General features: G+C 43.2%; 1 protein-coding gene across 6 annotated transcripts; it reads right to left on the reverse strand.

The window, feature by feature from the left end:
- Positions 1-5050: 5050 nt before the first annotated feature.
- On the reverse strand, positions 5051-57763 carry USP19 (ubiquitin specific peptidase 19). 6 transcript variants are annotated; one of them, XM_081949814.1, is made up of 26 exons: positions 57456-57571; positions 52646-52922; positions 45066-45194; positions 42336-42469; positions 41667-42038; positions 39772-40024; positions 38241-38397; positions 37297-37368; positions 36311-36426; positions 35750-35964; positions 34949-35147; positions 34672-34805; positions 33707-33865; positions 33491-33601; positions 33031-33141; positions 28452-28553; positions 26878-27018; positions 25844-25962; positions 25571-25708; positions 24989-25392; positions 24331-24441; positions 22711-22927; positions 18015-18167; positions 14087-14250; positions 12108-12292; positions 5051-6121 (listed from the first exon to the last, which is right to left on the reverse strand). In XM_081949814.1, exons 2-26 carry the CDS (start codon positions 52785-52787, stop codon positions 6002-6004), a joined length of 4158 nt encoding a protein of 1385 aa, XP_081805940.1. In that variant the 5' UTR covers positions 52788-52922; positions 57456-57571; the 3' UTR covers positions 5051-6001. The 6 variants fall into 6 exon arrangements, with proteins under 6 accessions (XP_081805940.1, XP_081805938.1, XP_081805939.1 ...); XM_081949812.1 differs by lacking the exons at positions 5051-6121; positions 57456-57571 and adding exons at positions 8536-10086; positions 57741-57763; XM_081949813.1 differs by lacking the exon at positions 5051-6121 and adding an exon at positions 8536-10086 and having other exon boundaries at positions 35750-35958.
- Between the last annotated feature and the right edge of the window lie 3185 nt (positions 57764-60948).

The raw sequence follows: 60948 nt of genomic DNA on the forward strand, positions 1-60948 counted from the left end.
AACGGGAACGTTAGGACAGATTCTACTGAAGGGAGTGAGCTCTTGCAAATTATAGTAAATTAAGACACCGATTAAGACCCAGATCATTGCTATAAAAATCCATTAAATTATTGTAAACTGCTAAACTGGAATCCTTACATCTTAGTCATGAATTTAATGGGTGGCCTTTCCTCAATTACATATTATCATGTTGTCCACCCAACTCTGAGTTGGCAGAGGATTACACACTGGAACAAAATTGGCTGCTATGGTGATCTGTACCAAGTTCCCTGGTTTCCTTCCAAGGTAACGGGTGATAAACATATTTGATTAGGCGCACCTCAAGGTTCTCTTTGGGCAGTGCGAGAATAAAGGAAAATGCAGAGTTTTAACTCTGGATCAGCCGAGGATGATATAAGCACTCTTCCTACTAACACTGATGATGTTACCTAGTTTGGGTAATGAGATGTCTGCAAGGAAACAACCAAGCTCAGGCCCGAAAGCCTTCATTTCAACCCAGAACTACAAATATTCTCCTCTAATGAGATAAGCCTCTCTCTCTCTCTCATGGAGCGGGCATGGTGGCATTTATAGAGGGGCAGGGGGAGAGGGGGATGATGGAAGGAGTAACATGTTATCACAGTGCAAGCTCCTTGTCTTGCGTGTGCAGTACACGTTGTGATTTATGGACCCTGTCAGTTAAAAAAAAAAGACTGGTGGGGTCCAGGAAGAGAGCCTTGTCTGCCATTAGCCTTTGGGGCATCCTTACCCCCGAAAGTGAAGCTGTCCCCCACTCTCACTTTCCAAAATATCTAAATGCCTGGCTCTGCAATCATTTGGGGCCCTCAGAGAAGCACACAGCCATAAGGCTGGTTAGCGCCTCAAAGGCCTTCTCCCGCCTTTTTAATGGCAATTTTTAAATTTGTTTCTAGTTTTCATTGCCTCTTAACCTAATATTCACCTATATGGGTGGTTGTTGGTTTTTTTTAAAGGATTTCATGGCACTTCTATACCGCCCAGTCTTTCTCTGAGGGAGATGGGCGATTTCTAAATGGGGAACACCTGTAAATAAATATAAATATAGAAAAGGCTGTAACTTGCATTCCAGCGATGCAACCCTGCCGTTGTCTTTTTGACAAAAAAAGGCCTTCGGTCCTCTCAGCGTCCTCCCCTCGAAGGCAACATCATGGAAGATTAGAGGACATTTTTAAAAAATGGGGTTGGGCACATTTGTGGCCTAGTTGACTGGAAGGGGAACCGAGGCCTTAGCTAAAGTTGGTATTGCTTAATCTCGCCAGGCAGCCTCTTCCTGCATTACTTATCCTGACCAACCACTAGAGCCCTTTATAAAGAGTGTTTTATGAACAGCTCTCCGTATCTCAGTTCCCCCCCTAAATTTGCTGCTGCAGAGGATTGGGGGGGGGGGGGTGTGTTTCCTCAGGACTCATTTAATAGAGGAGGAGAAAAAGCAATCCAGGAATGAAGGTCTATTTGGGCAGCATCATTTGACCCCCTGACAGCAAACCCTGTTTCTTGTCAGCCAGGGCAACACTGGCCCATATCTCCAGCACCCTCCCCCAAAGCTCAGGGGGGAATTTTGACCAGGAGCCACATTCCCACAGATGCCTTACCCTGTTGCCATGGTGTCCAGTGAGCAAATACATCCACTCCAGGGTCCGTTTCCATGTAACAGGCAGCCGCCGCATTCACAGGGCAAAGACGCGGCTCCTTCTCTAGGTTGAGCACTCATCTAGCCCATGGTTTGAAGGAAGGGGAGGAAGAAGAGGGCTATGGGTTGATCCTGGCTGTCCCGAGGAAAAGAGGCCAAGGATATCTTGGTGGCTAACTTCCAAACACAATGTATCAACCACAGGGCAGCCAGATAAACGTGTGAGAACTGCAGGGGCGGCCAAAGGCCTTGGGTGCTGCCCAAAGATGTGAGGCTGGGCAGTTTTCATATTTGGGGGCTTCCGGGAATTGAATTGACTTGCTGCCTTGAGTGCTCTGCTGAGGAACCCATGTGTGGCAGGGGGATTTTGGGAAGGCTCCCGTGGCAGACATTGCATGCAAAGTTGGCAGATCTCCTCCTACTTGTAACTTCAGGGGCTGGGCCCACACAACTCTTGACCCAATTACAGAGTTATCCCATGTTCTGGGATTCACACAATGCACTCAGTCGTAAATTAGCCAAAGGTGGTTTTTCAAGAGGCAACTGCACTGCTTTTTTCTTTGAAGACGTTTCCTTCTTGTCCAAGAAGCTTCCTCAGTTCTGAAGAAAGAAAAACCAGAAAGTCCAGTTGCCTCTTGAAAAAGCACCTTTGGGACAACCATGACCTGGATGACTGAGAATCTCCATAGACAAAGGAGCTGGAGTTGCACAACACAAGGACTCAGCTTCCCACAACTAAGATTGGCACCAAACTTCGTTATATGGGTAGTCCTCAACTTACAACCGCTCCTTTAGTGACCGTTCGAAGTTACAATGGCACTGAAAAAAGTGACTTACGATCCTTTTTCACATTTAGAACCATTGCAGCATCCCCGTGGTTTGCATTCGGAAGCTTGACAACTGGTTCACATTTATGACGGTTGCTATGTCCCAAGGTCATGTGACCATCTTGACAAGCAAAGTCCATGGGGAAGCCAGATTCACTAAAACAACCGTGTTACTAATTTAACAACGGCAGTGATTCACTTCACAAATATGGCAAGAAAAGTAATACAATGGGGCAAAACTCAAGTCCTCCCTCAGCAACGTAAATTGTGGTCGTATGTCGAGGAGTACCTGTACAAATAAAGCTTTTTGTATACCCCCATTTGTTTTTCTGGCCCCTTGTGGGAACTCAGGCAGATGGCATATTAGTTCGCTTGTGGAGGGTTGGGTGAAGCCCTCTGTCTCTTACTTCCATGTTGCACTAGGCCAGGGGTGTCCAAACTTGGGAACTTTTAAGACTTGTGGACTTCAACTCCCAGAATTCCCCAGCCAGCCATGCTGGCTGGGGAATTCTGGGAGTTGAAGTCCACAAGTCTTAAAGTTCCCAAGTTTGGACACCCCTGCACTAGGCCTTTGAATCTCAGTCGGCAGAGTGGGGTGCTTGGCAGGACAAGTTACGTGAGCAACAAAGCAGGAGACCAATGGCGGCAATCTCAAATCATCTGAGTAATATGACTCCCAGTTTCCCAATAACTATCCTTGTGTTCAAATTTGCACTTTCTCCTCATGCGTTTTCAAGGGAGGCTTATTTGTCATCTCTATGAGCCAACATGGATAACCGGAGTAGCAGTGAAGTCTTCTCATCGCTTCCAAACTATCAATCCCAACAGGCTGGTTTTCTTCACTGTTAATTCAGCTTCCATCCAATTCTCTCCCCCCCACCCCAAATTCCCTAATTGCTAGTTCTTCCTTCTTTTGAACCCACATACAGTATTAGGATGCCAGACATATTGATTAGAGGGGCAATGGAATATTTGCACCATCACATTTAAAGGGTGCCAGCTTGGGAAAGGCTGCTCTAACCCTGCCTTTGCTTCTTGATCAATATAGGAAATGTACATTGGGGATGGTTCCGATCAGAGGACATTGTGGGGCAGGGGAGACAAACAAAAATAGTAAATTACAAAACTTAAGGGCAGCTCAAAAAATTCTGCAAGTGACTCAGGGCACTTCTACGGAAAGCCTTTCTGTAGAACTACTCGGGAAGTCAGTTAGACTTCTGAGATGGTAGTCTTCTTAATGTATAAATTACAGCTTGGCAAATTTTCAGAGTTCTAGTACTGCTATTTGCGTACCCAAATACATTGAAAGAGCATCTTCTGAATCTTTACTTTTTCTTAAGCAAAGGCCTCTTCTTGTTCCTTAATTGGATTGTTTTCAAACTTCTGCATACTGTTTAAAAAGCAGTACTTTCCCAGAAACATGTCCCCTACGTGAAGTTTAATTGTTACTAAGTAAGAAACAAAAAAGTTTTTTCAAACATGTTAGCTAATTTGACAATTTTGGAGTTTAGGACACTTTCACAATGGCTATGGAGAATGGGAACCCTTTGACATGCCAGTGTGTTGTGCTTTGTAATAAGATGCCCCTCCCAAAAAAGGGAAAAACCCCAAAGTAAGAACCTTGCATTGTTCATACTCCTTCCATAAATCATGGGGGAAAAGGATGTCTTCCAGTTATCATTATTCAAGCACTTTATAGTATACTTGCATATGATGGATTCTACTGCATGGATGAAAGTGAGTATGGGCAAAACAGAAAATAGATGTATTTAGGGTTAAAAAAAAGCACCTATTTAAATATCACCCATTCTTTCCATTCCTTTCCCTGAGGAAAGGAAAGGTTGAAGAAAGTCACTCTCTCCTTGGCCCATTTTAAAATCCTAATTCTTATAGCGAGAATGACTAGAAATCAGAAGCAGCTGAGAAAGGAGAAGTACAAAATGATCTGGAGTGGGAAGATGGCAGCTTGAGCTATTCATTAAATCAGGAGTGTCCAACATGACCGGCTGTGGAATTCTAGGAGTTGAAGTCCACAGGTCTTAAAAGTTGCCAAGATTGGACACCTCTGAATTAAATCTTATGCCATAATACAATGTATTGAGATTTAAGGCTAGGTTAAGATGTTAAGGCTGGGTTAAGATCCATGTTATAATATACATTCACTGCTGCAAATAGGCAGCATATTACTGATGATATTTATGTCCTGGCCATTTAACTGAAGGTAGCAGGCAATAGGGATCTTCTTACATTAAATTCCTACAGCAACCACTGAGATAGTCTTAATTGTATCATAAATGAGTTTCCATGGCTGAAGCTTATAAATTTTAGACTCTGAGCTGCCCCTATACTAGTCCATCCCTTTAACTGCTGCTATTGCTTTCTTTTCAGTGTTGTAAATACACGTAGAGGAACAAACCATGTAGCAGAAACACATTCAGTTTATAATAAGAAACAACAAGTGATAGAAAGAACAAAAGTTTTAACTCTGGTTGTAATTAATTCTACCCCAGTAACCAGGCTGGTAATCTATGCCAGAGTGGCATGGCAGCAGACATAATGCACACAAAAACAGAAACAAGCAGCATTAAGTAAAATTTAATGACTCAGGACCCAAGACAAACACCAACTTTATACAAACGGAGAGCAAGACAAAGGTTTCCTAGGAAAAGGCCCCGGACAGCCTCATTTGGTTACAGCAATTCTGACGGTGGGTGAAAGGGAGAAGGAGCCAAATATTTAAATAGTGATAGTGCTGGCAGTGGCTTTTCAACCCAAGGGAACCGCGAGGGATTAAAAAAAAAAAATCCAAAATTACTGAAGATAGCCAAATAGTAGAAGGGCAGACACCACTCTGTAGCCTTTGTGAAGGAAGAGGGGGAATAGCAGGTGCCAACCACCAGCCTCCTTCTCCCTGACAAGATGACACAATGCTGGTGAAGGGACCGAGAGAAAGAGGGAGCTCTGCTTCTCTCCCACAGGCCGATGCTGCGGCCAAGACGGTGTCCTGAGCTCAGGCTGCTGAGGAAGAGGAGATCTGGGAGAGCAGAGGAACAGGTAGTGAGGGCAAGGATGCAGGCACCGTGGCATGGCAAAGTGGGAGAAGGCCTCTTAGGGGCAGAGACCAATGGCCCCTTCCCCCTTGGCTTACAGCGGGGCAGGCTGAGCATGTGGAAACGCATCTGCTGCTTCTCTGTGCAGGATGAACCTAACCAGAGCTCGGAAGGAAGTGGGGGGGGGGGGGGGAAACAGGACAGGAGCTTCGGGGATTGCACTGGGGGCTCACAAAATTTCCCCCCTGCATGCCGACACAGAGCAGCTTCGGGTAGGGGACACAAAAAGGACCTTTCCATCTGGCAGGAGAGGAGGAGGCATGGGTGGAGCAGAAAGTGCTTGTGTGCTCAAAAAAAAGGTCACAGCAGCTCCTCCTCCTCCTTCCCACTGCAGGGGTGCGCCAGGGAGTGGTGTGGGGGAAGCCACGAAACCAAGCCTTCGTATGTACACTGCCCTCCTCCAGCACACCATGCTTTTAGTCAATTTCCTCCATGTTGCTGTAGGATGGTGCGGGGTGCTCTGCAACCCCTTCTGGTGCCAGAGCAGGAGCAACATCAGTTGTCAGGCTGGGTTCAAAGGAAGGAGAGCTAATGCCCTGCAAATAGAACAAAGGATTAGACAGAAACGATAAAACCGCAGAGGATCCACAAAAGTTATTTATTCCCCTCCCCCCACCTCACTTCCCAGAGGGATTCAAACAAAAACATTTTGTTCCACTGGAATCTGAAATGATCAAAAGCCACAAAGTACATAGTTATGTATCAAACAAAGTTATGCTTTTATTAAAACAGAATGTGGTAGAAATAATTATAGTCTTGAGAGATGTGTGATGTTCCAGAACAAGGACCAGACTATTACTTAGAAGCCTGTGAAATTTGTCTGTGAAATATAATTTAATTTCAGTTTGTATTACATAGGGCAGCGATGGCGAACCTTTTTTGGCTTGTGTGCCACAAGTGGGGGGAGCGCGGGGGGGGGGGGGTCGTGTGCGGGCGTGCCGCACCCATAATGCAACGCGCGATCCCCCAGTGTGCATGCGTGCACAACACGTGCCCCCCCATTTTTACATGCTTTTTTTGCCCTCCCCAGGCTCCAGAGGCTTTATAGGAGCCTGGGGAGGGCGAAACAAGCCTCCCCCACCCCCCCGGAGGCCCGGGTTGCTCGGAGGGTCGTTTTAAGCGCTCCGAAGGCATCAGGGAAGCCTCCGGACGGTCCCTGAAGCCTTCGGAACGCTTAAAACGACCCTCCGAGCAAACCGGGAGTGACTTCCGGGTTGCTCGGAGGGTGGTTTTGAGCGCTCCGAAGGCGTCAGGGAAGCCTCCGGACGGTCCCTGAAGCCTTCGGAACGCTTAAAACAACCCTCTAAGCAGGGTTTTAAGTCACTTCCGGTTTGCTTGGAGGGTGGTTTTAAGCGTTCTGAAGGCTTCAGGGAAGCCTCCGGACGGTCCCTGAAGCCTCCGGGGGGAGGGGGGGGGAAGGCTCTTTTCACCCTCTCCAGGCTCCTATAAAGTCTCTGGAGCCTGGGAAAGGCGAAAAATAGCTTTTAAAAAGGTGAACTCAGCTGGCCAGCGCGCGCAGGCGCGCTGGACAGCTGACAGGGCAGCGCCTCGCGTGCCCTGACAAATGGCTCCGCGTGCCACTTGTGGCACGCGTGCCATAGGTTCGCCATCACTGACATAGGGCATTCACATACAAACAGACGCACCCACAGCCTTACCAATAAGTCCCTTCGGTATAACTCCTGCATAATCACTTATTAATCTAGGGTTGTCTCATCTACTCTGTACAATTTGGAAAACTCTAAGCCAAAGTAACTTAATTCTATAACCAAAAACAAAAAACAAAAAACCCACCACCCTACAAAAAACCCTGGAATGAGGCGATCTGTATGAATTATACAAATTACGGTAGTTCTTATGCTGAAGGTGTCCCAAAGGTGCTTTTTTCAAGAAGCAGCTGGACTTTCTAAACCAGAAAGTCCAGTTGCATCTTGGAAAAAGCACCTTTGGGACAGCCATGACCTGGATGACCGAGAATCTCCATAGACATTATGCTGAAGATATTCTACTACTAGCAGAGAAGGGCAAATAGCTAAAACTTTACCTACCGACTGTAAAATCCTATAAACGATTCAGCTTTAATTTTTTCACCCCCCCTAGATTTAAAAGCATTTTGTAGTTCTTAAATCAATATAGGCAAACCAAGCCTGGTTGTTTAGGTTAAAACAAGAGAACTATCTTGGGGTCAACAGTCACATTCCATTAAGTGGGCAGGGCAACTACTTGTTAAACTGACTTTAATACAACAATGGGGAGTGTCCACAAATTTTGCTCTCCTTTTCTTCTCTCTTCCATTTCTCACTCTCATGTTCATCTAGGGCAGGATCGATGGTTCATTCTTCTTAGGGATTCTGCACCCAAATTCCTCCCCATTTGCTTTCTGAGACATCACCTGCATGTAATTAATAAGGTGTGCAATGCTATTGATTTGATAGCAAAAAAAAAAAAAAAAAAAGCTTTGGAATCCTTGTGGGAGCAAATGCAACCCCTACAGAGAGTAATTTTGCTGTTAAATCTGTAGCATTGCAAAACTTATTAACTCCTTAAGACAGCTGCCACTTTTTTTAGAAGCATTGGAAAAGACTCCACTTTTCTGCTTTCAAATCCAAAGCACTACCCAGTCGCTGGTAATTAATCTTTGCTGCAGACTGCCCATTCTTGTTTTAAATCAACACTAAATTTCATAGCAGCACACAACAAATTCTGAGCTGCCACAAAATCATAGAACACACAAAGTTCTCTCCTAGCACGGAGCCCTCTTCCGCCTTATCATTTCTATAGCTTTCGCTTTGCTGCAGCTTATTCTTTTTTTCACCAGCACCAATGCAACTTTAGAGGTCAATACAATATGCACGTGACCAAAGGGACTGGAAGAAATCTGTTACTTTTAGAAACGTGGCTGCTGAATGGAAAAGCAGCTGACAGTAAAAGAAAGAGAATCAACAGTGAGTTTAGAATACTTTGATTTTTATTAAATACAATAAATAAATAAATACAGTGAAAGTTTTTCCTCTGCACAATGCTAACTTTTCATTCACCAAGCCAGTGGAGGATAGTTTAGAGGGGCTTCCCTTCTCCAAAATGAAAAGGCTTCCACCAGATCTACGTACAGGCCAGACTCTGCTCGTTGGCATTACTACAGTTAGTAACTGTTCATTCCTTGAGACACAGCGAGAATAACCGGTCATCAGGAACGATTAACCTGAAATCTTTTCTCCTTCCCTAAAGAATCTGAAAAGGTTCTCTGAAACTACTACTAGGAAGAATCTGTAAAGATGTTAGGAATTAGATTGTGTATGAGTAATATTAATAAAAATAACAAAATGGTGAAACAAAGAATTTGATTCATTCTAAGTTTATGAGTTCTCAACTCTGACTCCTGGCTAAAGCTGAGGTCCTAGGTCAAGCTATTTGATCCGATAGTCTGAAGGCACAAGAGACGTTTTATATCCCAGATTGCAGGGCCAGATTAAAATACTACAGGGTCAATCAATAGTAACTCCCTACTTTTACTTCTACTTTATGCATGCACAGAAATAGGCACGCAAGCATCCACAAAAATATGTACAGAAGCAAAATGCAAGATAAGGAAGGAGGAGGAGAAAAAAGTGTTCTTTTATATTCGTATCCAAATACAGTTGCATAGCTAGATCAATATCTGATATGCTTTTTTTAAAAACAGGGGAGGCTGAACTCTCTGGTTACATCATGGTAAAGAAATCTAACCCACCAATGTTTAGAAAAGTCAATGATACATCTTCCCCCCCCCCCCCCCCACAATAAAGGAAAAGATGGTCATTAAAAGGACTTCCTTCAAACAAGGGGCCAATGAGGAAATGATCAGTCTTGCAATAACTCTCTCAGGGGATGTTGGTGTCAGCCAAATTAGGGGAATTCTATCAGGATACATGGCACTCTGGTCAATCTTACAACCACATCATTACGGACAAAATATCTGTGGATCTGCAGACTCTGTTGAGCTACAGTCATTTGCTAGCCCTTGATTCATATGACGTAGTTTTCAAGAGCTATTTAGGAAAGATTTATTCCAGAGAAATATCCACTATCTAGATGCTTAGATGAGAACTTCCCGTGACTGTAAATCCATGTAATCAATCAGCTGGGGAGAAAAGGCACTGGGCCTGGTGTCTTCAACATAGGACTGGCATTAGGGCTTCATCTTGTGCTACTTGGCATCCTAGCCAACTTAGCTACAAAGATGCCATAGAGGACAACACTGCAGTAAGCTGGCTGCCATCCTTCAGGTGCCTTGCTACTGCCGCTACCTCCAGCGGGTCTGATAGATGAGAGGGTAGAAGACATTGAGGAAGAGTGCCACAATGGCCGCCATGGTGCCCAGGACAAAGTATCGGACATGGCCTTCATCAGGACACTCTGAGCTGAGTTTTCTTGTCCTTTGGCTGCAAGACCTCCAAGGGTTCCTCATCAGCCTTCTGGCAGCATCCTCTTCAGCCTCCAGTTCCTGCCAGAGCAGAGAAGCCTGCGATGTGGAAACCTGCGTCAGCACTTGAGGAGAACATAATGGCAAACCCCTCAATCACCCATGCTTTGCCCTGCTTCTTTTATCTAATTTATACAACTGCCCATCTCACTTGTAATGTGGCTATCCCGGAGACCCTGCCCTTCACACTGCCAGTTTTCTGAAACAGCCTATATATCTGCCTGATTACAATTCTAATAGTAGGGCATGTTCAGATAACAAGGACCTCCTTGGGACAGAGTGAATAGCACAAGCCACATGAAGATGGAGGAAAAACCTATCAGTTAGGCATCCATGCTGGCTGGCTCAGTGGAAATCTTCCCAGTCTGCCAACTTATTCCATTCAATAAACACAGGCACCAAATAATCACTGTTCATGCTTTCTTGTGCGAACAAAGGACGTTCGGTTGGCCAACCAGTCACACTGAGTGGGAACAGCCAGTCACAGGCAAGCTCTTGCTGATGAGAACACGAGGAACTGAAGATAAACCGGTAGCATCCAAGTGTGTGCAGGTGAGAATTTTAAAGGATGACAAGCCTAATCAACTTTGGTAAGTGTAAAATCATAAGGACCAGTCTGAGATGATAAAGTAACTATAGTAATCTCCATTTCTTTTTAATTAAGACAGATGCACAGGAGAAATTAGTCACAGGGTAATCAATCATAGACCATATTTTCAGGTGCAGGATGATCCACTCCAGGCAGTCAGCCAATCACATCAATTTTCTACTGATATTTAAAGCCAAAGTATCCATACCATCTTTCCCCATTTGGTCCCCTGGGTTCTGTGGACAGGCGCTGCTTCTTCCCAAGTTTTAAAGCTTGTTCTGGGAAGGAAATGCTGGAACTGACGTAAGGGCCTGCTGCGAGTAACCATAGGCATAAAAGGCATCATGGCTTAAGCATAAAGACCCTCTGAATAGGTCTTTCTGGGCCTACTTCTCCTCCACAGGTATATGTTTTCCAGAAGCCTTAGCAGACGCCAAGCTGAAAATGGACTTATCAGCAAACTGTAGGAGGATCAGAAAGGACAAGGCTAATGCTGCCTGTCTTTCATATCCTTGGATGGAGCCCAATTTAACTTTCCACCTAGGAAGCCAGCCTAGGTTGGATCCCACTATACCACATGGCTGCAGAATCCTAGGGTATACTTGGGACCACAATTACACTTGTATTTGAAAGTCCTCATTGCTAACTATGCTAAGATCATTGACAACATTTGAGAGAAGCCCAGTCCTAGCATATTAGGGGATGGGAAATAAAGGAGAAAGAGAAGGGAGAGGAATCTAACTGCAGAACTGAGTGCGTAAGAAATTTATTTTATATCCTGCCTTTACTACTACTACTACTACTACTACTACTACTACTACTACTACTACTATTATTATTATTATTATTATTATTATTATTATTATTATTATTATTATTATTATTATTATTATTATTATTATTATTATGTAACTCAAGATGATATATACTTAATACAGTATTCATTCCTCCTCTAGTTTCCCCACCACAACAACCCTGTGAGGCGAATTGGGCTCGAGGAGACTGACTGGCTCAAAGTCATCAAGCCAGTTTTCATGCCTCAGAACTCCGCTGGCTGCTTGAGTTCTGTTGCGCTGCATAGTCCCCAACAATGTACTATTATCTCTTGAAATACATTTTCCAGAGATAATACCTTTTACCACAATTGCTCTAAACTCAACTCTGCAGTTCTGAGCCGGTGTATCCCTTCTGGCTCCTGAGAAGAAAGCATCTCTTCACTCCCCCATTCCAACAGACACACACACTTGTAAGGATTTCTCATTTTGCAGTGTTTTTCCTGCCATCTTATATTCTTGTTTTTTCTCCAGCATTTCACTGGGATATACCAGAGGACAAACAGCACCCACAGCTCCCCACTCTCTCGGCCACAGCTGCAAGCAGGGCCCAGTAGATATCTCAATTGCCAACAATGAAAAAAAAAAAGAATTAGTTCAGTCTAGTCTTCCCAAGGTGGACTGAAGGAACTCCTCACCTGACTGGCTGCTGCTTCTGCAGATGGAGCCAAGTCCGCTCGGGGGTCTGAGGGACGAGGGGGTCCTCGAGGGGGTCTATCTACAGGAGAATTCCGTCGGCGGTAGAAGAGCACATAAGCATATCGGGTCACGACCTGGCTTTCATCCACTGTAGTCACGGTGCTGTCATCAAAGTGCCGCCAACCTGAAAGAAGGGAGGAGAGGGATAAGCATGGAGTCTTTCAAAGCATGGGCCACCTCGTGCAGAGGCCTACCACTTCTGCTCTTGCCACCTCACATCTTCAAAAGTTATACCTCTTTTTTAACCTACAGACTCAAATATAATTTGCACCTTTTAGGTGTCCTGATTCCGTAGTTTTGTCTTGCCTTCAGAACTGAGCTCATGAGTGTTGCTTTCATGGCAGTGGTGGCATATTGGAGGAAGGAGTGTTGGTCAGCAACATAGTTAAAAGGAGATCCTATTCCCACTGATCCTCCTGTTAAAATGTATTCAGTGCACGGAGAAATACTTAATGATGCTAAATTCCATTATCTTTTCTGACTGCGATAAATTAAAGCAAGCATCAGGAGGACAACGTTGCTAACAGGAAAAAAAAAACGGAGGGGGGTAGTAGCAACTCAGGAAATAACAAATATAACCTTTCAAAGATTCCTCATTTGGTCCACTTTGCCAGCTTCTCTGCTGACCAGAAGATGCTAGAACTCTACCCTCTTCCTCTAAGGGCAAGGAGGCTAAGTAACCAGATACCAGACTCTTGAGCAAATTATACAAGAAGCAACAATAGTTCTGCTTAGACCTTTTCCAGCAAATAATACTCTTTGGGAGGAGGGGGGTGGGACATCAGTATCAATATCCTACTAAGCACATGCAGTAAGTAATCAGCTTTCTTCCCTCCATCTTCCTAATGCCCAAATGTGGAAGGAACTTTTATTGCACGTGACCTGCGAGGGCAGAGGAATTAAAAACAGCCATTCTGAACTACTGTCCAATTCCTTATTACTTTGGAGCTGGGCTGTTCTTGGATATTTCAAGTTGATCCATCACTGTACCAAGCTTGTTCCAATAAGGACAGGGGACTGTTTCTTTCTCCTTTAAAGTGAACAAAGCAGGCCAAACAACACCGAAGAGCAATGTTGCGTTCTATAACGGAGGAAGGTATCATTGAATGTGCTGCTTCAAAGGCAGCACCTGGCCAAATACCCCAACTAAGCATTCTTCTCATTTCTGGCCTTGCCTAATTCTGAATAATGAGAAATTAGCAGAATCCACTGAATCTGTGACAAATTATCTTCTATTTTTTATACTCTTTTTGTCCTCTGCCAAGGAAGATTTTTTTTTTTAAAAAAGTGAGAACACTCCCAGAGGAGCACAGAGGAAAATTCAAGATCCCTCCTCTGGAAAACAGCTAAGGGGTGTCAATGGATGCCAGAGAACTTCTTCAATTGGAACTGAGGTCATTCTAAATTAATCTCTAAGGTTGCCTGATCTATTAACCTTTCTGTTTGCCTGACAACGTGAAACGGAACAGAATTAACAAATATGCCTGGGGCCATTTCGTTGGGCAGGCTGAGAGCAACTAATGGTGCCTCAGAGATTTATTTTCCCAATCACACCACTTACATGTGGCACAACACTATCTCACTGAATTCTGCAGATAGAGCCATTAAATTAGGAGGAAGGACTGAACTAACATTTACATCTGCCCTGTGCCATCTGAGGGGAGTGAGATCTGAAATGACTTGCATCCATTGTACACAATTCTTGTAGAACAACAACAGCAAAAAGATCTAAGGGCTGGGAACAGAAAAGGAGGGGTTTCCCCCCCTCCTTCAACTGGACGTGCAGTCTTAAAAGTCATATGAAGTTGATCCTAGGTTTCCATGAAACCTCTAGCAGGAAACAGAAAATCCCTCTTCTACATGAATTCCCTGGCTCACCTGTTGAAGATTAGTGGAGCTAAAGCCTTCCCCTACTCACCTACATCACTACGTTGGCTGTTCTTGTCACTAGGCAGCCGGGCATAGGCTGTGTAGTGCCCACCAATCATGCCCCCATAGTGATTGATTACTGCATACAGATCATACATGGGCAACTGCTGCTCATCTTTCTGGCCAATGCAGAACTTGCTCAGGTCCAAGCTCCTGAAGATAGAATAGAGCAAGTTAGACAGTTGCATACTTTGTGCCCAATGCCATTCCTATCTTTTCTTTCTTAGAGGCAACCCTGTTAACCAGCTAGCCTTCTTTACTGAGACAGTCTTCCCTGTATCTTTAGCTGGACTTAAACTCAGATCAATACAAACCATACTATTACAGAAGATTGAATACAGGAAGGCAGCCACTGGGGCATATATGGAAGAATTTTGAGAGTTTTGGAGTCAACTTTTGCTTTGAACTTAACTCTCTCTTGTAATGGAGTGGCCATCCAATCTGAAATGGATCGGGGCCCAAAATCTAATTTGAATTCACATCTTATTTTGTCAGTGGTTAATGTTGCCTTGTTTGCCTCAACTTTAAAAAAAACAAAAACCCGTAGGTATCTTGTTTGTTTGTTTGTTTATTGGATTTATATGCCGCCCTTCTGCCAAAGGACTCAGGGCGGCGTACAACATTAAAAAAACCACATATTACAAAATATGTCTTCTTTCTGGGACAATCATGTGACCATGCATGGTCTGATAATCATCTACATAATAATCCAAGGAAAAAAGACGAGTCTTTGTGCTATTCCAAATACACATCCAGGGTTTTGTTTTTGTTTTCAGAGCAAAGAGGAATGAAAAAGGAACCCAACGTTCTTAGTGGACGCCTCTGCTTCTAGAATTTCAGTCAGAATTTGATTACTGTTTAAGAAAGAGATTGAAAGAATCCTATCCCATTAACCCAATTAGGTTGGGATTTCATGCTTGGCATGTTCTGTTTAAAAGATCAGATAACAAAATGATCAAAAAAGTGTAGAACAAGTGCAATAAATATGTATTTATTACAATACAGTATTTCTATACCTCTGACTCTACAAAGACTCCTGATAGCTTATATATATTGAAAAAACTATAATGTAAAATAACCCATGTATCTGTTAAACATAGAGATTTTTTTTAAAAAAATCCATTTTCAGCATTCCCATTCAATTTCCCAGTATCCCTTCCATGGCTCTCAGTATAACCCTTAAAGTCCCTTTTTTGCTATGTTCTGATTTGGAAGTTTGAGAACGAAATAGATCCCTTATGTCCTGCCGATGCAAGACCCCCGTTTTGTCTTTTAATACTCCCACCTCTCAAAACTAGGTGGAGGTTTTATTCCATCTCAATAAGCCAGGCAGAGCTTGGGCTTGCCCTTCTCTTGAAAGGGTTGCGCACTCTTGCTGTAGAGACTAAAGTACTAGAAGAGCCAATGGCCTTATTCAGCATAACCAATTTTGTTGTATTTATTTTGTATAATGACAAAAAAGGCTATACCCGTGATGGCGAACCTATAGCACGCGTGCCACAAGTGGCACGCAGAGCCATTTGTCAGGGCACGCGAGGCTCTGCCCTGTCAGCTGGCCAGCGCACATGCGCGCGCTGGCCAGCTGAGTTCATCTTTTTAAAAGCTATTTTTCGCCTTCCCCAGGCTCCAGAGGCTTTATAGGAGCCTGGGGAGGGCGAAAAGAGCCTCCCCCGCCCCCCCGGAGGCTTCAGGGACCGTCCCTGATGCCTTCGGAACGCTTAAAACCACCCTCCGAGCAAACCGGAAGTGACTTCCGGGTTGCTTGGAGCGTCATTTTAAGCGTTCCGAAGGCTTCAGGGACCGTCTGGACGGCGGAGGGAGGGGGGACTCTATGGCCTTCCTGCCATGTGTACCGCACAGGAATCCATCCCCTCGAGGCTTTGGGCGGGCGTCGCAAGGATTAAGCCGAAAGGGGGGGGGACGGGGAAAGCGAAGGGGGCTTTGTTGTCCTCCTTCTCCTTCTCCTCCTTTCCCCCTCCGGCTCGAACGCGGCGCCAGGGCCTGGCAGGCAGCAAATGAATCGGAGCCTGCCGACTGGAGGAAGAGGGTGAGAGGCAGGTCCTGTGAACGGCGGCAGCAGCGGCAGCAATAGTTGCAACTCAGCGGCGGGCCGCCCCGGCTGGGAGACAAAGGAGGGGAAAAGCGGCAGGCAGCTGAGTTGCGACTATTGAGCGTGGCGCGGCGCCACCTAAGGCCGGGATCGAGGCGGCTGCGCGGCCTGCCTGGCGTGGCGCGGCTAGAGGAGGAGGAGGAGGCGAGGGCGGCGCGGCCGAGGCCTGACGGCCGCGCAGCCACCTCGATCCCTTGCGCCGCTCCGCCCAGCCTCCGCGCGCTCACCCGGCCTTCACATCGCTGCCGCCGCCACCAAGACAGGCTCGGCCGAAGGGAAGTCTGTCAGGCCTCGGTCGCGCCCACCCTGGTGGCGGCGTGGGCGGCGTGAAGGCCGGGCCCTGTCGAGTACGCAGAGGCTGGGCGGAGCGGTGCAAGGACGCCGGGCCCGAGGTGCCGTGCGGCGGAGGCGATCCGAGCCTGGGCGATCGAGACGCACGTCTCGTGCCTGTTCAGGGACCGTCCCGAGGCTTCCCTGAAGCCTTCAGAGCTCTTAAAACGACCATCTGAGCAACCCGGAAGTCACTTCCGGGTTGCTCGGAGGGTGGTTTTAAGTGTTTCGAAGGCTTCAGGGAAGCCTCCGGACGTTCCCTGAAGCCTCCGGAGGGCCTCCGGGGGCCGGGGGAGGCTCTTTTCGCCCTCCCCAGGCTCCTATAAAGCCTCTGGAGCCTGGGGAGGGCGAAAAAAGCATGCAAAAATGGGCGCTTTGTGCGCGCATGCGCACTGGGGGGCGCTTTGCATTATGGGTGCGGCACGACCCCCCCCCGCGCTCCCCCCACTTATGGCACGCGAGCCAAAAAAGGTTCGCCATCGCTGGGCTATACTATACTATATAGTTTATATGTTCTGCCCAAAGAGGAATGTCCAAAGATAAATACATGCATATAGCTTTTTTGCTTTCAGACTGTTTTGTGTACTCCACAATCATGCTCAGACACAGCAAGCCTTGGAGTGACCAACATGACTTCTGAGGTGGCTCGCTTTATGAAATATGCTCCAAAACCTCCCCATTTAATTCCCAGAGGAGGAAAAATCAAGTGGATGGTGATGATGGGAAAAATGAACTCAGCTCATTTATTTCAAATTAACGAGATTAATTCAAAACAGTAGAGGAACTGCTGCTACAAATACGAAGAATGTTTATGTGAGGAGCTAAGCTGTTTTTAGTGAGCCTTCTTTCATCAAATAAATGGTTACTGAAGACAGTAAATATATCCCATTCCTGGAGCAGCTTTGATATACATCCCACCATCCCATCCATAAACTGAAGCAAATCAACAGTGCAGTTTAATTCAGCTGCAAAGATTAGATTTTCCTCAGATCCTGTGGCTCAGTTACCTCAGAAACAGACTATGGGAGGACCTTGCCTTTTTGTTATCCTTTCTCTATTTTCTTCTTTCCTCCCTCTACATGGAGGAAGCAATGCCTTTCTCCATATAAAGGAAAGTAAGAAGCAATAGCTCTCTCTCTCTCTCCTCCTTTTAAGAAGAGAGGCAAGGTCTCTGTAGGCCAGGGGCAGACAGATCCTCTCTGAGTCTCTTTCCACATTTATGCATCCTTCAACATGGTGTCGTATAGCAGAGAACCTCCAATACCAGAATGATCAGAGGCCCAGAATTAAGGGGAAAGAATTCACCAAAAGACTGTCCCCTCTCTTTATGTGTTAGGTTAATTGGTCCTGAATGTATGACAAAGCCCAAATAGTATAAACCATCCTTCGTTGCTCAGAATGGTCCTATCTAAAGAACTGCTTGGGTCTCCACGATGTTAAAGAGATGATAAAGCGACACACATTGCCATAACCTCACCTGACTGGGAAATCCACCATGTCGTTGATCTTGTCTCGCCAAATAAAGCTGCGGAAGGAAAAGCGCTTGAGCTGTATGATAAGGATGTTGGGCAGACGCCATAGCATCAGCTGCTTGGATGCCTCACGGTGCTGCTTACACTTTGGGCAGTACCTGTGGAAAACGGAGCAGGTAGAAAGATAAAGAAGGTTCCTCAGCATCTCCGGCTGTTATTGTCAAGCTAAAGAGTTCTGGTATTCTCACTAAAAGAAACCAATACGATGGCCCTCGGAACAGCCACCTCGAGAGAAAAATGTCTAGCACTAGAGAATTTTCTGGAAAAAAAAAAGTATTTTTTTCTTGGTTCTACCTGAAAAGGCTTGCCATTGGTTTCTGATAACTGATTTGTTCTTAACTCTTATACAAGTAAGAATGTGCTATATTGATACCGGTAGTGAATTCTATATTGTAGAATTTTATATATTTTTAACAAGCAAATATCGTAAGTGATGAAGTCAAGCTAATGCTAGTACTGAAAAAAGTGTGCTGGGGGTGGGTATCCTGTGGTCCCATAGGATATCTCTTTTGTGGAGGCCAAGAGTAGGAGGGGCCAAAGGTGTGGGCCCCCTTTTTGTATTCTGGGATTTAGAGATGCATCCATTCCATCCCTTAAAATTCAGAGCCCACAGACCAAAACAGGCCCTGCAATGCAGTCCTTGACTTGTCACACAAAGCCTGATGTCTCTCTCAAGCTGGCAGAAATTGTGCTCGCCCTATTGCTAAAGCTAATAATAAAATTTCTAAACTCAAAGATGATCACAACAGGCACAATTAAATATAAGAAGCTAATTTAGTAACCAATGACAAAATCTGAACTTCTTAATTGAAAAAAATGAACATTTCCATGTTCCATCATTTAGTGAACAACATGATGTGCCTAGGTAATTTATCCTTGACAGCTGGGTACGTCTGAGTGACAATCCCAATAATTACACTATTTAGCAGCGCTTTCCATCTTGTTAATGCTCTCCTGCAATGCCTAGGGGAGACAGATCATAAGCCTGTCAATCCTTTTGGCAATTTGAGCTAGCACCAAGCATAGTCACATCAGAAAGCTAGGCTGGGTATGGGAAGCACAGGGTCTGGTGTCTCTCCTAGATTATTTGCCAGCTAGTGCTGTGGAAAGTTGCTAGTTTCACCTCATGGTCTGGGGGATGCCGTAAGTTCTCTTTTGCCCTCCGTGTTCCTTAATATCAATATAAATTGCTGGGGGATGTCATCTGAAGGTTTGGGATAAGGTGTCCTCAATATGCAGATCGCAGATTGCTCATTAGTACTTAGGGACCTGAAACATGACTCCTGAGAATATTTTGGCCTGGATGAAGGGAAAAATAAATGTAATTGTGGTGGGATCACCGGCTGAAGGAGAGGAGACATTCCAGCTTGGAGTCAGTTCAGGAGAGGAAACACCTGAGGTACAACCCTTAGGTCTGTATTTGCTTGTTTTCAAAGGAAGGAAGGCAATCTGGCAAGATTCTCGTCATATAGGCGATCAGCAATAAAGTCTCTGCTTGGTCCTGTTTGTGGATTAGTTCCGGCTGTTTGCACCTGACGTTAATGCAGACGACATTGCAATGAAGAAGGGATATCTGAAACTGAATGGAAGCATTCTACTGGTTTTGGATGGGTCCCTCCACCAGGCAACTCCTCCTCCTGCCTCTCCATCCTTGGTCTGCAGCAAGCTGTTATTTTCTGTGCCATGTACAGATGGTGGCAATAGTTTTGAATGTCTTTCATGCCAGACTTTCTTTCAGTCAACTCAAAGTGCTGAACTTTTTAAGCATTTTGCACGTTGAAACAAAGAGACACACTGCTTCCATAAACTAGGTTTGGCAAACCTTCTGACCGCCCAGAGTGTCACTGAGGGTACAGGACAGAGCTTATTTTAAGGGATGGCCTCCTTCCCAATAGAGAGCAAAGTTTGGATTTTATTTATTTCAGTCAGAGTTTGAATATCTTTTTGTCCAATTTGCTCTTGAGCTGAGTAGAGTAAATAATATCTTTTGTGATTAAGCTGATTTTACTGTATTAAGTTATTCTTCCATTGTCAAGATTTTGCTAAATATAAATATAGTATTAATGTACCAGGTTTAATTGTCTTATATGACATAGTTTTTTTAATCATTTATAAACTGTCTACGGGAATTTTTTAAAATTTATAAAAGTGTAAATGTTTATAATTTTGAAGTGTTTTGACATGCTTATAAAGCATGTCAAACACTTCAAAATATAAAAAAAACCCAATGTGTCTGAATGTCTGATTTATTAAATGAATCTGGCGACCTATAAATATTGTGAAATACACAAAGCATATCTTGCCTCTCTGTTTATGCAACACTCAAGAAGAATTATAGCAATTACAAATGCAAATTGGAAAACAAAATTAAAAAGTACTCAGTCAAGACAAAATTAGAATTAATGCATTTAACATCCAAACAATTCAGCTAAAAACCAATGCTTGACAAAAGATATTAGTTTTTGCCATTTTCCTAAAGAATGTCGCTTGGAGAGTGGGGGCCTGGGATACCAGGTGGGAAGGGCACCCTACAGATTGGTGGATGTATAAAAAAGCTACAAATTTTCGTATTCAAAGACATAAACTGATTCAGATAATTTTAAATATTAATATACAATTGAGACCACAGTTCTTTCTTTTGGGATTAATGGACAAACAGTTGGAAAAGTTTGTTTTTGTATATGATAACTACACAGAAAGATTATTTGTAGGCACAAAGATGGAAAGATTTAGCATTATCCATAATGGAGGAATGCTTAATGAAGATGATGGAACTTGCTGAGATGGCCAAACTGACTTCTTCGATTAGAGAAAAGACAACATGTTTATTGCTGACTGGAAACCCCTTATGGACTTTTTGTGTAAAACAGAAAAAAAAACTTTATAGTTTTGATTATTAGACCGGAAAGATTATAGAGAGAAGAGAATCATGATGTAACTTTAGAGAAAGGGCAAATTTTAAAATTGTACTTATAGCAACTATAAAGAAGATTGGAAGCCACTTCTTCATATCTTTTTTCTTTCTTTCTTTTTTCTTTCTTACTTTGCATTAGTTTGCATTAGTTTTTATGTTCCTTTTCAAAACTTTCAATAAAACTATATGCAAAAAGGAGAAGCATATTTCAGAGCCATATAAGAGAAGTTTCTTTCCCATATACAAAAATAGTCCAGGCTTTGGCAGCGTAGTGATCATCAAAGGGACCTCTCCTATTGACCTCAGTAACTGGGAAAACTGACTGGTGAAGAGGTGGGCCCTCAAAGAAGCAGGCTCTAAACCAATGTTTTTAAATTTTTAAGATGTGTGGACTTCAACTCCCAGAAATTTCCAGCCAGCCTATTGGCTGGGGAATTCTGGAAACTGAAGTCCAGACATCTTAATGTCCCTAAAGTTGAGAAACACTGTCCTAGGTTATTCAGCATGTTAGACATCAGCATTAATAAGTTCAATCATGCTTAACACCATATATTTCTTCTATCAGTTAACAGTCTAGACACCATTTTTTGCGCCAAATTCAATTTTCAAATGCAGCTCCATAGAAAGTACACTACAGTAGTCAAGACCTGATATAGCACGGGGCTGAATTAGAAGACCTCCAAGGTCCCCTCCAACTCTGCTATTCCATTATACCCGAGGTGACTGTAGCGATCAGTAAGTCTAATCAGCATACGAACTGTCACACTGATGTACTAGTGAAAGTGGGACACAAATGCTCTTTATCAGAGCCATCGCACGTGGATCCATAGAGTTGAATCAAGAAGTACTTTGAAAGGTCAAACCTGCTCTTTTTGAGAGAAAAAACCAATATAAAGCAAGCTTCCCTTCAATCCTAAATCCTTTCTCATCTAACCAACATTCAAGGATGCCTAGTGCAGTGATGGCGAACCTATGGCATGCGTGCCACAGGTGGCACGCGGAGCCATTTGTCAGGGCACGAGAGGCGCTGCCCTGTCAGCTGGCCGCTGAGTTCACCGTTTTTAATAGCCTTTTTTCGCCCTCCCCAGGCTCCAGAGGCTTTATAGGAGCCTGGGGAGGGCGAAAAGAGCCTCCCCCGCCCCCCCGGAGGCCCTCCGGAGGCTTCAGGGACCGTCCGGAGGCTTCCCTGAAGCCTTCGGAATGCTTAAAATGACCCTCAGAGCAAACCGTCCAGTTTGCTCAGAGGGTAATTTTAAGTGTTCCGAAGGCTTCAGGGAAGCCTCTGGATGGTCCCTGAAGCCTCCGGAGGGCCTCCGGGGGGGCGGGGGAGGCTCTTTTCGCCCTCCCCAGGCTCCTATAAAGCCTCTGGAGCCTGGGGAGGGTGAAAAAAGCATGTAAAAATGGGGGGGGGGGGTGCCTGTTGTGCGCGCATGCACACTGGGGGGTCGCGCGCATTGCATTATGGGTGCGGCATGCCCGCACACGACCCCCCTGCGCTCCCCCCACTTGTGGCACGCGAGCCAAAAAAGGTTCGCCATCGCTGGCCTAGTGCTTCCTTGGAATTAGATGTTAATTGGGAGCTTTAATCAAGGTTAATTAAAGCTGTGACAAACCACAACACAGGGGACAGGATACAACCTTAAACACCAGCATTTTTTAAATTTACTTCATTACCAATCAATTTTTGGGAATAGCCTAAACAGAAATCCCACAAATCTCTTCCTTACCAGGCCTCCTCAGGGGCTAAGACTTCTGGCTTGGTGAAGAGGTTGAGACACTGTTCCAGGGTGAAGTGTCCTGCCCTGGCTGCTTCACTAGCAGAGCCTGGATCCTCGACACACTCCAGCTCCTTAGACTCCACCAATACAAACTCTTTCATCCTTTCATTGTTTTTCCACACCAGGGCCAGAGAACAGTCATCGGTCAGATCCAGGGGGGTATCTCCTACAAGGCAGAAAAGGTTAGAGGTGCTGTTGCTCATTCCTCCATGCTGGGCCTAAACAAGCACCCAAGAACTAACAACTCAAGGGGTAGTTCCCCTTTTTCTTGCTCGCACAAAGCAAAGAAAAGGCATATTTTTTTAACACGGCTCTGTGAATAAGAACAACTTACAAGCCTTAATATGCTGCTAGGCTACCTGCTGGCTCTCCAGAATAGTGGATGGGGTAGGTATTATGCCACTGAGGAAGAGCAAAACAACATCTAAAATGCGGCAAAAAGGACGCATCACAATCCATTGTGTTTCTGCAACTTTGCAACAAAAAAAACCCAAAAAAAATTATGCAGGCTGAAGAGGAGGTGGAGGAGGAGGAGTAAGGAGAAAATAGGAAATTCTGTCTCTCAGTATTGTGCTTTCCTGCCGAAGACTTGTGCTGGTTTGAGAAATATTGAAGAGTATATATTACATGCCTGATATTGAACAGATAAGGCAACATTCTATCGGTCAGAATATTTAGGATGCCAGTATTTATGCTAAACATATGTAAGAGCTGATGAACAGCCGTACTGAAGGATGAGAGCAAGGAGATAACATGAGTATTCCCAAAAGTCAGTTTTCTTTGTATTACATTATAACTCACAATACAATACCAATTTATATGTGCTTACTTGCATTAATCAAATACACCACATCTTTGCTGTAGAGCTTCATAACATCAGCATGGGAGTTATAAAGTAAGCATGCATGCATCTACCCATCCAACCATCCTCATTTACTTTCCAATGATTCAATAGCACCATTCCTCGGCTCAAGCGACCAGGTGTAGCTGATAACAATCTATGCCTGAATCTGTGTGGTTCCGACTGACATTTCCCAATCAAACATTCAAGCTGATTGTCTTCAGGAACATTAAGCTCACACAGGGAGGGACTCCTCTGGGTGCCGTCCACCAAGCAATGCCAACGGGCGGCGCCTAGGAGTAGAGCCTTCTCTGTGATGGGCCCAACCCTCTGGAATGACCTCCCCCCCGATATTAGAACTACTACCGACTTCCGCTCCTTCCGACAAAAACTTAAGACTCACCTGTTCCGACTAGCCGGCCTGGCCCATTTATAGTATTATCCTTACCTCCTGGCGGATATTTTATTTGGGATAGCTTTTAAGGTTATGTTTTAACTTTTTTAAATTTTTAAATTTTTTAATCTAACTTAACTAAATTGTACAGGGAATTTCTACTGCCTCCTCCAGTCCTATGTTTAATTTATTTATTGTATACTTATAACATGTATATTTACTGTTTAACTATTTTAATATGACTGTATACCGCCCCGAGTCTCTTTTGAGAGAGGGGCGGTCTAGAAATCCAATAAAGTTAAAGTTAAGTTAAGTTTTTAATCTGCACTCTCACCTTTATCCTCTAGTTTCTGCTCCTTGCTGGTTGCATCAATCTTATTGATGTAAAACTGAGTAACTTGAGAACTCAACCCTTCAGCTGGATGCTGATAACCAGGAATGGCAGCTGTAGGGAGGAGAAGGAGGGAGGGAGAGTCAGTGACACAGCATAGCTAGCCAGCTTTTCATTTTCCTGATCAAAACTCAAATCCCCTTCTTACAGCCCGAGAAGCAGATAAGTAGAAAACAGCACCATTCAGCATGTCTCAGCTATGAGGAACCACACAAAGTGTTCAATGGCCCTGCGTCAGAATCATTACTCCTTGTCATTCACTCTGAGCATTGCCACTCAGCTGCATTCAGCCTCCCCCAACCTCCCTCTGGAACGTACATGGAACAAATTGCTATCCTGATCCCGACTCTCCAAGTCATGCTTCAAAGGGAGACAGGAGAACCAAAGAAAATAGCTGATGATATGGATTTCACATTTTGAACCCTTGACAAGAGTTAAGAGGAGGAGTCGCACAGATGCTTATCCCTTACTTCCTCCACAGAGAGACATAAAGAAGAAATATAAGGCAAAGCTGGATCAGAACTGCACTGAAAAATCACCAGGATTCCCTTGGAATGCAAATGTCAAGCAAAGGATAGCTGGGAAATCTGCGCGTAGTCACCTTCTGGCCTGGGGATTCTTTCATATGGCAGCTCCCGTTCCAGACAGCTCTCAAGCGGCAACTCCGCAGGTGATTCAGAGTAACCTGAATCTAAGCTTAGGCCTGAGCTTCTCCCCGTGGGGACCTTGCTTCTGACTGTGCTGGCATCCCCTAATTCAGGCTGTAGCTCCGGGGCGGAGAAAGATGCCTGGGGCTCCTGCAAGAGGTGTGGGGCCCTGGCTCCGTCCCCAGATTCCATGGCGCTAGTTTCAACAGTTGTGGCGGAGGCGGCGGCAGCCGACCCGACTGTAGCGCAGCTATTCCTGACCGGAGGCTCTTGTTTTTCTGAAGACAGAAGAGGCAGGCCTTGCTCGGACGGCATCCTACCCACCTGGAAAGGTGGTTGGAACACACTGACTGAGTACCTGAGAAGGAGCAGTAGAGCAGCTGATCAGAATGCAGTCTTAAAATACCTCCTCCCCTTTTCCCCTCCCTCAAAGCAGCTAGTCCTGCAAAGGCAATGAGACTAGCCTAACCCAAGCCTACAAATGAGCCAGACAACCACCCATGTCCAAGAATACTTCTGGCACCCAGATATTTTACCTTGCGTAGCCTTCCAAAAGCTGAGCTAATCGTGCATAGGTGAGGCGGGATTCAGGTATGCTGATAAGAAAGGGGAAGCCAATATTCTCGGGGCGGCACAAGGTTTTGTGGTTGGACCAGTGCGTTCTCTGACACACTCTGAAAACAAAGACACAACAGGTCTCTCATGGGGAAACTAATGACTCTCTTCCCATCCCTCCCCACTCAAGCAGTCAAGAAGAAAAGGGGGTCTCTCTCTCTCTGGCTTTGAGAGAGCGCCAGAGGGTAACTCACACATTGCAGTAGCCGACCCGATAGCACCGAGTGCAGCGCTTCAACTTCTCTTCATCCGACTGCTGCTTTTTCTGACAGGCGGCACATTTGGTGATAGGAATGCTGGGCACCTGAGGGCGCTAAGGAAAGATGGCCCACATAAGTCAAAGCAGCAATGATCTCAGATGGAAACACTGGCAGTCCTCCAGGGATCATCCAGCACACGGTTTGGACTTACGATGGCGCTGAATGGACTTGTGAACAAAATTCAGGCACTCGGCAACCAGTTTGCAGATGACGAGTTGCAGCATCTCACGGTCACGTGATCGCCTTTTGCGACCTTCCCTGCCAGCTTCATACAAGCAAAGGCAACGGGGAAGGCAGCAGGGAAGGTTGCAAGTCACCTGGGCAACTCTCTCCTGCCTTTTTTCACTCATTTGCATCACACCCTCCTTGCCCCCTTTGCTCACCTGCGTCCGGCAACCTCCTTCCCCAGACTTCCTGTGCTCGCACACACATGCACACATGTGTAAGCACCAGTGCTCACCTTCCCAGGTTACCCTGTGCTTGCACATAAGCATAGCCCCACATCCTCTTTCCCCGGCTTCTCTGTACTTGCACGCATCCCACACCCTCCTTCTGAAGCTTTCTGGACTTGTGCACACCCATGTATCCACCAGTCTCCTCTTTCCCGCATGCTACACTGCAGCGACTTCCTTTCCCAACACACATGTAACATAGCTGGTCTTGCCTAACCCCTCTCTCCCCCTGCTCCTTACCTGGTTCCCCCCCCCCTCCATCATATCTTGAGTTACCTTGACATCTGGGACTGTCTGGAGGCTGAGTGACGTGCTTTAGGACTGCATTGCTTAGCAGTGGCAATCCGGGGTCTTAATTCCAGCTGTAACTCAAGGACTACCTGTGCAAACTTTGCCGAAAGGGATCTGCCATGATCTCAATCCTCCAACGTGCTTGGAGAAGCTTGTTCTTCTGCTGGTTATAAAACTGCAACCTCCCCTGCCCTTCTTGACTTACATTCTACTGGGGCCACTCACTTGTTGAACCTGCAGCTCCACCACCCGCTCCTTAGCCAGCTCTGGAGAGAGCACCTCAAAGCACAGCAGAAGATCGGTGGGAGAGACGGCATCCAATGACTGGGAAGGCAGGAACATGCGGTGAAAGTGGTTCTTGATCACCTAATCAAAGAAAAGAGAACTGGAGTCATGCCTTTGGCAGTATCCTTTCCACACACCCACCCCCCAATGTTTTCACCAGTTTGCCTAAAAACCTGACCATCACAAAAAGTTGTATGGGTAGTATCATAGATTGGAACAGAAGACCCCCTTGAAAGTTGTAAACCCCCTTAGATGGTGAGAGGGGGCGGCGTATAAATTTGATTCAATAAAGAAAAAATAAAAGTGGAAGTACAACAACAGCCACTATCATAAAAACTGTGGTTGCTCTAAACAGCAAATATATATCTGACCTGCCTGGGAACTGCTTAACTGGCCATTTTCAAGTAGAAGGCTGAGATAAAGAGTTGCTAATCTGACTCCATATCTTATATAGTTGGTGTGGCAATGTGGTAGGGTTCGGCTCAGATTTCCATCTGCCCCCTTTCGAGGGTATTACTGTCCATCCCCCCTCGTGGTCTTCGGTTTCTTTTCTATTGGGTGCTCACCGTGCCGCACCTGCTGAGCATGCCAAGTCCTACATTAGTAGGAGGTTGGTTAGCAATGCAAAGCCTGTGGGTGAACATATATACTCATCGGGGTTAGATAGATGCCCGTAGGAGTCTTGCTCTTGGTTCCAATAAACTGATGTTCTTAGGGAGCACTGCTGTGGAGAAGGCTTGTGCTGGTCGAGATTTCCATATTGCCTGCAAGCACTTTTCTTCCCAGAGGCCTGAGCACATCGCCGGATGTGCCTTCCGCAATGTATTATCTACTCTGTTTTTGAGATATTGCCCCTTCATATAAGATTTTATAATGCAAGAGGATGAGTTTAGCATGAATATGCAACACTGAGTTTGTGACAATGGTTGGGAGGTGGAGAAAAACCAGTAGATACGGTAGGCAGAGTCTGCTTGCTGTTTAGTAAAGGGAAAAGGGAGGTAATTCCTATTCAGTCCTTTTCTCTAGAACAGATTCTAGGATATCCATCTATGACATTTTAAAAGTTAGTTTCTCCTATACGGACATCTACCCCATCAGATGAGGGGCACACTCCCAGCCTTAGCTGTTAAATATTGCCATCTTGAGGGGAACTAAGAAGCCATGTGTTTCTCTATGGCAGCTTCTGCACTATGGAACCCTCTGCCCCCAAGTAGGCCTCCATCCTTTTAGCCTTCCAGAAGGCTTTAAAGAACTGGCTTCCCCACCCCCACCCCAAGCATTAGGAGAAAATTAGATAACTGCGCATTAGAACTTTGCTTTTCTTATTTTTGAACACATTAGAACTTTGCTTTTCTTGTTTTTGTTCTTGAACTAGCTTTTCTTGTTTTTAATGTTTTAATTGGCTTAGTTGTGTAGTTTTAATATGATTTTAAACATGCTCTAATCTTTGACTGGGAGCTGCCCACAGTTGGTTGCAAAAGGGTTAGCTTTAATTAAATAAATCTGTAAATCACCTCAGCCAAGCGCAGGTTCTCGGAATTCACTCGCACACTATGGGATACGGAGTCTAGCACTTCCATGGCAGTAGAATTCTCCTTGCTGATGCTCACCAAGAACTATTAGGAGAGAGCATATATTAGGCAGATCAGTATATGCAGCCATGCCAGGGATTTCCCCAATTCCACCACCCGCACCTTATTTTTCAAAGCGGTAACATCGTAACACCATGACCCTTAATCCGTTTCTTCACTGCCGTTTGATTCACCTCTGACAGCTACCATTCCAAGGAACAAAGAGCCTTTTTCATATGAAATGCCATTAAAGGACTCCAGGCCCCACTGATGGAAAAGTTGACGACACAGCTCATTCTTGCTTTCTGTATTATTAAACTTTCTTTTGGGGAATACCGCATAGCAGGAGACATGATATGGGAAGAACTGGGGAAGACATAGGTGCATCTTAGCCTTTGTCTCTCCTTGCCTGCTATACCTACTTTCCTTCTTTCATCCCCTAGCAGTGACAGTAACGGGAAATGGGAATTCACTTCATTAGCTACACTGGCCATAATCATGGTGCCAATGGCAAACTTTGGCCAAAGTTTCTCCTCACCAACACATCCTTCCCCTAAATTGCTATTTCTTTGTTTTGGGATGATTTATTTGCAGTTACCACACCTCATGTTTGCTCCCCAGATACTTGCTGAGGACACAACTTTATCCACCACTAGTATACTGTATATATATTTTGCTATAGCTGTGTTCATACAACACACTGTCTGTTTGTTATTTACTTTAACCTTAAATCCTCTTTCTCAATTGTTTTTATTTTAATTTATTAATTTTAATAAAATTTAAAAACCTAATCAAAGAAAAGACAAGAGCGAATAAAAAGGGGAGGAAAGTAAAAAATAGAAAGGATATTGATAAGCATATCTTTGGGGCAAAATGTAAAAATAACTATAATTTATAGTTATCTATTAAAATATATCAATTCAGTTTAAACTAGTATTAAAGACCAATATAAAAAGTAGGTTAATATACAATAATTAATAACTACCCAATATTACTCACAGTTATAAACTGAGATTCAAACATAACAATAATTTCTGCCTGGGGAGGACCCAACGTCGCGACGATACGGACTTGCGGTCTCCATGCTCCGAAACCGCAGCCAATACTTTTGCCACTGGGTGGTCCAATCGGACCTAAACCTCCCGCAGAGACAGTGAACAGGAAGAATTTGCCTTGCTGATCTCAGGGACATCGCAAAATCCCTGATCGATGCAAGAGAAGTTCTTTAAGCCAGCGACAAAAAATCCAGCCATTAGGCTGATGAAGTCGGGGCAGCTCCAAAACGGAAGGATATGGAAAGAGAAAGTGTTTCCAGCTGGTGAGGAATTTTTACCGTTTTAAAAGAGACTGCCTATAAAAAACTTAACATTAATTTAAATTGGAGAACAGAAGAAATAAGTGGCGGAATTAAATTTGGAATGATTTTGGACAGTGGGTTATCTTACTTTATAAACGCTATGTTCATGGATGGAATTTATGCAAGCCTTTTAAAACGAATGCATTAAGTTTTCTTCTATTTTTTTCTTTTATTATTCTTTGTAACCTATGGACTAAAATTCTCCTCTTTCATTACTCTGGGTGTTTTTCTAACTCATTTAAGAATTGGACCTTTTTTAAACTTGAAATACAAAAAAGAAACAAAAAGAAACAAATAAAATTGCAACAATAAAATTGCTACTCGGAGGCTGGAGGCTTGTGTATTGGAAATGAAACACTTTTACTTTTCTTACTGATTATCCTGGCTTGGCACTCCAAGGTCTCACTGCTTGTTTATAGAGAGTGGTAAGAAGAAAAGCATACAGATGTCCCTTTGAAGTATATCTTCAACCAGAGAAAAGTGAAAATAAAACTTTATTGTGAATCTATGCTTAATCTTGTAAAAACCTTCCAAGCTAGAGCAGCAGTGTTTGTTAGCTGGAGATAATGGCACAATTTCAACACCCGAAAGAAAGTTTAAGCCTGCAAAAGATATTCTTAGAAATTCAGAAATTATCAAACACATTTGAGAGAATGGAGAAGAAGTTGGAAGACTTAGAGCATCTAACAGTAAAATATGATGAAGAAGTTGGAGATGTTTATCAAGTGGAAAAAGTGGAGGTTAGAATCCTAAAAACTGAAGAGGAAAATGACTATAAAGAAATTAAAATTGCTGATATTTATGGTGATTGGTTTGTTTCTGGAAATGGAAAGAGTGGAATACTGAAAGAGGAATTAAATGGAGGGGAAATCTACCCCAGATGGCAAGACACAGAAGAAGAAAAAACAAAAGAATTTATGGATTTAAAGAGAGAAATTTTATTAGCAACATCATTGATAACACTACTGACAATTAAAGATAAGCTGATTAAGGAAACAGAAGAAGGGCATCGAAATTACATGAGAAATTTTATAAGCAAGGAGTTGCTAAGAGGAGTCCATACAAATTTGATTAAGGAGATGATTAGAGGATTGACACCACAAATGGCAGAAGACACTGTTTTGCTACTGGAAAGATACAGGTTGATAGATGAAAGTGTATAACTTAAAACTAGTTAAACTTAGTGAAATTTAGTGACAATAGATATAGTTAAATAAATAATTGATAATGATAATAATGTATACAATGTGTAGTGTTATGATAAGTAATAATTGGATATGAATATTGAATGGTACCCATGAAAGGAAGATTATAAATACTTTTGGATTATATATAAAGATTAATAAAAAAGAACTAAGTTAGATTCAGTTAAGCCTTGATTATTAGGGGGAAAATGTTATGATACAGGATATAGTCAAATAAAGGAGGGATAATGATAACAACGTATATATATGTATGGGTACAACATAAGGAAACTGGATGTAAATTGTAAACAGTGATTTGGAAAGGAGGATTAGAACATTTTGTTACTAAATATTATGGATGTTTAGCTAGAATAGGACATAAGGATTTAGTGTTATTGGAGGATTTTAAAAATAGTAAATGAAATGCCAGTATGTAGTTATGTATTAAATCTTGGTATATTTTATGATGAAGGACGTTTAAACAATTATAGTCAAATGAAAATGGAGGTATGATGATGGTAACGTGTATAAATATCTTAGTTAAAATACTTGAGTTAATATGAATTATGTTTGTTGACTGTGAAAGAGATGCACGAAAGCCTTCTTGTAACCAACTGATACTTTCTACAGTATGTAAAAAAGGATGTGTTGTGTTTGTTTTGAAAATAAAAAAATATTTTAAAAAACCAATAATTTCTGCCTGATCTGGAAAATATGGCATTTTTACTAAGTATTAAAATTATGTATTCAAATTTTATTGGAAAAAACAAACTTTGGCTGTCACTTATAAGATTGTAATACAAAAATAGTTTTCACAATTTATTCATCAGATTTTTTTAACATATGAAATTCGTTATGGCATAATTCTCTGATACCATAATTAGTTATTCCTTTCTAGAAGAGTTTGTTCATAATTCCGGATGAGAAACATAAAGAATCCCGTTACTGTGTTCAAATCTAGTTTTATTTGTAGGAACATAAGGTTTAATAATATTTTATAAGAAAATAGTAGGCTGGAATGAGAAAGCCATCTTGAAAATGTGTTTCTTTCCATTGTAAGTTGTTTTCTAATATTTTTGAGCTTCACAATATGAAAAAAATATATCTTATTTGATTATTTAACTACTTAATTTCACAATCAATACCCGGGTAGCACACCCTTGACAGAACATCTTGCACCAATTTCCTCCAAGTGTAACGTTAATCATAAATGTGACATTTTTTTCCTATCAATGATATTCTCATTTTGCATTTCAAGTCTAGAGTCAGAGACATGCCAAAGTCACCTGTTTTCGTATTGTCTTCTGATTTAATTTTTAAGAAGCTAGGTGTTTAATTAGGTATGACAGAAACAGACCTGAGGGAAAGATCCCTGTATCAAAGAAGCTCCTTTTTTCTTACCGTTAATTCCCCTGCCGCTGCACCCTTGCTTTCTAAGTCACTGGGGACATATTTAGTTTAAATGTATAGACCTACCATTACTAAGTGGGTGCAATGGCTCAGCACCTAATATGCTGAGTTTGTCAGTTGGAAAACTGTCAGCCCGGGTTCGAGGCCGAGTGCCATGTGATGGGGTGAGCTCCCATTACTTGCCCTCCTAGCAGTTTGAAAGTATGCACAAGCCAGTGGATAAATAGGTCCCACTTTGGTGAGAAGGTAACAGTGTTTGATGCGTCTCAGCATATAGTCATGCTGGTTACATGACCATGGAAGTGTCTTTGGACAATGCTGGCTCCCTCAGCTAACAAACGGAGATGAGCACTGCCTCCTAGAGTGGGACATGACAGGAGAGAGGAAACCTTTACCTTTACCATTATTAAATGTAATTGGACTTTTCTATTGAAAAAACTCTCTGGACATTTCAGAAGTAAAGGATACCCTGAATATCAACACTAATCCAAATTGAAGGATAACAGAAAGAAAGCTATTCATGCTATATATATATATATATATACTGCATATATTTATTTCTCTCTCTCACCTTAACAGGTTTATTGTGAGGTTCCTTTGCAAAGTAGTAGACCGTCAGCACTTTCTGCTTCTGGGGTAGTGGGACTGGCAAATACAGGAAGGGGTCAAAAGTGATGGATACCTGCAGCAGTAACAAAATAAGCCATAAAAGCCTTTATTGGGTATAAAATAAGGCACATCGGAAGCACTAGCAAATCTCACAGAAACAGTTATTCTGGGCTTAAAAGACACTATTCAGAAGAAGGAAACAGTCTAGCAAAAGTGTTAACAAGAACAAAGCAGCAGAGGCCTCGCCCACCAGAAAATGACATGGGAAAGGAAAACAAAGGCCAAGATTATGCAGAATTGTTATAAAATCAGCCTGATTATTAACTGCAGGAGCAGAACCTACCCCTGCTCCTCCCACAGTGACTTGTGGAAAATACATCCAAATAGCACTCCAGGTGTGGAAAGTAACCACAAAATCATACCTTAGAGCACACAGGGCACACCAGCTTGGATTTGAACTGGCCTTGGAACAGGTCGACAATGAAAGAGTCATTCCTCATTTTGTGCCGCTGCCAGGCCTCTTCTGCAACAACCTAACAGTGAATATCATAAAAGCCAGGATGAGAAACTCTCTTGCCAGCTCAGAACCTTCTGTGCTCCCTCTAAGCACACACAGTAATAATGCAACAAGCGTTCACCTCATCTGGCCGTCCATCTGAGTCTACTGTTTCTGTGTAGGGTTTGTTCTGGATCCGGTTCAGATCCTCGTGGAGTCCATCCAGCAGAAAAGCCATGAACTCCTGGGCATCGTGCTGGGCATAGCCTGTAAACTGGCTGGCCTTGCTGGCTACAATTGCCTGCAGGAAGAATTGGATTCAGAAACAACCAATTGTTTGCATGGGATTTGCCAGCAGGATCATATCCTTCTCTTTCCTAAGGTGGCTAAATCAGAAGACCATGGGAGGAACTTAAGGAATGCTAACAAAGATTGAACAATTAGGGTTTCCCGTGGTTTAAATGGTAATTGGAAACCTCATTTGATTCCCCCAGTCACTTTTTTTGCAGTTCCTGGAATCCACACCCTCCCAAACTTGCATCAGGACACTAAAATTCATCTGCAGAACACAAACTCACGAAAGCCCAATACATGTATTTGAATGACATGTATGGAAAAGGTGGACACCAAACTTTGACTAGGCTTAATGCATCTATTGGTAACAATCCACTATTATAATGGCAACAGCATATGAAAAACAGTAGAAGTACTTTGGAAGTAAGACAAGTGTTCCTCTGAACTCATTACTTGAAGTACCAAGACTTTGCAACTTCTCAGGGGTTCATCTTTGTCATTTCCCCCACCCGAGCACTCTGTATATGGACAGAAAACACTGTCAGGAAAACTTCATAAATGGACCCACTTGGAAGAGCAAATTTGGTTGAGTCTTTCCTTCTGAACCCTCCCTTTAAGTGATAGGGGAGAAAATAAATTAAAGCAAGTGGTATTTAAATTGTTTTTGTTCCCGGATTTTCTTTAATCCTGGAATAAAGTCTAACTCAAGGTATCTAGACCTGACTTAAGCTTCTTGTTACATCCCATGAAGGCAAAATAAATGGACTTAGAGAATACCACACAACCGGGGTGTGCTTGCACGGCAGGCCTTACCTTCAGCTTGGAAGGCTGGAAGGCATGGTGTGTGCCTTTCCAGAGTGCCCGCAACAGCACCGCGAAGCCAATGGCCAGGCGCCCCCCTGTTCCCAGCGGGTTACTGTAATTAATTTCAGACTCGAAGGAGCGATCTAAGAGGCACATACAAGAGAAAGGGGTGAGCATCGGGGCACTTTCTCAAGGTCACCATCCTGAAAGATAAAAGATGAAGACTAACCAGAATATATGCAGATACCCCCTCCCCTCACCCTCCCTAACTTGAGATGTGTCTTACCATGAAAGTAGTCCCGCAACTCTCGAGTATTGGAGAGAGACTGGATAACACTGTTCATAAAGCAGGTGTTACCCAGGTTCACCAGTCCTGTAAAGCCTGGTAGACACACCTTCTTATCCTCCTCTTCCTCCTCCTCTTCAACACTCTCGTTGCTGACAGGGCTGTGGGTCATTGGGGGGACCATACAGGTTGGCTTAGGCTGGGGGGAAAAAAGGCTTTTAGGGCTTTTAGCAGTCAAGGAAGTAGGGTTCTACTTTTTATCAAGTTTATTTCTAGATCTTGTATTTCGGCTTCTATCAACGCCATGCTTCCTTTTGTCCAAGGAGAGAAGGTGCTCCTTCACCCAAGTATAATGGGTCAAGCCCTCTCAGCCCATGAAAAACTGATCCACACCAGGTAAGATGTAAATGTTGGTCACTGACATACAACAGGAGTGATGTCTGCATGCAAAGAAAACGGCTACATCTGTCCAAGTGCTGAAGTTGGGGATAACAAGAAGATGCTTCTCATCACTTTGCTTTTTAAGAGCCCAAATGCAAGGCTAGATGGAACCAGTGTGTTACTCTGCATATACTCTAGATCCCTTCACCCAGAATGAAGATCAAAAGATGGTATTGTCCCACCCCACCAAAGTAAAGCATTAGCACCAACACCACAATGTTTTGCAATAGAGTCTCACTCACAATTCCGACTAGTTTTCTTTCTGTTTATGCAAGATGCTGACCATATAAACGGCCCCCCATATTTTCTCCCACAATAATCGGGAAATATGATACGCCAGTACTCCTCACAAGTTCTCACCGAGGGCACGAGTGGCTCCTGTTTCACAGGCAGGTGGTCTGATACGGTCCGAGCTGCTACAGTATCCAGGCCACTGTCTTCAGCTCGAGGCTTTTCCTTCTCAACTGCTCGGGCCTCTTCTTTAGTGGACAGAGGGTGCTGGTTATTCCCAGGTTGGCTTTTATCCAGAGGGGTAGGGCCGGTTGGCATGGCAACCTTTGCACCACCCACTGCACCTTAAAAAGGGGGAAAAGTGGGCTTATGGTTAGCAGCAGAAAGAATCAAGGGTAATTATGCTGTGCATCCCAGGCTTTAGCAATATATAGTGCCAATTTTCCACAGTGAAATGCATGCCAAACAGGATGGGGTGAAGAACATGCTCTATGATTGAACCAAGAAAAATCCCTGCAGACTCTTGAAGTATCCAGGTTCTTTCTCAGGTCCAATCTATGAGCTGGCCAAACAATGGAAATAAAGCAATATTCCTGGTCTTCATATCCTCAGCCTTAAAGATCTCTCACTCCCCATCAATACATACAAGAAACCCCTACAGGGTGAATTTTTAAAAATCCAGGTGCAGACCTCGTGTGGCAGGAGCCTCCAGGCCCCCCCAGCGCTGGCTGTGTCGTTTCTTCAAACAAATATTAATCCGGGCTGTAGTGAAATTATATGTACACTGATCTGGTTCTATAAGGTTCCTGCAAGGCAATTCAACAGCAATGAGAACACCAGACACAATTAGACAGAAACAAAGAACTTACAGCTACCCTGGCCGGGCAATAAATCTAATAAATAAACAAACAAACTTCTGCATTATGGAAGAAAGGATCTCTGTATTGCTGTATTTATTTCTTTATACAGATGAAAAGCACCTTGTTTAACAGGAATAGATGCTAGAAATCTCTGGTCTGGGTAGAGTAATACATTTTCAACCAAGTTTAGATTTTTTAAAATACCGTTATTAAATTTGAAGACAAAAAGATAAAAATCAAGAACTAATCTTGAAGAAAAAGAGCAGAAGAAAGAGAGAACAGAGTTGTAGTAAAATGAACAATAAATAAAAATACAAAAAATTGATAATGACTTCTTACTTGTTTTACAGCAAGTGTAAATAAAACTTAGACGGAACTCTTAATTTATGGTTACAACGCATCCATTAAAAATGCATTAATAATAGTAATTGTTAAAACCATATCATCATTTGATGTTCTTCCATTGTGCAAAAAGTCCACAGGGAGCTTCCAATTAGCATTACAGTTAATCAACGCCTTTCCTCTAAGCAAGGCTGTTAATTTCGCTATCTCAGACTGTTGATCTGAGTTTAATTAATCTGACTTTAGATTAATAATATTGCTTCCTGAAGAGTCAAAACAATAAAAATCAATCTTGGATGAATCAATAGGTCTTAGCTGGTTTATGTATAATCAAAGACTGGTGCTTCTGTCGCAGAATGGAGGAGGTGAACATTTATGAAGCAGCATCAGACAGAATATATTACGATGGTCACTAGAATATATTTGCAAAAGAAAATAATAACTAATCAAGCAAAAATAATTCTAATTTGATACCTGAGTTTCACTTGCCACCTGAATACTGAATGAGTGCTGCAGCCTTGATGAAGTCGAAGAAAGTTGGCATCACTGCAAAAAGTGGCATAAATTATGTATTTTGATTCTTTTCTCACTTAGTAACAATTCCAGTTAACTTCTGGCTATAGCAGTGACGTGCGGTGAGGTTTAAGGCTGGTGAGGCTGGTGACGTCATCAGGAAGGCGGGGAATGGGACCACGTGTGCTGGAGCCTGAGGCTGCCTCAGCCTCAAGCACACATGATCCCATTCCCCGCCTTCCTGAGCGTGCTTCGTCGGCCCGCGTTCCGCGATCCCCAACAGCAGCTGCTTTTCTGTGCGTCTGGCGTTTAGGACATCCGGCTATCTACCTAAACGCCAGACGCACAGAAAAGCACTGAAAAGCACTTTGCCTCCAAGCCACTTCGTCTTGATGACGTCGCTGACGTCGCTGCTGGGCGCGGCCAGCTGGAGGTAACCAGAGTGGCGCCGAGGGGTCCGGGCGGACGAAAGAGCGAGTGAGCGAGCGATGGAGGATCAGGCAGCCTGATCCTTGGTCGCTCGTCTGCTGGACTGCCTCGGCGCCACTCTCGCTACCTCCGTCCATCCGCGCATGGCAGCTGCGGCGACGTCATCAAGCCCCTGCCACTTCTGGATGCCTATTGCAGTCGCGAGGAGCGCGCAAAGTACAGCAGAGGCAGGAAGGTTATTGGTGCTTCCGAGAACCCTCCTGCCTCCGCCGGTTGCCCAGCTGGCACCGCCCCGCGCGCGCTCCTCCCCCCCCCTCCTCTTCCTCTTATATATATGAAACTCCCTTGTGGATATTATTATTATATATTATTATTTCATGATGAGAGGTGAGGCTCTGCCTCCCCAGCCTCCAATGACCGCACGTCCCTGGGCTACAGTAAGGAGAGGGGCTGGTCTTCGCCAGTAATCGCCATACCTTGTTTGGAACATGAGTGTAAAATCTTGTTCCCGAAAATGTACACTGGACATCTCCTTGTGAATCTCCTTTACATAAACGTGCACCACCATAGAGTCGTTTCCTTTCTCATAGGAATCATTCTTCACAAATGTCAGGTTCACAATGGGCTCTGGTTCTAGCAAGAAAAAATAAAAGCAATAATGACAAATGGGGCACCTTAAAGAGAAATTTCCAGAGAAATAACCTTGTGATTCAAATTTACATGAGTGGTCGTCTCTGAGGATAGACTGTAGAAGACAGAAGTGGTTAAACCATTGGCCAAGTTTGGGAAACACTGGGCTAAAGTATCTTCATCAAAAGCTATATTCTACATAAATTACGACAAAAATGGTATATAACATGATTCTGGTAGGCATGTCCCAAGAACTATGCAAAGCACTTAACTAAACTCTCCCCTCCTTCCAGAACAGACAATTGTTAAGCCTGCAGGTTAGCAACATAGCACCTGCAGATGCTGATGTATCCACTAGACTCCCCGCAAAGCAACTCCAACTCTTGAAAAGATCCTTGGCCTAGCCCCCTTTCTACCACAGCTTCTGTAACTCCATTCAGCACCATGAACCTTCTACCGACTCATACCCTTGGTCTATAATGTACTATTTCCTCCTCTAATGGGCAGCGTCTCTCTCTCTCTAATAACAGAAAGCATATATCTTTCTTAGTTGGTTGCTCAAGTATTTTAAAATCAAAGTTTAGGAACACCCGAAGGGGTTTAGAACCACTTCTGACCTCCGCTCCTTCCGGCAAAAATTAGAACCACTTCTGACCTCCGCTCCTTCCGGCAAAAATTGAAGACCCACCTGTTCCGATTAGCAGGCCTGGCATAATTACAACTGTCCCTCCTGGCAAATGTATTATATCTGGTTATTTTAGGGGTTTTTTAATTTACTGTATTTATTTTAGGGGTTTAAACTTATATTTATATTAGCTTTGTACAGTTCTTTTAATTGCATTTTAACCTCCTCCATGCCAACTGTCAACTGTACATATTTAACTTTTATTGTATTCTGTTATATTTTGTATGGACTGTACACCGCCCCGAGTCCCTTTCGGGAGAGGGGGCGGTCTAGAAGCATTAAATATAAATAAATATATAAATAAGTTTAATATAAAAGGGTTCAGACATTGCCCAGTTTATTTCCCCAGTTTGCTGAATAAACCACAAATACTCAGATTAATGTAAGAGAAACTTAAAATAAATCACATTTATAGAGAACTTATTCTACTGACTAGCAGCTGCTGAGAGTTTCAGAAAGGCAACTTTCTCAGGTGAAATCTGTCATTACTGGAATTTGAAATTTTTACACAAAACAGGTGCTCTACAATTCCCATTTAACAGCTAACAATTATTCCCATTTTTCAGAATACATATCTAGCTAGTTGTCTGGACACAGAGCTGACATCCATTTAATCCCCCAACTCAGTTTAAACAAAGTTGGGCAATCACGGTGTACCTACATAAACATTCAGGATCTCACTCTTTACTCACCAATACTAACAGCCTCTAAAGCGTCACTGTCCTTGGACCAGACTCTCGTCTCAGGATCTCTGGGTTGCAGAGAGGAGGGGAGGCCCTCCCTAAGGGCAGAGGCAGGGTCTAGTCCCTGAGAAGCTTCAAGGGAGCTGGCTGGTTGAGGGACTCTCTTTTCTGGAGAGGGCCCATGCTGATTGGGCAAGGCATCTGGAGGGGCCGTAGGCTGTTGCATTTCCATGCATACTGATTCCCTCTCCTGATCCTCAATCTGGTAATGTAGGGAGAAAACCACAATCAAATGTAGAAGTAGGATAGAACATTTAAACTGAAATATATCAGCAGATTCCAACATACATACATATGAGAAAAATATTGCTAATAGCAGATAATTGACATCACCCTTAACTGGAGTAAGCATCATGATGCCCTCAGCCACTGTTCACCAATAAATGCCTCAACTTGTACCCCCAAATTTTCTGCTAATTGCCTTTATCTTTGACCTTCTTATGAACTATCTTATTTTGAACCATGGTTTTGGGCATTAGTTCTCTTTTACTCATAAGAGTTTGCTCCACTAGGAAAATAATTTCTGATGAGCAGAAAATGATAAAATCAAAGGAACAGTTGTGTGTTCCCTGCCTTATATTCAGATTCTTGGGCAGGTTATTTATCATCGTTTTGCTTTTTGGGGTGGTTTGGGACCGGCTGGCACCATGAAAGCAGTTATTATGTTAATATGTCTTTCCAATCAACGGCTATATTGTACCATCTCCCTAAGGTTTCAAAACCCCAAACATGCCTACTAGCTACAAAATGCCAAACAAAGATTGTGTAGTAGGGGTAAGGATGCTTTCTTTTGGGAAGGGGGAAGCTGTTATTTAACCTTTAAATGGTAATGCTAAGGACTAAAGAGGAAAAAGCCGCACCAAAAATTAAATTTGATTGAATATTATTTCATTAATTAAACACATGAAATGATTACTCTCTGTGTATTTGTTTGTTTGAGGGAGATGGGCAGTTAATAAATAAATAAATAAAAACAGACAAATAAATATCCTTACTGGTTAGCTGAAAAGGTTGGCAGGATTACAGATTGGGAATGTAAGGAAGGAAAGCCACCACCACCCCCAAACAAAACCCTACCCCCACTCTACCCCCATTCTGGAAGAAAGTAATTGTAAGCCTCTTCAATACTCTCGCCAAGTACTGTGACATCAGCAAGAGTCAGGCACAAATCCAGAGACACTTCACCGGGTATCACCCCTTAAAATTACAAATCAGCATCAATTCCTAAATTGCTGGAAGTTGCATCCAACATTGTGAGATGACATATAAAAGCTTCGGTTGTTCATTCAGGGAGTTGAAATCAAATACCCAGGAATATAGCTTTCCCCTCCCTATTTGTCTGATTTGTTTTCCTTCGATGGAACTATCAAAACCAGATCCATGGCTCTTCCTCTTAAGCAGAGCTGCTGCAGCACAGCAAAGGTTGTATAAGGCCTATCCGGATAAGCAAGATGATAAAACTCCACAGAGCAATTAAACGTGTTGAAGCGAGGAGGCAAGTTTGAAATTCTCTTCAAGATCAAATAGAAAATCTGGGCTACAGTAATTTCCAGTCTATGTTCTCCCCATATAAAAAGAAGTTTTGTTGGCAGAAAGGCTATGAAAAGTTGCCAATAGTATTTCTGCTCTCCAAGTTAAGCAATAACAACAACAACCTAAATCCACTGTCAGATGCTGGTGTGCAGGTTTAGTAAGTATACCAGTTTTTCCTTGCTATAGGAAGCTGTTTCCTCTGACAGCAAGCACTTTCAAGGTCCCTTATTGATGTACGGGAAAGATCAAGGATAAACTTTTGATCTCGACCCTGAGTCAAAAATCAGCCTAACCCACCCCTTGTTTCTTACCTTTAGGTCCAACTGGGCAGCCCCCTCAGCAACCGGGTCAGTCCTTTGATGGTCAGTTATGCCAGATAGGCCAGCGTTCCCCATGCTTCTGCTGTTCCTTTCCTCCTCAGACAAACTGGCTTTGACACACACTGCCTTGGTGCCAGGTCCGGTTGGCAGTCTTGGGTTGATAGGGTTCCTCCCTCCCAGAGTGTTATTTTTCCCCAAAATTCGCTTTGGGTTAGGAGGGTCTCGTTTGCTTCTGATTAGCTCCATAGTACTATCAAGCAGGGGCTCTTCAGACGTTTCCCCAGCAGAAAGGGCCTTCTCTTTGCCGTTCTCTTTACACGCAATCCTCTTTGGATGTTCTCTTGAACGGTCTTTGTGGCGTTTCTGGTGGTGGTGGGGGAATGGGCAATAAATCAAACCCAAGAGGAAATATATTAAATAATCAATAAGTTCCTATCAGACTAAGTTTGTCAGGCTTACAAGAAACATATAAACACCAGCTAATCAGAGAATAACTATAGAGGCCACTGAACCTGAAAGCAAGGCAATGGATCTCTAGAGCAGTCCTACAGAGAGAAGATGGCCCAGGGATGGCTTGACCCAATCTTGCTCTGAACTCCAATCTGAGTTCAAGGCCTCAGGAAAGCATGAAGGAAATATCAGAAATGGGATGAAGCTTACCGAAAGCGAAGCCCAGTTGTGCAATGGGATCTTCTTTGGCAGCACCAACTGTAAGATATTGCCTTTCTTGAACTGGACTTTGGTGCAGGAGCTTTCTATCTCCTCGTAGAATTCACAGCTCCACTGACGGCCATCTGAAGGAGGAGACAGAGCGTAAGATTCTTCTTCCATGGTTAAGGGATAAGGAATATGTACCACACAGTCCTGCACCACTGCAGGGGAGGTCAGCACTTGGCTAGCACTTGACCTGATGGGATGCTACATGAAATCACACTTATTCTGAAATAAATAGGATGGTGCCTTGCTCTCCTTGTGAAATACAAGCTTTCTCCGTTGTGTCATTTTGCATTAGAAAGGAACCTCAGCATAAACACTTCACTGATGTATTACGGCAAACGCTATTTATTTATATTGTAAGGAAGTGAGAGGTTAACTGGAACTTCTAAAGGACAGTAACAATTGAGCCAAATAAATTTTGTTCCTTGAACACTGACAAGTTATTACTTTGTGTGTGCTGAACATGTGTTAATAGCAAAAATAATGAGCACTATGAAGGCTTATTTTTGTGTCTCAACAGCATACTGTTTTAATGAATGAAAAGCTAAGCTTCACAAGAGCCTGCTAAACTGCTAGGTTACATAAAGAAGCTGTTTTGTTCCTCAAAATCAATAGCTATCTGATGGCATATAATCAATCAACTCATATGAATAATTTCCATTTCCCTCTTCTATCACATTAAAAGTTACAAGTTGGCTGCAACTGCAGATTTCAGAGAGCAGATGGAGCCCAAGGGCTTCAGGCCGCTGTTCTAGCCAGCTATCAATATCCCTGGTACATATACAGTGGTACCTCGGTACTCATCCTTAATTGGTTCCAGGAAGCACTATAAGCACCAAAAATGATGAGTACCAAACAAATTTTTCCCACGGGGAATAACCTAGTGCAGTGATGGCGAACTTATGGCACATGTGCCACAGGTGGCACGTGGAGCCATTTGTCAGGGCACGTGAGGCACTGCCCTGTCAGTTGGCCAGCACGCATGTGCGTGCTGGCCAGCTGATTTCATCCTATTTTAAAGCCATTTTTTCGCCCTCCCCAGGCTCCAGAGGCTTTATGGGAGTCTGGGGAGGGTGAAAAGAACCTCCCCCGCCCCACCGGAGGCCCTCCGGAGGCTTCAGGGACCATCCGGAGGCTTCCCTGAAGCCTTCAGAACGCTTAAAACGACCCTCCGAGCAATCCGGAAGTGACTTCCGGTTTGCTCAGAGGGTTGTTTTGAGCGCTCCAAATGCGTCAGGGAAGCCTCCAGAACGCTAAAATGACCCTCCGAGCAATCCGAAAGTGACTTCCGGTTTGCTCGGAGGGTCATTTTAAGCGTTCCGAAGGCTTTAGGGAAGCCTCCAGACGGTCCCTGAAGCCTCTGGGGGGCCTCCGGGGGGGGGCAGGTTCTTTTCACCCTCCCTAGGCTCCTATAAAGCCTCTGGAGCCTGGGGAGGGCGAAAAAAGCATGTAAAAATGGAGGGGGTCACACCTGTTGTGCGCGCATGTGCACTGGGGGGTCGCGCATTGCATTATGGGTGCGGCACGCCTGCACACGATCCCCCTGCCCTCCCCCCACTTGTGGCATGCAAGCCAAAAAAGGTTCGCCATCGCTGACCTAGTAAATCACAAGGCAGCTCACACCAACAAGTTCAAGCTTGTGTGTTGAGTACCAAACAAACAATGAGTACAGGCACAAAATGTTTACGTCAAAATGCGTTGACTACCAAATTCAATGAGTTTCCAAACAGGTGAGTACCAAGGTACCACTGTAGTGCGCAACAATGATTCTAGGCACTCTCCATCTACTTTACACAGAGCTTTGTATAATAAAGAATATTATTCAGAAAAGTTGTAAATGCTCTTTTTCACAACTGCTTATTTTGCATGACGTTTCCTGCTAGCTTTTTCATAACTCATTAATATATAAACTTTAGACATACACTGCAGGAAGAGCTAGACAATGGCCTTTTTATCTCTGGGAGAGTTGGGAATCCCAAGTGTTTTGCATGACCCCACATCAAGTGCTTCTCTGTGATGGGCCCAACCCTCTGGAATGACCTCCCCCCCGACATTAGAACCACTTCTGACCTCCGCTCCTTCCGGCAAAAACTGAAGACCCACCTGTTCCGATTAGCAGGCCTGGCATAATTCAACTGTCCCTCCTGGCAAATGTATTATATCTGGTTATTTTAGGTTTTTTTTAATTTACTGTATCTGTTTTTAGGGGTTTAAATTTATATTTATATTTGCTTTGTACAGTTCTTTTAACTGCATTTTAACCTCCTCCATGTCAACTGTCAACTGTACATATTTAATTTTATTGTATTTTGTTATATTTTGTATGAACTGTACACCGCCCCGAGTCCCTTTTGGGAGAGGGGGCGGTCTAGAAGCATTAAATATTATTATTATTATTATTATTATTATTATTATTATTATTATTATTATTATTATTATTATTATTATTATTATTATTATTATTATTATTATTATTATTATTATTATTATTAAGCTGCTCTCCCATTTTTCCTTCTTTGGGAAAGGGTTTTTCATTTATTTATTACTGCTGGAAATAAACTGAAAAATTTAAACTGAATTTAAAAAGTTATATTTTTTAAAAGAAGAAACTATTTCTTCTTTTCATGCTAATTAAGAACTCTATGAATAAGGAAGGAAAGTCTGCATTAATACCAGGTAACTTGATGACACAATTGGTGTCTGTGAATGACGAATCCACTTCTTCCACTTTTGGGTTCCTGCTGCCCAAATTCAGTTTCACAATAATCTCATCAGCATTCTGCTTCCATTCCAGCTGCAGGTCTAGGAAACAGACAACGTCAATCTCTCATCTGTGAGTGATAAGTTAACAGCTAACTTCCCCAAATAGCAAAAATGGAACACAAAACAGAATCTAGATAGTTAGTGACATGGTACACAAGGTGCATTTTGATCAATAATTAATATTGCCACACAGAATGCTACAATGGGAATTGCATAAACCATCACAGAAAAAAAGTAAAAGCCAATGTTCAATAACAGCACATTAAACCATTTATTGGAATTATTGCAACTCAATGGTCAAGCGACCCTTGTGAACCTTTGCAGCCCATCTCACAGAACAGCTAAAACCTTACTAGATGTCTTTAGAAAATCACTTTCCTAATTTTATCTCATATTTGATTGGCTACTGGTCATGGCCTTAGGTGGCTTTTCTAGGAATCATGGCAATCACAGCAAATACTACCTCCTTTGTGCCAGAGCGCATGACAGGTTTCTAGTCATGTTGACTCTTCCTTTCCAGCCTCCAATGCCCTCCTAACTGGAAGGGACTGCTAGAGGACAACACCAGACAGGACTGTGGGGGTTATAGAAATCATGTATGTGAAACACTTCGAACACTGACCCAAAATACTAAATATTTACTTAGCCATTGGCTCAAATCATGTGAAGATGGAATCTGTCAAGAAAGTGTGGCACCCTGATTCAATCACACCCAAGCTTTGATGCGGAAAAAGACAGAAGATCCCCTTAATAATATCCCATGGGGAATAATCCATGGTTGAGGAAGGACAGGGTTCAGGTTCTCTTGTGGATTCATGTGCCCTGGCCCTTAGCTGGCCTTAGAACATGCTTTCCATAGCTTATGGCAATCAGTAATAGGCTTGTGCCCACCTTAATCAAGCAGGGACAAAGCTTTATGTTTATGATTACAAATCCCCAATTCTTTTCCATGCATCTTTTACAGCTTGCCAGGCTGTTAATCTTCTAGAGATTGTTAGGGAGTTAATCCTTATGTCAGAGAAATAAGATGTTAAGAAAACACATGAAAACAAAATAGGTAGCTTTAGCTTCACTGAGTTATGCATACTTCTGACTTACCATCCACAGATTCCCTGTGCCAATGGGGCTCTACCAGATTCAGGCTAGCAAAAGTCTCTGGTAATCAAACAAATACAGAGGTGTGCTGTTTTGGTACCAACCATGTGAACAAAGGATTTTTCTAACTTTGAAGCAGGGCATTCGTACATTACAATTTACATTTAAACCAGAATACTTTCACAGAACTGTCCATTGCTGCCTCAATAAGGGACTTGCACAGATCAAAAGGGAAGTAAGAAAAGCAACACAGAGAAAAAATTAACAAATCAGACAAGACTTAAAACCAAGGGTGAGGACTCTATGGTCTTCCCACTTGTTATGGACTGAATTTTCTATCGCTCCCAGGATACACGTAGTCCTTGACTTACAACCGATCAAGCTACCTAGACTTGGCTTTGAAGTTCCAAGATTCACTCTCCCCACCATCATGCATTTGCGGCTGATGCAGTGACCTGCAGTCACGTGACCATGTTTTGCAGCAATTTTACTGAAAACCAAAAGTTTTTTCCGGTTTTCAGCAAAACCACAGCACAGGAAACAATGATGTTACCATCACATTCATTTAACGACTGCCGCAAAAAAAAAAGGATGCAAAACCTATGACAGTCATGACATATGACTGTAATGCATAGACTCCATTACAGTCATATGTCAAGGACTACCTGTATGGTTAATGAGGAGCAATGCTAGGAGTTTTAATCCAGCCTTGTGTGGAAGGCCACATCTCTGCCTTAAGGAATGTTCACGTTCGCTAGTTATCTGACCTATGGCAACAAATGTGAGATGTCATGTCACATTATAAAATCAACACCTTAACGAAAGAATTTAACCTTCTCTCCTTCTTAATCACTGCCCAGTTATAACGCATGCACAAAAAGTGTCTGCAACATGATAAAAAGGTACGCTTTGAAACATGTCTCTCTGGGTGGCTGATACAAGCATTATGGAGATCATAGAGCAGGGTTCTTTGGCAGGACTGTAGTCTCTACCAGTAACTCCTGCCTCCTCTGCAATTATTCCACCATCCTGCTAAAAGCTGCAGTTTCATAAAGAGCACAGGCAGTACGGAGCTAGTACAATCACTCACCTGCTTCTTTTATCACATAGCTGTGAAGGAAGACCACAAAGAGCAAAGAGGATGACTGTACATTTAGTCTACCTAGCATATTCTTCCATACTTGCAATGTTTTTAAATAACAACATTCTATTCATAAGAGTAAAGCTTTCTCCCTCACAATGGTTGTACCAATTTAACAGGAATTCAACTTTCATTTAAAAAAAAATCAATCCTACAAGTATAAAATTAAGCTTAAAAAGTTAAACTTTTCACCACTAATTCAGTCATCCTGAATTGTATTCCTCGGCACCTTTTTGCAAACTCCAGATTCAATCCCTTAGCAACACCCACTATCCTGCACAAGGTCCTTATCCATTCTAAACATACCCTTTTTGCCTACTTGAGAGTATCAGTAACATTTTTCCCAAGGCCACAATGATGGTTTGTATACACCTTACTAAGACTTGTCAATCACGGTTACTGAATAAATTACAATTAGCTGGTTTTATACATTATAGGGAAAAAATAAAAATACACTATGACTTAGTGTGCCATAGTGTGGCACTCAAGTCTTTCACTTCAGTTGCAATCACTGAAATCTTATTTTCTTACTCACAACCTTTCACCTCATTGTTCTTATCCTATTTTGTTGTCTACTCAGTATTACCAGGATTAAAATTGATTTCCCCTTTTCCAGCAGAAGGGAAGCAGCAGAAAAAATATCAGAGTTGTAAATTGCAGACTCCAAAGCTAATCTGTAATCTTATCTGATGGACTTTCTCTGCATTGGCTTTACTAGACAGCCCAGAGTTCTAATACTGTGGCAGAAGAAACATTTGTGAATTCATTTCCCATACTATAAATGGCTATCTATAGCTCTATGCCTCTCCTTACTGACCCCCCTTTCCAAACTAAAAATCTCCATCTGCCGTAAAATTTCTTTTATACAGAAAAAAGTATTGTCAAAATCTACTGAGCTAAAGCAAACTACTCCTTGTGGCTAAATGCCCACCCATTCATTCACAACAAGAACCTGGAGCTGCTGGAGCAGAGGATCCTCTGTATTTGTTGCATGTTTTCTGAATGTCCGGAAGTGAGATCCATTAGATGCCACTTATTTTGATGCAATAAATAAATAAATAAATAGTTTAATGCCTGCCTCTTTGTTTCTTGCCTAAAATTGCTCTAAATTGTGCATGTATGTAGCATCCAATACCTTCCTTGGCAGACTTCCTGATCACCTGATTTTGTTTTGAAAAATAAGATTTAATTACAATGAATTAACTGTGACACTAATATGCTGTGACTCTAGCTCAAGCAAAATGTCTATTTCCAATAATGCTTTCTGCCCTTAAAAACATTTTTATGAAATGGTGTGGTGGTGTGCTGCACAGCTTTTTTTGTAAGTGGATCCCTCCCTGACCACTGCCCAAAACAAAATGCAAAAATAAATCAAGATGGAGAACATTCATGTGTAGTGGGGAACAGCCTCACTGGCCCGCTTGTAATCTTTCTTCCAAATTAACTTTCATAGGAAATAGGGGGTTTGTGGGTTGTTGTTGTTTTGACAAATATAGCATCCTTTAGCACCCTCCCTCTGTTTTTACATTTCCATATTCAATTTCACACAACATAAATTAGCTATTCTTTCACACATTTTTTCACCTTTACCCTAATGTAGATGCCCTCCAGATATGCAGGCTTCAATTTTCAGAATTCTCAGTACTAGTTATAACCAGATTGAAAAGTCTGTCTTAAATGGTACTTTTAACAGTGATTTGGGATGATTTCCTTTTTGTTCCAATGCTGCACATTGGCAATGATATGACCAATGTAGTGATTCTTGATCAATCAATTCATGGTAATGCTATGGTATATATTTTTTTCCTAAAATCCAACTTCAGTTTTTGGAGAAAAGGAAACAACATGCTTGGATTTTCCATAACATATCTGGCCTGCTTCAGATCCAGTGCTAAGTCAGGATACTTTTTTTAGCAGTTTATTTAAAAAATGAAAATGGTCTGGTTGGCACATGTGAAGTCATAAATAGGTAACTCATAAATCACCCTAAGGTTAAAGCACATGAATTTCATTGCAACTTTATTTTATAAATGTGCAAAAGTAATAGTGATGGGGCAGTTCAACTCCATCCACTACCAGGATGGCAGAGTCCCAGAACCTTAACCCCAAAACACAGAGCCACTTTCCGGGGTTCGGTTAAATCCAGTTGTTCCCTCATTGCAGGCACAGAAATAACACATCAACAGTAATCCAAAGCTGCTTTTTCAAAAGGCAACTGGACTTCGTTTTTTCCTTGAAGACGTTTCACTTCTCATCCAAAAAGCTGCTTCAGTTCTTGGATGAGAAACAAAATGCCTTCAAGGAAAAAACAATTGCCTTTTGAAAAGCACCTCTGGGACAACCATGACCTGAATGCTTGAGAATCTCCACAAACACCAACAGCGATGCTTAATTTGCCAAGAACAGATGTATAACTGGATTTCATCATCATACTGATGATACCTCAGCTCATGGAGATGCATGAGCTTACCCAGAGGTTTCATGTAGATGTTGAAAAGGATAGGAGAGCGCACCAAAACCTGTGGAACCCCATCCAGCAGAGCTGAGGGCAGGATCTTTCTTCCCCAATCACCACTAACATCAACCCCAGAGAAAGGAGAAGGACCAGCACAATAATGCACTATCAATCCCCAACCCTGGATCCCATCCAGGATATCATGGTCATTTATATCAAAGGCTTCTGAGAAGTTGAGAGTTAAAGCCCATTTCCATTCCATACCCAGTACTAAATCCAGACTAAAAGGAGTCTACCGTATTTATTCGAGTATAACGCGCAAAATTTTATACCCAAAAAGGAAGTCAAAGTTTGGGTACGCGTTATAAACGAGGGCTGGGCTGGGGTGGCAGTGGCGAATTGTAAATTGTAAATTTCCGGACTGCAGCCTTGATCCCGGCCTCAGGTGGCGCTGCGCCGTGCTCAATAGTCGCAACTCAGCTGCCTGCCGCCTTTCCCCTCCTTTGTCTCCCCGCCGCTGCTGCCGACGTTTAAACCAAGGAATCGTCGCTTGTTCTACCTACAGAAGGTCCAGCATAGAAGCGAAGCCGAAAGAGATCCTTGCGAGGCTCTGCAGGCTTCCTCGGAGTAAGGAAGGCAACAGCTCCCCTCACCCCCCAGAAAGCAGCGGGGCTCGTCGCGATGAAAAAGGCAGCCCTGATGCCGAGGAGAGCCTTGCAAGGAGGCGGAAAAGCCCGAAAAGGCACCAAAAGAAGCGGGGGGAGCTTCGGCCGCCTGGTGGGCAGCCATCGAGGCGTTTTCAAAGGCGGCGCCTGGGAGAGATGAGGCGGCACTCCGGCGGTCCTGTTGCCAGGGTTCGGCGGCAGCAGCGGCGCTCCGACTATTGCTGCCGCTGCTGCTGCTGCCGAACGCTGGCAACAGGCATGCACAGGCTGCCCACCAGGCGGGCGAAGCTCCCCCCGCTTCTTTTGGTGCCTTTTCGGGCTTTTCCTTTCCGCCTCCTTGCAAGGCTCTCCTCGGCATCAGGGCTGCCTTTTTCATCGCGACGAGCCCTGCTGCTTTCTGGGGGGTGAGGGGAGCTGTTGCCTTCCTTACTCCGAGGAAGCCTGCAGAGCCTCGCAAGGATCTCTTTCGGCTTCGCTTCTATGCTGGACCTTTAGCCTGCTCTTCCTCTTCTCTATACAGCAATCGCCTACTCATTACAATGCCTCCCGCGAGTTTGGTCTTATTTTGTCTTGACTAGAGCAAAAGCTGGCACGCCTCCGCCCCCTTCCCGCCCCGCCGGCGGCAATAGTCATTACTATTACAATGCTTGGTGTGAAACAAAATTTTATACCGATTTTTAATCGAAAATTAGGGGGTGCGCGTTATACTTTTTTCTGCATTCTTTGAACTTATTGCTTGACTACCATCTCCATCTCCTTCCCTAAAAAGGGAAAAGTTTGAAACTACTGTGTTTCCCTGGAAATAAGACTTGGGTCTTATATTAATTTTTGCTCCAAAAGACGCATTGGGGCTTATTTTCTGGGAAATACAGTGCTAAATGCATCTGTCCAAATAACGATCTTAACTGGGTCTTATTTTTGGGATAGGGCTTATACTATGAGCATCCCAAAAAATCATGCCAGGGCTTATTTTCCAGTTGGTTATTATTTTGGGGGAAACAGGGTAGGAAAAAGTTGTCCAGTGTACTGGGTTCTTGAAGAGAGGTAAAGCAGGTCCCCTGTCAGGCCTGCAGTCATATTCCTTTTTAGGATTTTTGGCCTGCCACACACTCTATTATTTCATTATGCTGTTTCATTAGTGTAGCAATTGGGAGGGGGGACTAGAAAGGAGTAGAATTGTGGAATGTGTTGTTGTCATTCCTTTCTAGAAGCCAAGGTCATCTTTTGTCTCTGCACCTCTGTACCTGACCGGAACCAGCTGGGTGGAGATGCCAGCGTGGCCGAAGAAGACTGGACCATGTGATGGATTTATAGGTGTGGGGATAAGATCATGAACTTTCAACTGGGTGGAATCCCAGGAAGCTTTTAGATTGAAGACAGATGTGCCAACATGTCTGTCTTATTAAATTGGAACTTTAAGGATAGCTCTGCCTTGGACTCTGATTTAATTCTGCATATTTGGAACGCTGACATTCCCCTTAAGAGGCGAAGAAACAAGTCTCCTATCCAAGAAATTCATCACCACTAGAACCTACTCGCGTGATACTCCCTGGGCAGTTTTAATTAGTTAGCCTCCTCTGAAACTCCTCAGGATCCATCAGTGCTGAGGACAGACTGCCTCCCTGAGGTGTGCAATGGTGCTGGAGAAACCCAGGGCAATCAAGGCATAACTGACCATGAGAAAGGGAGACACTAAAGAATTCCCCCAATTCCAGATCATATTGCCATTGCTTGGACAGGAAACCAGATCATACCTGTAATGGGCTCTGGATGACCTGGGATAGGCCCATGGTTGTAATGGCAGTCATGAAGTCTTCAGCTGCCTATGACCACAACCTTCAAGAAAGCAAATTAAAGTCCCCAGAAGTCTAGAGAACTAGCAACAATCTCAACTGAGTCCAGGAGGCCAATTTAATGAACAGGGTGTTCCATCAGGCAACCTGTGGAGCAGCTCCTAAAGCTTTAAGACAATCTTTGATGACAATCAGCACAACTCCTAGCCTCAGCTGATGACATACCTGAAACCCAGTTGGGCACATTTTAGAAAGTGTCAATCTCTCCCTTGCAGCCAGGTCTCAGTAATACATGCCATTAAATTTATAAATGCACGGATACCTATAGCTTAAATCTGTACCTTTCTTTGAGTCACTGCCAGCTGGTTTCTCGCCTTCCTTACTTTCCTGATTGGCCCGATCCTTTTGCTTCTTCTTATTAGTTGCATCATCTACTCCCCGAGCTGTTCTCCTCTGACCAGGGACACTGGCACTGCTGGACATTTTCAGCTGTTTGGAGGAGACAAACAGCCCACCGGGGTCGGTGACAGACTCTGGGTCAGGGGTGTGACGTTTTCTTCCCGAGCCAGCTATCTTGGCGATTCTTTGTGGTCAATCTTTCTGGCAAGGAACAAATGCCTGGAGACATATGGAAGGATTATCAGATTAGTATAGCAAATTTAAAAAGGGAAAAACCCTGAGCTAGTAGAAGCCATACTGTGTTTATTTAAAAAAAAAAAACATAAGCAGTGGATCAAACCCCTGGCCCCATCTACTCCAGCAGTGGAAAGGTCACGACACATGGAAACCCAGTAGTCCCCTAATAAATGGCCTTCAGACACAGTTCCTCTGCCATCAAAACTATTAGCCATTGATCCCCATGAATTTGTCCAACCTTTTTTTTTAAGCCACCCAAGCTGGCAGCCAGCAGCACATCTCATGGTAAGAAAATTCCGAAATTTGTTAGGCATTATCTTAGAAAAAAATCTTCTTTTGGCTGCTTTAATTATTATTCCAGGATTCACTTTCATTGGGTGACTTCTGGTTCTAATGTTTTGGGAAGAGGAGAAATAGCTGCTCCTTGTTGATTTTATTCACACCATGCATAATCTCAGTCACGTCCTCTCTCATTCACCTTCTTCTAGTCTAAAAATCCTCAAATGCCACAACCTTTCTTCATAGGTAAGCTCTTCCAGTTACTTGATCATCTTAGTTGCCCTTCTCTGAGACTACATTCCTTTTGAGGTGAAGCAGCCAAAACTGTACAGAAATGAACAATGTGGTCCATAAGTAGAACAAGCTTTTAACAGAAACCAAAGCATAATGTTTATGCTTGGGTTTTAATACTACTGAGAGGTAGGGGCAATACTCCTTAAGGAAGGCAATATTTTAGGCCTTAGCTTGATTTAAAAATAACTACAAAAGAATAATACTTGTGATGAGAATTATATTGAGAGAATATGAGTACAACCCCCACAAAAGCAGTCTACATAGAAAATCATCTTAAGAGAGAATGCAACAGAACAAATGGGTGCCTCAGCCATCATGAGCCAGTTTGCTGTCATCTGATATCTTTCCATTATAGTATTAAACTCAGAGCAGCTGAATGCAAGTAAGTTTCTATACTGGACATTGTTGCTATGAATGGGAGCAGAAACTGGCTATACACACACACACACACACACACACACACACACACACACACCAGAAAAAGTCTTTGATGTCTATTTATAGCAATCCCCTACTATCCCCCCAATTGTGATAGAATGTATTTAATATGTTAGCTACACCTTAAATATCCACATTACAAATATCTCTGAAACAGTACTCAGAATCTCAGATTGCTCAGGTGGGAAATGCAGGCTTCTTGCTGAGCTCCAGGCAGAAACTTGTCTAGCCCCATTCCTTGTCACCATAGTACAGGTATCCCTTTAGACAGCACAGGAGTCTATTTGTCAAATGTCACTTTCAATTTTAACCTTCACAATTTGTCCAGAACAAAGAGAAAAGAACAGGTTGCCATGTGATGAACCCAAAATCATCTATTTTATTTTCCAGATTTATATTCTGCTAATGTAGCTATTAAGAGCCCTCAAAGATTATTTTCTCCCAATTTTTGCATTCTTTATGCATAATGAACAAAGGGAAAAAAAGACTGGAAATTGCTATTCAAATTCATGCAGTACTTCTCAAGAACCACAAGAAACAAATTATGAATTTCCTACGTGAATAGGGACTGATTTCTGAGTTGTTTCCGAGCTCCCTTAACATAACTGACTAGTTGTCCCTATTAGTATAAACTGACAATGATAATTTTTGAAGTAATCATATGGCACATGCAATCCCAAACTAAGCAAGAAGAAATAATGCACTGGCATATCTATTTAGTGGAATGTTGTGGTTAACATGTCCAAACCATTCCCAAGGACTGTGCGACTAAAGACTAATAGAATGTTTAAGGCAATAGCTACAACACAGGAGGCAGAAAATTTACCCTTGCCTGAACAAAAGGCGGCACTACCAGCAGAAGACAGGGACAAACCACACTTTTTCCAAGAAATATAAGATATAGGAACCAATCAATATTCAAGGGAACCAACAAGAGACATCTGGCTTTTAATTTAAAATATTGATCCAACATATAAATGCAAGCTTAACATCCAGGCCTAACATGGTGTCTTCCCTGCATGTTAGAACTAAACTTCCAGAATTGCCAGCCAATGTATTTTATAGCCTATGACACCTACCTAAACAAAATATGCTGACTTGTGAGCATATCATTTTTGCAAATTAAATCAGAAAAAAAAATTATTAACACTTATGTAACAGGGAGCGCCCATTTTATTTTTAGAATACATTTCCACTTTTCATTTTCCACCATTGAAAAACATTAGACAATAGGAAAATATTATGTTTCCATATACCGATCTGTGAAATCTAAATTATGATATGCAGACAAGTATGTCATCAGAATTCAGGAAATGTTTATGTAACCAGTACAGCCAGATCACTTTCTCCAGTGAGCCAAGTTGCTCGAGAAAGAAGCAAAACATAAATACAAATAGGTTTGCTAATTAAATCATATAAAATAAATTGTAAAAATCTTTGAAAAGGTTTTTTATAGGCCTCAGAAAGTAGATAAGATTTAAGGATTTTTTTTTTAAGATAAGCTATAGGAAGAAGAAATCATTTGTTGTACTTGAAGATAAGATGATAAGTTGCTAAAACTGTTTATACTTGTGTTAAATGAAGTTATTCATATATATATATATATATATATATACACACACACACACACACACACATATATACATATACACATACATACATATATACACACACACATAGTAGTCTCCCTTTATTTATCATCACAAATACAACACACACACACACATATATACATACATACAATATACATATATACATACACATATACACATACATACACACACACATATACATGTTACTACATTTTTTTGTTTTCTTTCTTTCTTTACTGCCCTTTCTATTTTAGTGTTAGTTGTGATTTTAGTGCAATTATTATAAAGGAAGAAGAATGCACCTGGGAGTGAAGCTCAATAGCCTTAATAAATGTTGAAGTTGCCTCACATTAAAACCCTATCTTTAGAACACAGTAATGGACATCATGCCACCTCAAAGAATGACTAACATTTCAGAGGAACACTGTTTTCTCTTTCTCTCTTTTTTTTGTAGCCACGGGGTTCTAAAGCCTCAAATAAAACTTCAGACATAGAAGTAGAGTCTGAGATCTGCAAGATTTAACTTGCCAAACACGTTTCGTCAAAAAGTTGGTGTGGGACAGTCACATCTTCCTTTCACCAACATGAGGCAAAAGAAGGTACCCAATGCTGATTTCTCCATATACTTCAGCATCTTTGGGGGGAGGGGGGGTTGTTGGACTAGAAAACTTCCTACTCTTATTCTGACTGTCATCTCCCCCGGATTAGCATCTAATATACCTACCACCGTACAGCCAAGAAATTAAAAGATGCTTGCTCTTGGGGAGGAAAATAATAATAATTATTATTTATTTGTCAGTGCACAACATATGTACAATGAGATTGGTTGTGCTCCCTCAGCGAACCCCCCCCCCCCAATACAATACAACTCACAATGAAGACAGAAAATCCCTAACCCAATAAATCATGTTAACTAACACCCAGTCCTGTTGCACCAGTGTGAACATGTTACAAGTTGCGCCGGCTCTGCAAGTCCATCGTACTACATAGTTATGATATTATTTCACATTCAGGAGTCTGGCAATGGAAAACTATGGCAAAACTAGACAGTATACTAAAAAAGCAGAGACATCCCCCTGCTAACAAAAGTGTGTATAGCCAAGGCTTTCCCAATTGCAATGTATGGCTGTGAAAGTTGGACTATAAGGAAGGCTGTGCACCAAATAATTGAGGCCTTTGAACTAGGGTGCTGGAGAAGACTCCTGAGAGTCCCTTGGACTGCAAGGCAATGAAACTGATCAGTCTTAGAGGAGATCAACCCTTTAGAAGGCCATATCCTAAAGATGGAACTCAAATACTTTGGCCACCTAATGAGAAGGAAGGACTCCCCGAGAAGAGCCTAATGCTGAGAAAGATAGAAGGCAAAAGAAGAAGGGGACAACACAATGAGGTGGCTAGATGGAGCTTAAATATACTCCAAACGATAGGCTAGGTAGGATAGAATAACAGAGTTGGAAGGGACCTTGAAGGTCTTCTAGTCCAACCCTTGGAGTAACGTTGTCCATGGGGTCGTGATGGGTAGGACAAACTTCGCAACTAGTAATACCACCTACCACAGGGCTCCCTACCCCTTGGCTCATAGATCCCCAAAAGGAACCGTGAGCGCTACTCGTTTTCCTCCCAGGCCCTCCTCCTCCTCCTCCAGCACCTGTCAGGGTTGTCCCGGAAGGAAGGAAGGGAAGACGCCTCTCGCGGGGCCGTTAAAGACTTTCTGGCCGGGATGCGTTATTAAAAAAAAAAAAGGCGGCTCTTCCTCTGCAACTGAGGAGCTATATTGCAACGGGGGACGTTTCTATCACAACGACCATAACGCGAGGTCGCCTCCCGCCATTTGGCGCCGGGGTCCACGAGGGCGAGCGCCGGCATGCAACGAAAGGAGAGGCGGCGGCGAGCGGACGGAGGGGAAGATTACCAGGCCAGCAGCCGCGCGAGGGAGGCTGAGCGTCTTTGAAGCGACAACCGGCAAAGCGAATGCGGAGAAAGGGCTTCTTCCCGCCGGGCCTGCCCCCACCCTCACAGGAGCCCCACAGCCAGCGCCCCTCGTCCCCATAGAAACACCTCCCCGGTTTAAAGGCCCCTCACGGCGGACTCCCAGGTCCCGCCCTCCCCCGCCTCTCATCCCCAAGAGCCCCCCCCTCCTTCGCCGGACCTCTCCCCACCTCCCCTCCCCGACAGTCCCGAGAGGGGAGTCACTCACCGGCCCCCTCCCCCTGCAGGCCCCCCGGCGACTCCCCCGCCCTTCCCCGCGGTTGGTTTGGTTGGCTTTGGTTTCGAAACGAAGTTCCGAACGGGTAAGACGCAGGAGGAGCCAGGCCCGCGCCCCGTGACGTGTTTCCGGAAACCGGTAACAACGCCGCAAAAACCACGTGACGCGAAGGGAGGGAGGGAAGGAGGGAGGCGGGGGCTACCACGGCGCGCGGAGAGAGCTTCCTACCCCCCCTCCCACCCAGTCGAGTAAGGATCACGTGACGCCGGGAATTGTGCTGGCGGTCGGTGGAGAAGCAAAGGGGGGAAAGAACGCCTCCGCCTTCGTGACGTCATAGCGGGCTACCATGGCAACTGTTCTTGTTAGGTTGAGGGCTGGTAATACAAAGCCTTCATTGGCCTCGGGTGCTGTGCAGCAACCGGTCCGACCCGATAACATAATATAATGCGGAATTGAAATTCGATTACCGATTTTCTGTTATGTTGCTATCCGACAGACGGAGGCCATTGTTGTTGTTCTTTTTTTGCAAGCATGTCTTTATTACAGATTACAATTGCAATGTTAAAAAACAAATGCAAGCTAAAAGAAACAAAAATAGTAAAAAAAGATGCAAAGGGGGAAAAGGCAAGAGGTAAAGAATAGGAAAAAGAAAAGAAATAAAAGAATATAGTTATGAAAAGAAATATATAAAGACGTGACAATCTTCACCATAATAGGTAAAAAACCATTTTAGAACTTTTTGCTTCCTCTTAAATGACAACAGATGATCTTCCCGTATCCCATCTCTTACCTATAAACAAATCCATAAAGCATTTCAAGCAACAGTATCAGCAACAGGCCATTAAAGGTTACCACCGGAAATAACAGCATATCCATTTTAATCTTGAGCAAGTAAACTAACTTGCTTCTAACAATATTTATCTTCAGTACATTCAAATAATGTAATACAAACGACAGCCAATATTTTTATAGCCTATAAAGCAGAGAGGGCAAGCCGCTAGAATATAAATGAGAGCAAATCCCACTCCCTACCAACAGTAATGATGTTTGGTTTAGGTAATGAAACATCTGCAAGAAAACAACCAAGCTCAGGGAGCACCAAGGACCCCCCAAGGTAATATAACTTTTGTCCCTTCACATAAGATTATTCAAAGCTTTAACAAGACTCTTGTAATGTAGGAAGTTATCACCCAGCCCTCTCCCAGAAAAATGAAATATCCTAGGAAATATTGATAAGGCAGAATATTATATTTTCCTGGATGTGAAAAAGGGAGAAACACATTTTAAACACAAAGTAAATTCCTGCAGCTTCCTGTCCACCCTTACTTTATCAATGGGCCATTAAGAAGGCCAAGCTAGTCCACTTTACATAATAAAGAGTTCTCCCCTTCAGCTCCAGGGGGATGGGAATGAAGGCAGGATAATATAAGCCTTTACTCAACTGACCACATGGCATCTGAACTCAATCAAACCTGGATTCAAAACTCAGCCTAGAGGGTTGCCCCTGCATGGGCCCATGTGAGTCTGACAACCAATCAGAATACATTTCTTACACAGGAACAGTAAACAGAAAGGTGGGACTGAACAGGTTATAAAAAGCCTAGCAAGCCCCTCCATCTTCCCTTCTCTTCTTCTTCATCAACATTGAAGCATGTGATCACCTTTTCTGTTCAGGGCTCAAGCCATGCGGTCCTGTCCACCATTAAAACCATCTTTCCAAGCAACCTCCATGTCTCCAGTGTCTTTTTCCCCACTTGGAGCCGAACCCAGAAGGACATTTCTTTCATCAGTAAGACCAATACAGGAAAATTATCCAAGTCATTCTCTTGGTGTATAGTCTGTATGTCCCTTTTAATTATTAAACCATCAGCCTATTTCTTTTCTATGTGCAGAGTAATTTTTTTAATCCATATCATTCTTGTAGCTTCTTGTATGTAAATCCAGTTTCAACTAAGCCTCTCACTCATCAGGTGAACATTTTTCCTCTTCCATAATATCTTTTGACACACACACACCTCAGCCAGACATTTATCGGTCGCTTGAATAATCACATCAATCCTTGGGGGTCAATACTGAGCTGAGCTGGATGGAGCAAAACGTATATAACCATGATAGCAAACCGATGGCACAGGTGCCAGAGGTGGCACACAGAGCCCTCTCTGTGGGCACGCACACCGTTGCCAGTTGCTCTTCTGCCCTGAGTGCCCAAACTGGAACCCACGTGCATGCCGGAGCCTCAGAAGCTCAAAGACCAGCTGGCTGTGCACCAGCCACCTGGTCTTCAGTTTCCAGCGCTCCGGCATGCGCAGCTGGTGTTTGAGCTTCCGGACTTCCGGTGTGCGCATGCGCGTTCCAGTTTGGGCACTCGGTGCCGAAAAGGTTCCACATCACTGATATATAACTTTATAGTAGGATGATGGCAGCAAATACTACATGCTTGCCATATCCTCACTTTATCTTATTCAATTGGCACTTTTTCCTCTTCCATGGCTTCATATTATCATCAGCTAATATCCGAGAAAATAGAAGTACTACGTATTCAAATAATCTTGATAGGTTTGAGGGACAGGCTAAAAGTGATGCAATGACATTTAACAGAAGAAAAGGTGACTGCACGGGTGTAGGACGGGAGATACCTGGCATGGTAATGCAGAAAATGTTGATATAGGCTGTGAAAATAACCTTGAGGAACAAGAAGAAGAGACACACCTGAGGCAACAGACAGAGCCCAGAGCAGGAAGGTAATTTGAGAAAGTATTTCACGCTTGATCCTCCCTACTTCTCTTGAATGTAAAGGTAGGAAAGGAAGAGGGGCATTCAAACTTGCAAGATTCTGTTACTATAACTTTATGTTAAAAATATTATTAGCATTCGGGTCCGTAGAGATTCTCAGTCATCCAGGTCATTAAAGGCCAGTTGCCTCCTGAAAAAAACACCTTTGGGAAAACTGTGACCTGGATGACTGAGAATCTCTACAGCCTTTTAGCTACACAATTTGGGATGAACGCCCTTTGAATGGTGTGGGGGTAGGAATGGATTTCCAGAGGGGGGGAAAATTGCAGACCACAGGAACCATTTGCACTACTCAGGTGATCCTGAGGACACAGATAAACCTCTCCAGTGCTTCAATGACCTCTAAAAAGGATGCAAATGACTAACTGCTTGCAAGGAGTATAAATCCTTCCATTCCCCACTGTTC

The sequence above is a fragment of the Natrix helvetica genome (genome assembly GCF_964273705.1).
Source record: "Natrix helvetica genome assembly, chromosome: 1".
NCBI lineage: Eukaryota > Metazoa > Chordata > Lepidosauria > Squamata > Natricidae > Natrix > Natrix helvetica.

Bases quoted from the DNA above. Each gene is read 5' to 3' on its own strand.
- USP19 (XM_081949812.1), bottom strand. From the start codon at position 52,787: ATGTCCAGCAGTGCCAGTGTCCCTGGTCAGAGGAGAACAGCTCGGGGA. The intron at 45,195-52,645 runs GTACAGATTTAA...TCTGTTTCCTAG, and splicing joins TGGCAGTGACTCAAAGAAAG to ACCTGCAGCTGGAATGGAAG. The intron at 33,602-33,706 runs GTGAACGCTTGT...ATTCACTGTTAG, and splicing joins CAGATGGACGGCCAGATGAG to GTTGTTGCAGAAGAGGCCTG.